At 48.8% G+C, this 54856-nt stretch overlaps 3 protein-coding genes across 9 annotated transcripts; 1 reads left to right on the top strand and 2 right to left on the bottom strand.

The window, feature by feature from the left end:
* Positions 1-833: 833 nt before the first annotated feature.
* Positions 834-10843, top strand: LOC308461253 (uncharacterized protein). 6 transcript variants are annotated; one of them, XR_013978851.1, is made up of 3 exons: positions 834-2055; positions 2556-2600; positions 3155-3434. XR_013978851.1 is itself a non-coding variant. In XM_080978003.1 (3 exons), exon 3 carries the CDS (start codon positions 6600-6602, stop codon positions 7962-7964), a length of 1365 nt encoding a protein of 454 aa, XP_080834129.1. In that variant the 5' UTR covers positions 1605-2055; positions 2556-2600; positions 6563-6599; the 3' UTR covers positions 7965-10843. The 6 variants fall into 6 exon arrangements, 3 of the variants coding, with proteins under 3 accessions (XP_080834129.1, XP_080834127.1, XP_080834128.1); XR_013978852.1 differs by having other exon boundaries at positions 2556-2604; positions 3160-3434; XM_080978003.1 differs by lacking the exon at positions 3155-3434 and adding an exon at positions 6563-10843 and having other exon boundaries at positions 1605-2055.
* On the bottom strand, positions 10675-33588 carry TGFB1I1 (transforming growth factor beta 1 induced transcript 1; the record flags this gene model as incomplete). The annotated part of the gene is given in 13 exon segments (XM_080978000.1): positions 10675-12191; positions 13839-13987; positions 14494-14575; positions 15748-15921; positions 16317-16568; positions 17495-17594; positions 18953-19049; positions 21110-21252; positions 22591-22670; positions 25050-25207; positions 33193-33406; positions 33408-33513; positions 33515-33588. Coding segments are annotated over 13 exon segments (1896 nt in total). The 3' UTR covers positions 10675-11924.
* Positions 33589-38251: 4663 nt separating this feature from the next.
* On the bottom strand, positions 38252-48338 carry ARMC5 (armadillo repeat containing 5). 2 transcript variants are annotated; one of them, XM_080977657.1, is made up of 6 exons: positions 47807-48338; positions 46004-46111; positions 43864-44701; positions 41715-42991; positions 40491-40623; positions 38252-40044 (listed from the first exon to the last, which is right to left on the bottom strand). In XM_080977657.1, exons 1-6 carry the CDS (start codon positions 48144-48146, stop codon positions 39252-39254), a joined length of 3489 nt encoding a protein of 1162 aa, XP_080833783.1. In that variant the 5' UTR covers positions 48147-48338; the 3' UTR covers positions 38252-39251. The 2 variants fall into 2 exon arrangements, with proteins under 2 accessions (XP_080833783.1, XP_080833784.1); XM_080977658.1 differs by lacking the exon at positions 47807-48338 and adding an exon at positions 47124-47707.
* Positions 48339-54856: the final 6518 nt, after the last annotated feature.

Here is a 54856-nt window from a genome sequence, read left to right as displayed (position 1 = left end):
CCCCACCACAGTAGAATTGCTATTAAAAAAAATTTAAAAATCCTATCTGTATATCACATATATCACACCTCCATTTAACTTGTAAGAGGACTTTAGAAAGGGAGCTGGCTCCTGAAAAATAATAACTTTAGCAATTCAAGCTCACAAAATTTTAACAAGACATTGTCAAAAGGCATAAACACACAAATCAGGGACAGTTATTTGCCCAAGACAGGGAGGAGATAAGAACTGTCCCTAATAAACAGGGATAACTGAAGCATTTGTCATATTCCTCCAGGACTTAAATTTTTAAGGGCTATCTGCCAAGAACACATCATCTAAAATTGGCAGAAGTGACACATCAGTGAGAGCTAGAAACTTTATTTTCCTCACCCAGCAAAAGAAATAGACACAAGCTGATTAGTCTGACCAAATATAGCCCTGGGGGAGAAGTCTGTCGTTCATCCGCTTGTGGTAAACTTCCTTGCTATTTAAAAATACAGATATATGAAAAATTAAACTTCCTCTTTCCTGTACTTTGGCGACCAGTGGGGAGGTGATACAGAGAAATAATAGCAGGACAGAAATGACTATATGGGATTATTTATGGCTGAGTCCAGCATTGCAATACCACTTTTGTGCAGTGACGTGAACTCACTGCATTTGCAAGCTGACCTTGTGTTTCTCTTGGAAGCAGACGGGAAGAAAGAAATTCAAAATTAAAACGACACTGTCATCACAAATATGGTATCCTGCTTGTTTCCTTTTTAGATAGATAGATAAGGGAAATGTATTGGGGTCAGACCTGAGGAAGCTTTATATGTAGAGCTGCACTTCATGTTATTGGACTACAACTCCCATCAGTCCAAGCTATTTTGGCTAAAGGCCAAGGATAATAGGAGTTGTCTTCCAAAAACATCAGAAGAACATCACACTGGCTATTCCTGACCTAAATAGCAATATATTTTTATAGGTTTGTTGTGGGTCAAGTCTGATTTATCCATGAAACCCTTAAAGGCTTGTGATTCTGTGTCCAGTTTCTTTGTAAGATAATTGCTTTAGCTGGCCAGCTAAGTAGCATAATTTACATGTCCAAAGAAGTTGCCCTGTTGCCTTAAGGGAAAAATTGGAGCAACCCTCTTCCATCCCTCACCTAATTGGAAGTGACTATACCTTGTAAGGTAGAAGAAAAATAGCCAGAGTATCACCAGAGATTGGTGAGTTAATTGTGTTCAAGGTCCTTGCATTAATTTACAAGGTTCTTGACAACTTTGGCGAAGGATCCCTCAGGGACCACCTGATCCCTCATTCCAGGGGAGTCACTGGGAGTTGTTCCCCCGTGGCTCAGATGCACAGCTTGTACCTACCAGGTGCAAGCATTCAATATTATGGGCCCAGTTTTATGGAACTCTCTTCCAGATGTGATGAGTCAGCCCCACCTACTGAATTCTTTTTTTATTCCAGCATGCATTTTAACTGAAGTCTGGTTTTATAATTTTAACTCTTCGTTGCATTGCATCAGATTGTAATTAAGCGGCATATAAATTGTCAAAGGAAATAAGGAATCAATTAATATTTCCAAAGAGCCCTGTTGACATCTTTTATACCAGCTACTAGAAATCACAACGGCGGGGACGGCGGAGCGCTCTTGCCTGCTCGCTGCCTTTCCCAAAGGCATCACATGAGAACAGGGGTGCTGGATTAGATGGGGCTCTGGCTTGATCCAGCGACAAGAGGGCATTCTGCTAACTTGCTGCAAAACATCATGCTTAGGAAAAAACCACCATCAGCAGCGGCAAAGCGGGAGAGCAAAGAGTTAAAACCACAGAGCGACCGCGGCATTCCCAGCTTTCTGCCAGCCAGGCTGGTGGTTCCTGAAGATGTTGGAGATCGCTGCAGGAAAAGAGAAGGGGAGCTCTAATAAAGGGTGCACCTTCCTCCGTGGCTGCTCCTCCCTCCAGCTGGGCTTTGCTGGCTGGTGGATGCTAAGCCACCTGGGGAGGCGGCTTGTGCTAGGAGCCATCCGGAGGGGGAGGCGGGGATGGTGATGTCAGGGGCACAAATACCCTGAGTTCGGTAAGTTGGCCGGGCGTGGGCGAAGGGAGAAAGAGAAAGAGGACTGATGTGTGCTATATATATATATATATGATCATAGCGTTGGGAGCCCGACGATCATCTAGTCCAGCCCCCTCTGCGATGCAGAAATATGCAGCTGGCGCATACGGGGATCGAACCTGCAACCTTGGCGTTCTCAGCAACACGGTCCAACCAGCTGAGAGAGAGAGAGAGGCGGGCAGAAAGGAGATGAACGGCGCAGGGAAACGGCAGTGGAATGCAGTGGGTGGGAGAGAAGATATAATGGGTGTTCAATAGTATAATGCTTAGGAATGAATTGTAGCTTTACTTGCGGATATTTAATTATACATTGCATGCCGAAAAAGAAAGATAAACAGAAGGGAGGACCAAAAGAAGAAAATGCACATCTCACTGCAGGATTCAACATAGTAATTCTTACCCAGTAGTTGCAATGGCAAAGTCCGCTAAACATTTATAAAGAAACCCTCATTTATTTACAGCACAATCCTAAGCAGGTCTGGTCAGAATTGAGTCCTGAATTCAAGGTGAGTTACTCCCAGAAAAGTGAGGTTAATATTGCAGCTTTAAGGTACTACAAGGGATTGAACCTTTGATCTTAATTTTATTTGCTTACAGCTTTATTGGTACTATTTTATTTTATTGACTTATTTTATTCATTAAATTTATATATTCTCTTACAATAGTGCCAGCTGCTGCCTGCCTGCCTGCCTGCTATTGTCCTCCAGCCTCATTTTATTCCAGTACTGGATAAGCAGCTGCAATATCTCTCTAGTTTTGTTGTACATTCTGATTCCTTCCTACAGGTGTTTAAAACTACGAAGGGTATAATATAGTGTTCTTGAGTGCTCAAAGCCCTTTGTGTACAATGATCTCAGTAACCCTTACAACCACCGTGTAATATAGGTCAATATTATTCCCCTCATATTGTAGCTTGGGACAGGGTGGGATTGGGACTGAGAATGAGAAATAGCAAGCAGTATAAAGGTAGCCTCTTTAATAATGTGCTTTAACTTCTGTAGTGGGCTGACCATCATGGTGGTTGTGTGAATTATATGACCCTGCTGTTCCCATTTTGCAGATAAGGGCCTTATTAAATATGGAGAAGTCAACATTTGGATCCATCTTCAGAATCTACTTTATCAGTGATGCCTTTGGCCCAGTCCTCTGTTTTGCATGCCCTTACATAATGCAGCCTAAACACATGGATTTGAAGCAATTGCTTATTCCTTCCCTCTCTTTGTTCTTTCCCTGTGTTGAATTATAGACTGTAACCTTCTCAGGGCAGAGACCTGTTTTCTCGTACTGTGTTAAGTTCCATGCACACTGATGGCACTATGCAAATAAATAATAAAAAAACACGCATGAGGGAATCAACCTTTTTATAATAAATTGAGTGAAGCATACACACAAAGACACATACACACACACATTGCATTTTACAATAAAATAAAAGCTCAGGAGTTGAAATTACACTAGAGCCATTTTTACCATGTTCATATTGATTGTGTTTCTTTTCTCATTGTTACATTTAACTTTTATAAAATTAACTCAGACTAACATTTTTGTATTGTCATGTAGTCCAGACATCTTAGTGCTCTCTCCCATCATTGCTTTTTTGTTGTTGTGGGGTGGGGAGGGGTGCCCAAAAACATAAAAGGTTGAAAGCAAATGGGAAGAAAACAGCATATTTCATCAGTCACCCTACGTCATCCATTAGAAACGGTGCTAATTAAATACAAAAGACACACACACAGGAAAGCAGTAGAAAGGATTTCAAGGGGGGGACCAATAGTAATAACTGTAATAACCAAGGTACATTATATAAGATAGAGGATACTAACGAAAAGAAAAATAGAGAGGGGAAAAGAGGGGTGGGGAGAAGGAAGGAAGGAAGGAAGGAAGGAAGGCAGGCGAGAGAGAGAGAGAGATTGTATATGTAGTGCAGAGGAAAGGTATTTGAAAATGGGTTGGGTGTGTGTGTTATCGCCAACCCTTTCATTCCAATGACTTATAAAAAGGACCCATCGTTTTAAGAACTTGATCTCTTGTTGGTTTCTGGCTTCTCGAGTATGGCATTTTAATGCATTTTACCGCTTCTCATAATTTCTCTGGCCAGTCTTTTCATTGGGGGTGGGGCGGTCACTTCATCTTCCAGCATTTAGCTAGACAAATTCTGGCTTGTGTTTCTTAAAATGAATACTGCAATATACATACCAATTTTCTTGAATGTCTGAGCATTGTTTTGGTCTGGACCCCCAGCCACCTGCCCCGTTTCCCTTTCTTCCCCACACAGAACACATTGTATTATTTAAGAGTATTTGTTTTTCTTTTTGGAAAGTCCAATAAAAAACTATTAATAATAATAATAATAAATCAAAATTCCAAGAATTCTGAATTTTATCCCTCTGAACAAAATAGGTTACCTTTCTATATATGTGTGTGCTTTGAAATTCATGGTAGCTGCTAACATATCTAAAATAAAGGTATCTTCTAATGAAAATGAGTTACTAAGTATAAATAGCATTAAAGAAATTGTGGAAAGAAGTACAATATTAGCTTCCCAAATTGCAAACCAGGGGTGTTTACTGGTCAAAGCATTTGACAAAGATGGGTAATAAACTCCATTTTAGGCCCCTAAACTCATTGGGTTTGGCCAAACCTACCTTACCTGTTTGTTTTTCAGCATTTGTAGGCTCTTCTATATCAAAATGTTCTCAGGGCAGCTAAGTTAATCAAAAAAAGTTAAAAGACAACAAGAGGAAAATTAATAGAATACAATGTTAAGCAGAATTTAAATTCCGCATTAAGCTCAGAAACAAGAAGGGGTGTGTCAAAAATGAAAACAGCAAGATTTGAAAGCCCTAGGAAATTAAGGTTGGTGCCAAGGAAGCCTCTCTGTGGAGGGCATTCCACAGCTGGGGTGCCACCACTGAAAAGACCCTTCGATTCATTTGACATCTCTTCGCTGGTGGGGACACCTAAAGAAGATCCTCCAGCTTTGATCTCAGGGTCCAGGTAGGTACGTTAGGAGCGGCGACCCTTCAGGTACCCCCGTCCCATGCTATGAAGGGCCTTAAAACTGCATTTTGAATCTGGCCCAGAAACAGACTGTGAGCCAATGCAGGTGCCAAAATAACATGTATGGTGTAAGATGTTTTTAACACTCCGTCCCAGCGAGCAATCTACCAGCCATGTTCCTTACCAGCCGGAGTTTCTGGATAGTTTTCAAAGGCAGTCCCCTCCACCTCACGACATGTTGTAATAACCCAGATGGGAGATTACCTGGGCATGGATCACCAGAGCAAGGCTTTCTCTGTCCTGGTAGAGTTACAGCTGTCCCAGCTCCTGCCAACCTAGCAGTTTGAAAGCATACCAGTGCAAGTAGATACATAGGTACCGCTGTGGTGGGAAGCTAAATGGCATTTCCATGCACTCTGGCTTCTGTCACGGTGTCCTGTTGCACCAGAAGCGGTTTAGTCATGCTGGCCACATGACCCAGAAAGCTGTCCATGGACAAACACTGGCTCCCTCAGCCTGAAAGCGAGATGAGTGCCACACCCCATAGTTGACTCTGACTGGACTTAACTATCAAGGGGTCCTTTACCTTTACCTATAGCTGGGGTACAAACCTAGGCTGGGAAGAGGCACTCTGAGCTAATGACTAAGATTGCTCCACAAGTACCTCTGAACTACAAAACTGGCCCTTGAGGGAGAGTGCAACCTCCTCCAGAACAGGTTGAACACAGAGGAACCACCTATTAACAGTACCAACAACATTTTGTCTGGATTGAGCCTTGTTTATTGGCCCTTGTCCAATCCATTTCCACATCAAGCCACTGATTTAACAACACACCTCACCTAGGTTTTGATGAAAAAGATAAGTAGAACCCAAAGTTACCTGCAAATCCCCCAATGACCTCACACAGTTAAATAGCATGTTTTGAAGATAAGGAGGAGGGGATAACCCAATTGATGGAGGTTAACCTGACCTTTTAAAGGGGACTGTTTGCTCCTGTAAGATCATTTAGAATTAGATCATCTGAGGAAATTCTATTCATGGTACCACACTACAGAATGTCATAGGGCAGTGACCCCAAACCAGGCATTTTCTATCGTTGCCCCTCTTCTATGGAAGTCCCTTCCCTCTGCCATACATGAAGCAGCAACCATTAGTTGCTTCAAATGTCTTCTAAAGGAATATATTTTCACCAAGACCTTTCCTGACCAATAAGATTGGGGCCTGTTTTTATCTGTTTGAATTCCTGTTTTCATATGCTTTGATTTGCTTTTACATTCCATTTTGCTGGTTTTATGTTGTATTTTGTTTTAAAGATATTGTTCTGCTGCTTTTAAGTTGTACACTACTTAGAGATTTTTAAAATATTAAGCAGGTTTTCAACATAATGGCAAGGAAATAGAAAAGACTCAAATGATTCTTGACAGAGCTTGTGCGATCCATAACACCATTTCTGTGGTTTTTTTCCAGTCTCAGTCCAGGATCTCATGTCCTCCAGGCTCCTAGAATGGAGCAGGAAGAGGATCTGATTACCCAGAGTTCAAGGGATCTACCTGAGGCTCCTAGAGGACACATAGCAGGCGGTGGGCCTGGGATGGGGGGACTTGCGGGAGAGCCGGCCCCTTATAAGTGCTCCGTTTGCCGAAAGAGGTTCAACAAGACATCCAACCTGGTCCAGCACGAGAAGATCCACACGGGTGAGAAGCCCTACAAATGCTCGCAGTGCGGGAAAAGGTTCACCCGGAGCAACAACCTGGCTGAGCACGAGAGAATCCACACAGGAGAGAAGCCTTTCAAATGTCCCGAGTGCGGGAAGACCTTCAACCGCAGCTCCATTCTGCTCAGGCACCGGAGGATCCATACGGGAGACAAGCCCTACAAGTGCCCCCGGTGCGGGAAGAGTTTCAACGAGAGCGCCCGGCTCCGGGTGCACCAAAGGACTCACCTGACAGAGGTGGCCTACCTCATCGACAGCAACGGGGAGGCCACGGCCATCGACACGAGCGGCGTGGCCCACAGCTGCTCCGACTGCGGCAAGACCTTCAGCCTCTACTCCAACCTGACGAAGCACCAGAGGATTCACACGGGCGAGAAGCCGTACCGCTGCGCCCAGTGCGGGGTCCACTTCAGCGAGGCCTCCAACCTGATCCGCCACCAGAGGTACCACGCACGAGACAAGCCCTTCCAGTGCCCCATGTGCCAGAAGAGCTTCGGCCAGAGCTCCCACCTCATCCAGCACCAGCGCATCCACACGGGCGAGCGGCCCTACAAGTGCCCTGACTGCGGGAAGAGCTTCATCGAGAACTCAACGCTGAGGAAACACCGCCGGATCCACACCGGGGAGAGGCCCCACCGGTGTGTGGAGTGCGGCAAGAGCTTCAGCCTCAGCTCCCACCTGGTGACGCACCAGAGGAGCCACACCGGGGAGCGGCCTTACAAATGCGAGGAGTGCGGGAAGGGCTTCGCCGACACGTCCTCCCTCATCATCCACCGCCGGAGCCACACCGGGGAGAAGCCCTACAAGTGCGACGTGTGCGGCAAGGCCTTTGTGCTGAGCTCCGTCTACCTGAACCACCGCCGGACTCACACCGGGGAGAAGCCTTTCGGCTGCCCCGACTGCGGCCGCGCCTTCCGCCAGTGGTCGCAGCTGGTCATTCACCGGAGACTCCACACGGGCGAGCGGCCCTACAAATGCCCCTATTGCAACAAGGGGTTCTGCGACAGCTCCACCCTGACGAAGCACAAAAGGACCCACACGGGAGAGAAGCCAAACACGTGCGCCGAGTGCGGGGTGAGCTTCGGCTCGAAGGCGCAGCTGGAGGAGCATCAGGCGCTGCACGGGGGAGAGGCGTCTGCTCTGGCTATCCTGTAGCCCACAACTGGCCATTGAGAACCTTGCCTTTTATATAGGAGGTCCAGATGCCGTTGGACTCTTCTTTCCATCATCCCTGGTAGCTGTGGCCAGTGGTGAGGGATGATGGGAGTTGTAGTCCACCAACATCTGGATGGACCATTCTTGCCTTTATTTTTGAGATGTGTATGGGATAGCTCTGCTGTCTGTTTGCTCATCTCAGTATTCATTTTTGACCCTTTGCCTTCCAGTGCCAGTGAGCATGGCAACCTTCGCCCCGTTGCTTAGTGTGAGGTGCGTTGGTTGCTGGGCATGCAAATAGGTATGAGATGAAGGTGGACATCGGAGTGGTGACTGGTAATGTTGCACAGGCATTGATGCCTGCCAGAAGCAGAGGAAAGCAGAGATGTTCCCCTCATTGGTTTCCACAGATGGGCACATAGCTGGGGGCTCCTTTCACAAACAGGCTATTATCCTCCCCTCACTCTTTCCTTTCTGATGATGCTCCTATGTGCACCAGCAAAACAGTGGACAGACTCACAAAGTATGGAACGTTGAGAGATGCACACTTGAGGGTTTTTTTGTTGTTGTTGTTTTTAAGGAGTAGAAAACCTGTCCTCTGTTTTTTCTCTGTGTAGAATTTTGAGAGTATAAGAACAGAAAGTTCTCTAGCATAGCACTGTTATTAAGGGTTGACAATTACCACAGCTGCTATTTTTTCCTGCATTCCACTTGGTGCTACAAAATATTTTTTTCTCCTTGTGAAAGGAATATCCCACCATCCATGGATTTCACGGAAGAAACACAATGTGCCAATTCAGTGTGTGTCCATAAAACTTTTTTTTAATTGTCTTTTTACATTTTTTTTAAAAAATGTCTTTGAAAGGACCCCAAAGCCAATAGCACTGCTTCCTCAGGTATAAGGGGCAGCATGGGAACTTTTGGCCCTGTTTAAATCACCCCAAGCTTGCTGTGTTGTCACACAAAATATAGTTAAGATTAACTATGGCTTGTTGAAAGAAGCCAACTTCAAACCACAAGAAGCTGGCCTATTTTCAACAAGTGGGGCTGTCTCTGTGGCTCTCAGAGGGTTGGCCCAGCCTTAGTCCAGCCCTCAGGCTAAAAGGGGCCATTGCCCCGCACTAAACCATGGTTTAGCTTTCATGTGAAATGCACATGTGCAAAAGTAATCCAAACATTTTCCAAAACACTATATTTTTGTGCTTCCCCTTGCATTTGTCAATTCTGTTTTGGTCTGTTCAATCTTCAAATGTTTGTTTTCTCCAAGTGATGAAATATGAAGTTCTGCAAGAGCTGAATGCTTGATTTAATGGAAGTTCCTTCCAGGAGCTGCTCTAACGTTCAAGAAAATCCGCACTGCTACATCTTGCAGGGATATTTAGTTTTCTCTTTGGAAGACTGATATTTTGAAAGAGTGGTGGGCCAAAGGGTCCAAAAACAGACTGGGCATTATTCCATAATGTTCTGTCAGCTCTGAAAAGAAAGATGGCCAATGATGGTCTTCTCTTATGGCCTTAAAATCCTTCCAACAAAGATTGCAATATTTAGTCATTTATTTGATTAAAAGCATTGATAAAGGAGATGCCCCCACAATTAATTGGAAAGAAGATCAAGATGCATTTAATTGACTCAAATGCCTGATTTCTAACACGAGTATCTGGGTATTAGAAGTGGGGATAATGAAACTAATGGGGCACTGAATAACTTTCCCTAAGTTTTGTTGTATAGCATACTAGGGCCTAGAGAGGGGATCAGCAACCAGAGCCCCCTGGGACTAATCAAATTTCCCAGAGGATGCTCTCTTTTCCCCAACATAGAAGGCAAAGAGATGTAATATTGCCATCTGTGGGATCCTCCTCATGCTGATGGAGGGGAGGAGCTTGAGGGAGTACCTCGATTTGCCCATCAAGAAAACAAGTGTTTTATTTTTGAATATGAGACCATTTAGCGAAGGGCAGGCTTTGGATGGTGGCTTAAGGTCCAGACCAAGATCATCACACTTCGTTCCTATTGAAATCAGTGGGAGCAAAGTAATCGTGACTACCTTGTCCCATTGATTTCAGTAGAAGTGCAACTAGCTTGGATTCAACTCATTTGAATTATGGGCGAGGCATGTGGGTGATGATAAGTTATATGAAACTTTGGAAGGAGAAGTGATGGGGACAAAAACTTCCCTCAGGACTGATTTGGCGCCTTGGCGTCAAACCACAAAGAGAGGAAGCTGTGCTCTTTCTGTGAGAAGAGGACCAACCAGCGTAGAAGCTCTGAAGATCTTCCCTCCAAAATAAGGTGCCCTTCAGGTCTTCGCCCTGTTGCTCTTTTTGTGGTGAAGGCGGTTAGGAATCCCTTGAAAAGTGTATAGAGCTGAAGGGGGAAGTCGAAAGAATGCCACTCTCTGCCTACTTCATCTGTCAGCACTGTGCTTCTCAAGGCTTAGGTTATTTCTTCTGGATTCAGCCATTACCCAGTTCCCTCAGAAAACCAAATTGTGTGTTGTCAGGGGTGGGGAATGAGAAGTGGCCAGAGGGGATGATGCCCAGGGACCTAAATGGACTGATAATGTCTGTCCTACAGAAAAACATCCTGATAATATCTTCATGCTAACGGGGAGAAGGACAAGAGTTTATTTTGGAGTGCAAAGTTTTCCAATATCTACCACACTTCCTTGTAAGTCCACTTTTTAGCTGAACCACCACACATGACAACTGTCTGGATTCTTTTTTCTTTTTTTAATATACGTGAATTTTATTATATAATATACAGCAGTGTGAGGGTAAAAAGTTGGCGGCAGAAGGAAAACCACATGCTCCTTGGACTCCCGACCCAAGTTCTGTCATAATAAAAGCCTCAATTTGGGTTTACACCGTAAGATTTATTTTTTTTTAAATGACCCTGATAAAGTAAAACTGCAAGCTCAGGCACATTCCCCCACCCACCCATTCCCTTCCTCCTTGATTCTTTAAAACCCAAATCAAAAGTGTTTTAATTATTTGCAATCCAGGGCTTTTTAAAAACTGCAACATGCAAAGGGAGGGGGATGGGATGCCACTTCCTTTCCTCAACACCAGCCGGTCATCTACCCAAAGCTGCTACATGAGGGAGGCTTTACTCTTGCCATACCACTAACCTCCTTAGGACTCTGGGTCCCTAAGGGAGAGAGGCATCTTCCCAAATCCCACTGACAGCTCACAGATAGAACCCTTGGGGTGGTGTCAAACCTGATTTTACATAAACTCGCCCCAAAATCTCTGCCACTGAAGGATGGGCCACAGAGTTACTGCTGCCTCTCCCCTCTTGTAGTTGAACCATTTTAGATCATACTTGGTCACAATCGTAAGTGCTTTAGGGCAGCCCCGAAGTGAAACAGCCCCTCACCTTGCACCCGAAAGCAAAAGCGGTAAAAGATAGCAAAGGACCTGGAAGTAAAGGGTTTTTCTCCCCACCTCCCACCTGAATGGCTTTTATGGCTTGAGAGTAGGGAGATGGGTTTCAGGTGCTTCCTTTCTGACACACTACCGGACGGCATTGCGGGAACAGACTTCACAGGGAGCAGAGGGGGTGTGGCTTCTTTATGGCCCCGCCTTCTACCTGGATGACATCGCCAGCTAGTCTTGTGTGAGTTGCGGCTTAAGGCACTGCCTCCTGTCTGAAGCGCTGGCGCTGTGTGGGTGTGGCTTAAAGTAGCATGTGACAGGGGTAAGGGCTAAGGATTGGCTGCTCGTGGCTGCGATGGGATTGGCTCCTGAGTAGAGTGGGAGAAGCGGACAAGTCCAGCTTCTCGCCTTTGGCTAGAGGCGTGGCTTTGGCAATCGTGTGGTGGCTCCGCCGGGGTGGAACCCATAAGGCACAGGCCTCTCCCATGCGTGGCAGTGGGCGTGGCTCGGTCAAAGGCTGGGATTGGTGGGCCTTCCCCCTTCCCATGCTGGTAACGGGCATGGCGCGGCCGTGGCGCCCTCCTGGTCACCCAAAGAGCTTGATGAAGCAAGGGTGGCAGTAGGGCTTGTCGTTCTGCTCCTTGAAGGTGCCCTTGTTGAGCTGCTTGAGGCAGAAGGCGCAGACAAAATGCTCGGGGTGGAACTTGCGCGCCATGGCCGTGATGCAGCGGCCGGTGATGGGCTTCTCGCAGCCCGAACAGAGCGAGCCGCGCTGCTTGTGGTAGTGGATCTCGCAGAACGGGCGGCCGGCGTGCTCAAAGAAGCTCCCGTTCACAAATGGCGTGTAGCACTCCTGCAGCAGGGACAAAGGCAGAGGCGTTTCAGCAATTTGAAATGCAACGTGAAAAAAATAGTTTAAAACAACTTACAAAAATACGCCAGGGCCTAAAAATACACATCTTGGGAGTCAACGGCCAGGGTAAACAGGTGCATCTTCAGCATTTGCCAAAAAATGCACATTGAAGGTGCCACACACCCTTGTGTAGGGAACAACTCTTATTTAGTGGTCCAGCTACATCTTGTTTTCTACATCTTGTGTATTTTTTATTTTATTTTTTTGGTGCTCACACTTTCAGCATGGTCCTCAGTTTCCCTTTTTGTTACCTTATGTTTGCTTTGCCAGCATTTGTGCTCCTTTTCGTTTCCTCACTTGGGCAAGACCTTCCGCTGTTGAGGAGAAGCTTTGTTGCTTGTAAACCACGTGCCAATATCTTATTGGACTTGATCGCTTCCTTTCCTATTTTCTAGATGAGCTTCTGTTGTTGTGGCTTTAAATAACCTCCAAATTGGAGGTGGTGGTGGGCCTGGATAAATTTATCCCTCTTAACTGCTCTTAATTATTTTAAAAATCAATTCCTCTTTTGAAATCCAATGGGATAATGCTGGATTTTCTCAGAAATTTTCAATTGAGGTGATAGCACTACGATCAGTGCCACTCACATCTCACACCAAGTCCTGGACACTGTGGTTTGGATCCAATGTTAATTCTACTCAATGTATACCCATTGAAACTAATGGCCAATACTAATTTAGGTCCATTGATTTTAACTGGGCTACTCTTGAGTACAGGGACACGGGTGGCGCTGTGGGTAAAACCTCAGCGCCTAGGACTTGCCGATCGTATGGTCGGCGGTTCGAATCCCCTCGGCGGGGTGAGCTCCCGTTGTTCGGTCCCAGCTCCTGCCCACCTAGCAGTTCGAAAGCACCCCTAAGTGCAAGTAGATAAATAGGTACCGCTTTATAGCGGGAAAGTAAACGGCGTTTCCGTGTGCTGCACTGGTGCAGGCTCGCCAGAGCAGCTTCGTCACGCTGGCCACGTGACCTGGAAGTGTCTCCGGACAGCGCTGGCTCCCGGCCTCTTAAGCGAGATGAGCACGCAACCCCAGAGTCGGTCACGACTGGCCCGTTCGGGCAGGGGTACCTTTACCTTTACCTTACTCTTGAGTACAATTAGCATTGGGAAATGGAAGTTATCCCCCCCCAAAAAAAATCCAGATATCTCAGCTGCCTCCCTCCACCAACTAACTGCTGTTCACATCAGCAAGGCTTCCTTAGCATCAGCCCCCTATTCCCCACTACCACTTCCCCAGAGTGAAGAGGGATAGATTCTTAAACATCTCTGGAAATCGTAGCTCTGTGAGGGGAATAGGGGCCTCCTAACAACAAACTACAGCTCCCAGAATTCTGTGGGGGAAGCCACAGCTGTTTAAAGTGTATCACAGTGCTTTAAATGTATTGAGTAAACGCAGCCCATGTCCAGATTTTCATTCGCTGATCCCCAACACCCACCCACCAATTTTTGCAGGAAAAGTTCCCTGAGGGACTTTGGGTGGAGCCCTAATTAACCCATCACTTTCTCACTTGGCTGCCTCCCTCATTGGCTTCCCCGCACCCCCATGAAGCCCTGCCAGCCATAGGGCCCCTGTCCGGACATGCATACCCTGCAAACAAAGCATTCTGGGTGCCACAAGGCATTCAGGGCCGAGATGTAGTTCTCCAAGATGGCCTGGCTGCACCCCTGGCAACGGGTGGAGAAGAGCTCGTAGAAGTCCTGGCGGCAGTACTGCTTCCCGTCCTTCTCGTGGAAGCCTGCGGGGAACAACAAGGGATCCTTGAACTAAGCTATTGCCGCGTGTTTCCGTGGATGGAGGATTGGGGTGGGCTGTCCACGCTTTTGCCATGTTCACTATTGCAGACCCTCCAAGCATCCCTATTTTCATGGGACAGTCCTGGAATCACAGAAGCCCTCCCGGTTTCTGATCCGAACCCCTGAATGTCCTGCTTTTACCTTAGGAAGCCCTCTATTTTCAGTGGAGAATTGTCGGAGGGTAGGCAATTGGCATCCGGCCCCGGGAAGGCTTCCCACAAGAAAAATGGGGCCCTCAGGGTGAGGAAGTTTCCCTGTCTCTGCTCTAGCCATGTTGTCTCATAAACTACAGTAAGCTTACACGTAAAATACAAACGGGCCTATAATTCTTTATCCCCTATTTCCAAGGAAGACTAATCATGCCTCTGTGTGTGTGAGTGTGTTTTGTTGTTTTTCTTCCCCGCCCGTCATTTGAGGGGCCACTCACTAAGGCCCCGCCGACACTCACCTTCCTCCCCAAAGGGCCGCCCACACTTGACGCAGCAGAAGTGCTCTGGGTGCCAGTTCTTATCCAATGCGGTCACCATTTTCTACACGAGTCAGGTGGATGCGGGGCAGGGGGGAAAAGGAGGTCGCGTCAATGAGGAAACAGCAACTTGGCAGCAAAGCAGCAAACTAGACACAACAGGCCTGTGTTTCCCAGGCTTGGCCCCTTTGGTGTCTCCTTGCCACTCTGGCACCCACAAACGGTCTCCATAAATATCCCCTCCCAAAAAATGACAATGTGCAAGAGATCATTTGCACCTCCTGTTCAGTCCCTGTATGGACTGGAACATGCCCACATGTCCATACCACTGTGTGGTCCTATCTCTTCTTCTACTCTTTCACACGTGGCAGCCATTTTGTGTTGTGCCATGCTGCCGTCATGGCAGCCATTTTTTGACCGGCGCCCACAGCACTTGCTCAAAAATCCAAACGTGCCAAGAAAAGCAGGCAAGCCCTGTATACTGTTGTCATATTCAGTAACATTTTCTGGATTACACTGGATTCAGACACACTGCCCATGCCTGGAGTGCCGTTTTAGGTTTCATCAGGAAGGGAGAGGAAGGGAGTTTTGGTCTAGGGTTCAAAGGATTGCTCTTGATATACTCCCAACTGTAAAAGTGCAAAAGGACCGGGGGGCGGGGAGTGGTGTACGTTAAGAACATTTGGCACAATTACTTTTTTTGCAGCACGTAATGACCAGAGATCTAGGAGAAATGGTCTGAATCACCAAAGAAGGCAACAGCAGCCCTCTCCACAAAAGAATAAAACAGAAATGATGCCTCAGGGTGGTCTGTCTTGCAGCATGAAACTGAAGGAAATTAATGAGGGGTAGCCAATGTAATGCATCAAAATGTAGTTGGACTACAACTCCCATCATCCTTAACCATTGGCTACACCTTCTGGGGCTGATGGGAGCTGGAGTCCAACAACCCCCGGAAGGTACCATGTGCACCAGCCCTGAAATAATAGCTCAGTCGGTAGAGCACAAGACTCTTAATCTCAGGGTTGTGAGTTCAAGCCCCACATCAAACAAAAGATTCCTGCCTCACAAAGCTCGGTTGCCTCTAACTGTGATGTTATTTCCCTGTATAATTTTCTTTTAATATGCTTTTTTTGTGCAAATCTTTTGTGAGGCACTGAGAGCCTCTCGGGGCTGTACAGTATTCTACAACCATCTGTAAGGAAGTAGGGACCAGCTGAGGGTTAGGGAACTCACGTCCAGGATGGGTTCATTGCAGAGTCCACAGCGGGGCGAGAAGAGCTGGAAGTAGTCCCTCTCGCAGTAGGGGGCGCCATCCTTCTCAAAGAAGTTGCTGCCCCCCATCTCCTTCTGGCAGTGGCTGCACACAAAATGCTCGGGGTGCCAGGTACTTCCCAGTGCTGTGACCACCTGGGCAAATGGGAGCGGGGAGAGGAGGCAGGGAAAGCAAAGATCCATCTGAGTTCAGGTAGCGACAGATGATTCTGGGGCTCACGAGTTTTGAGAGGGAGCATGTCATGCGTACCACACAGGGTGGCGCACCTCTGTTTCTCATGCTACGTCCAGCAGTGGCCAAGAACTTCCAAAGAAGTTGGGAGCGACAATTGTGGCAAGATTCCGTGGCCCTTGAAAATGGCCGACAGCATGCACAAAAACGACTTGGTTGAGGAGTTCCTCCCTAATCCCAAATCCATCTTTCTCCAGCCTGGTCTTCCCCCTGCTTCGGCCTTTGGCAATCATCTATCTGCCCCACCTGATGACCCCTCCAAGGAGAAGCCCGTTCTCCACCAGCAGCCGGCACTCACCTGCCCTGCGATGGGTTTCTGGCAGGATGCGCACAGCCCCTTGGCAGTGGTGGAGATCCCTTGGCGGCTGAGATCTGACTCCAGCATCACAAGCATACTGTCCAGGTTCCCACTCGGCTGCGCTGGGGAGGTCTGTGGGGGCGCAGCAGCGGGGCTGGGGCAGACGGATGAGACCACTGGCAGCTGCGCTGAGGAGACTCGGGCAGGAGCTGGAGGGGGCGACACAGTGGTGGAGGTGGAGGCTCCTGGGAGCTAGAAGGTCAGAGATGGATATGGGTAGAGCTGAGATATCTCTCAAAAAAAAAAAAGACATTTCCAGACAACTTTGAATGTTTCCTCTCTTCCCGCCCCGAACCAATGGAGAATTTCCATCCTCCCATCAAGCATATTTGGGTGAACTGGCCTCCTCCATTTCAGCAACCATGAATTTTGGCACACCTGTGTGTCTAGCTTTATTACTGCTGCATCTACTTCATTTTCGTTGATGGCAGGAAATGCCCCCTGCTCCTTCCAGTCCTCCCTTTGTCCATTGCTCCCTTCATCAACCAAGAATAATCTTTCTTTCTTTCTTTCTTTCTTTCTTTCTTTCTTTCTTTCTTTCTTTCCCGCCCATCTGGCTGGCTTTCCCCAGCCACTCTGGGCGGCTTCCAGCAAAATATTAAAATACAATAATTTATCAAATGTTAAAAGCTTCCCTAAACAGGGCTGCCTTCAGATGTCTTCTAAAAGTCAGATAGTTGTTTATTTATCTAGTGGGAGGATGTTCCACAGAGCAAGAGCCACTATGGATAATGTGCACTAGCTACAAAGTGCCATTTCAAAGAAAACAGTTAGAAAATTTCACCTCCTCCAGCAGAATATTTGGCGAAATCCCCCTCCCCTCAATTTTTCTGCTTGCAAATAGCAAGTGGAATATTTGACTGGCAATTGTCACTTCATTTAAATGGCATAAATAGCTTTGGCAACTTTGCTAGGTTTAGCTGCCTCACTTTGCAGCCATAATGACTAGAAACTTGCCTTTATAAAAAAAAAAGAAAGAAATCTGGGCTTTTCAGGTTTGTAATTATGCACACAACCCCTGTGTTTGCAGGTTCCTATCACCAAATCACGAACAGCCCTGGAAGTAACCCCACTCCACCCCTTCTTCAGTCCCAGTGGTACCCGAGCCCCACACTCACATTGCTCTGGACCCGGAAATCTGACAGGGAGGCCATCAGCTTGTCCAGCTCCAAGGTGGCAGACGTAGCCGATGGCTTTGCAGGCGGAGGAGCTGTTGACCTGAGAGTAAGAACGCAGCATCAAGGGGCATGAACAAAGATCCAGTTCTCTCAATTGCAGTTTGATTCTGAGATATTTTACAGATCCTTCATTTTAGTGACACGAGTTCAAAGCCCACTTTGGCAGCCATCTACAGACACACTGATGGCTTCTGTACTTTAGTATGGGCAATCCACCAGCATGGCTTCCTTTACCCCAGTAGTACTGGGACAGGAAAATTCTCCCTTCCACAAAACTCTGAAAGATACAGACTCTCTCTCAGGTGAGGGAGCTGGCAACAACAGGTCCCACCTCTCCCATAAGCTGTAGTCTGTATATGGGAATATAGTAGCAAACCCATCCTCACTGGGATGCTGTGAAAGCAACTCAAAGTGTTTGCATTTGAACCTGGTTAAGATCTTAGGAATGTCTGTGGGGTAGAAGAAAGAAGGCAAACTGTACTAGGGCTGCCATACATCCAGGATTTCAAAGGCAGAAGTGACATCTGGGGACAAGCAAACCGAAAATCATGGGATTTATTTGAGTTTTTGTAAAAAATAAAAAAATAAAGCTCAGCAATTTTGGGATTTGAATGAATAAAAATGTTTAGGAAAACTCAGCAACTATCCTGGTTTTTACTTTTTGAAATATGGCAATCCTAGCCGCACAGCAGTGGTCCAGAGGCCTAATTAGGCCCATGAAGCCACTCCCCTTAAACCACACCCACATGACCTGGCACCAAATGTGGCATCAGGTATGGACGTGGTTGCAAAGTAACCAACCGGGAGCTTAAAGTGAGCCCCCAATTGTTCCTTTGCAAGCAAGGCTCCCTCTTGGTGCTGATCAGCTGACAGGAATCCCTGCTGGGGCCAGAAGTCTACCTTTGAAGGAACCTGCTGTAACCATCAGCAGAGGAAAAATGCAAGAGGACTTTAAAGGCCTCTCTGTAACCAATGATCAGCTGAGCCCCTTGGAACTTTGGCAGCTGTCAGTCACCTGACACCATTCTGGCCCCGCCCACCTGTCAATGTTGGCCCACAAGGTGGGATGGTGGGAATTCATAATCTGCCCCCTCCCCCCACCAGATCCAGTTCCCCACCTCTGCTCTATGGCAAGGCTGGGGAAACTATGGGCCTCCTGATATATTCTGGACTCCGATTCCCATCCTCCCTACCAGCTGGTCATGGGAGTCGGAGCTGATGGGAGTTGGAGTCCAGCAACACCTGGAGAGCCACAGGTTGTGCCTACATAGATCACTGGGATGAAAATGGGATTTTGCAACAAACATCTGTTTGCCAAGACCCAAAGCACAGCTCTTTTGGTGCAATGCCTTTGCTTGCCATTGATCGCCCATACTACCCCATCAACCATCTGCTTACCGGGAAATGGAGCTGCCGTCTATAGATTCTTCCGGCCTGTCTTTGCCCTTGTCTCCACCTGGGCTTTTGCTGGTTGGGAACTGAGACATTATTTCATCTGGGATGAGGAGAGAGAGAATGAGAATACATCTTTTTATCACTTGCCATTTCACATCCTTGCCAGCAGATGGCAGCACTGCCACACTTCTAACAGCAAGAAGAGCACTCAAGCAGCACTTTGGTCCAGGGCCAGGGCTCAGAGCCACAAAAGACTGGAACCACTCCATAACATGGTGGCAGCGCCTCTGAGAATTTGCAGAGTGCCCCCCTCACACCGCTTAGCATGTCTTGGATGAGCCTAAAGGCCTTTCACCATCTGAATGTGAGGCAATGCATTCTGCTGCTGTTTCACTGCCTCTGTTCAAAGGATTTTGTACTGTCTTGATTGCAATGTATTTTGCCTCTTGCCTTTTGGATTTGATATCACGCTTTATGTTTTCAAAGCTTTGTAAGTCGCTTAGGGGCTTATTACAAGTAACCAGGCAGAGGGCCTTATCAGTGGTGGCACCCACCCCATCAGATGTCAAGGAAATAAACAACTATCTGACTTTTAGAAGACATCTGAAGGCAGTCCTGTTTAGGAAAGTTTTTAATGTTTGATGTTGTATTGTGCTTTTAATTCTGTTGGGAGCCGCCCAGAGTGGCTGGGAAACCCAGCCAGATGGGAGGGGTATTATTAATAATAATAATAATAATAATAATAATAATAACTCATAAACCGAGTGGATTAATAATAATAACAAAACCAGCCAGTTATCACCAGGAGTTTCCGCTTACACTGTCTTTAAAAAGGTAGAAGATGCAGCCTCTGCAGACCTGCCCCCTCTGTCAATCTCCTGCTGTATCCAGCAGGGGTCCAGTTTTACCTCACAGCCTGGGCTCGCCCTCCCAAGAGGCAGAGTGAGGCAGCAGCCTCAGGCGGAAAATTCTGAGTTGCAGAAAGTGGCTAGAAATGTGTGCCATGTGGTCTGCCTCAGGTTGGGACCTGGCCGCCTCATGCAGGAACAATGGAACAAAGCACATGGCACAGGTGGAACCTGCAATGTTGTGCTCCGTTGCAGGAAATAGCAAGAGCCCCACGGGGCCCCACAGCTCATGAGGCCAACTCCTACTGCTCCCAAAGTTAGCATGCAAGAGACATCACTCAGCTACAGTGTCCTTCAAGCTTTGTTCCCCAGATGTTGTCAGACTACAAATCCCATCATCCCAGGCCAGCTTAGCCAGCGGTCAGGGAACAATGGGAGTTGTAGCCCAACAAAGAATGCTGAGAGCACAGGACACCCAGAGCAAACTGTGGGCTGCTTGTCGAAAACAGGGGGGCTGGTCCAATTGTCCTGACAGGGTTGAAGGGAGAGAGCTCCATTAGGAGAGACGAGATGCAAGGCCTAAGGGGAGCAGAGAACGTCACCCTCAGGGCTTCATCTGAGTCACAACAAATCCAGGTTCAGCATCGGGACCTGAGCCAGTGCCAAAGCCTGGAGTGTGTGACCTCATTGCCAAACGAAAACAATGCAATGCCTCTGAGCAAGGGCAACCATTGCCTGCTCTCAAACACTGGAGATTGGAAAGGGACCCTGGCAGGCAGGATAAATCAGCTCCAAGGGATATTTAAGAACACAAGAGGAAATCCTCCTGGTCCAGCAATTCATGGCCAGCCTGAGAAACTCACAGACCGCAGGCTGCAGCAGTCGCTCCTTGTTACTCATTCCCAGCAGAGGTATGCCACAACTTATACACGCTCTGTTTTAAGCTGTCAGTGAGGAAGGGCTGTAGGAGCTCAGTGCCTTGCGATCAAAAAACCCCAGGTTCAAACTCCAGCACCTCCAGGTAGGAATACCACTTGCCTGAAATTTTAGACAGCTGCTGCCAGCCAGTGTAGGAGGTGCTGAGTTGATGCACCATGCCTCTGACTCAGAATAAGGCAGCTTCTTACGTTCCCCATTGTGGTTTGTGTTTTTAAACCTACACTAGCATCTTCTCGTGGCAGCGAGTGAGAAATGCATGCACACACAACAGATAAATAATTCCTTTCACTGTTCCATTAGAGTCTTCGCTTCTCTCTCCTCTCTCTCTGGAAATCCACCCCCCAAGCACCATTTCATACCCCACTTGCCATACCTGTGATGTTGAACTGGGTCGCGTTGAGTTCCTGCAGGAGCCGGTCCAGTTCACAAAGTCCCGCTCCGAGCACGCCGCTGGAGGAGGAGAAGGGCGGAGGGGCCCCTTCCTTGGGCTTGGGCGAGCGAGGCTTGCAGACCGTGCTGGAAGAGGCACCCGCATGAGAGAGAAAGAGATGGGATACATTAGAGAGAGGTGGGGGCGGGGGAAGGAGAGCTCAGGACTCACACACACACACACACACACACACACACACACACACCCCACCCCAAGGAGGAAGATGCAGCATCCCTCCACTCCAGAGAAAGATGGGGAAGGACGGAGCAGTAAAAGGGAGGCAGAGGGGTGGCAGCTATTTATAGGATCCCTCTGCTTAATGGATGCTCTGGAACGAGGCCAGGGGAGCTGGGCACAGCTCCCAAGGAGGCCAAACTCCTCGTCGTATTTCTTGCTCCTCACAGCTTCCCACACCCTGGTGCTTGTGGTCCTCCAAATCGGGCCAGGTTAAGGGCCAGAGAAAAAGGTGTTTCTGATATTGGAAGGGGGATTTTGATGCTCACCACTTCTCCCATCAAAGAGCTGTAGCAATAGGAGGAACGGCACACACTATGTAAGATTATAAGCAAGAGGCCTGCTGGATCTAGGCCAGGATCTTGTTCTCGCAGTGGCCAACCAGATGCCTCTGGGAAACAGCGCCTGAGATGCAACCGCAGCTCTCCCCACTTGTGATTCCCAGAAAACGACATTCAGAGGTAGGAGATTTTCTGCACCTAAATTCTCCCTGGTACAACTGTTAATGGGGGAGAGAGTCCCAGTCCCTGATCAGAGGCACATTTAGGGGAGCGTAACCAGTTTGGTTGCACTGGGCCTGGTTATAAATGGTTTCGCCTGGCGCCTAAAGAGATGTGTAATGAAGGTGCCAGGTTCTTGGACTACAGCTCCCATCAGCCTCAGCCAGCAAGGCCAATGGCCGGGGTGATGGGAGTTGTAGTCCAACAACATCTGGAAAATGCACCACTGTTGTTGTTATTGTTGTTGTTGTTGTTGTTGTTGTTGTTGTTGTTGTTGTTGTTGCTGCTGCTGCTGCTGCTGCTGCTGTTCCGCCCATCTGACTGCCACTCCGGGCAGCTTCCAACAAATTAAAACACAATAAGGCATCAAACATTACAAAACTTCCCTGCCACAGACACTGTGGTTCGTAGGATTTCCTCCACCATCTTTTCTTAAATAAAAAAAGTCACCTTCCTTTCACAGCTTATTTCCCTGGTCCCACACCTCTTTGTTCTCCTGCCCCTCTCATAACCACCTCACCAGACTGTTTCCCATCCTTGCATTTAAAAGTCATGCCTTCACCTTATTTGGGGAAACGGCTGAGGAAATGGGAGAAATGGTTCCCCTAAACACAGCCAAGGTAACGCTAGGGACATAAGCCCTCTCTCGTGTGCATGCACAGAGGCCCCACAAAACAACCCACTGTTTACCTGTACAGGTGTTCCTTGTCACTTCCGCCCTGCATGGTTGATGCTGGGAATGGGTCTACCGGCAGGGCTGTGGTCCCCGCCTGAGATTAAAAGGTGGAGATGGAGGTTGTAAAAGCAGAGGAAAGAGTTTGCCTCTTGATGTGCTGGACAGACACAGACTAACTAGAAGAACATGAAGCCTCTGAATAATCCACATGCAAAGACAAAACATCTAGAGATGGACAGTTTTCTTTCTTTCTAGAGTGTTGGAAGCAGCAAGGAAAAGGGAGCGCTGCTCATCTGGGTTCTTATCCTGTTCCTGAAACTTGCAAAATCTTGATCAGTGGGACAAAGGAAGTATTTGGGGAGTTAAGCCTGCCTCCAGTGGCGTAGCGTGGGGGTGCAGGGGGGGCCGGCCGCACCGGGCGCAACATCTGGGGGGGCGCGCTCGCACTCGCAGCTCTCTGCCCCCTGCTAAAATCCACGGGTTAGGGGGCGCAAATTACTTGCCTTGCCCCAGGTGCTGACAACCCACGCTACGCCACTGCCTGCCTCAAGTCATACATACAGCTGTGCATCATTTGGTTGGTGAGCTCACTGCAGAAGTGCACATTTTGTTTAGACATACTAGTCCAGGTCACACATTCTGGTAAACCAGGAGTGAGGAGTATCAGGCCTATGGACCAAATGCGGCCTTCCTGGCCTCTCTGTGTGGTCCTTGGGACTCTATCCAGGCTCCTCTTTGGCCACACCCCTCTCCCCAGGTCCCACCCATGACCAGCCCTAATGTGTACCCTCCGTGGGTGGTTTTGCCTGGCTGGAATGTGTCCTTGAACTTTGATCTTGCCTCTTGCTTTTTTCAACAGATAAGTGCAGGAGCGTTGGTAAAACTTGCCTACTGTACACAGGTAAAAATTTGCATTTGTTTCTCTGTCCATTTTTGTCCCTGTCATGCAGCTCCTGGAATGTGACCCAGGAGGAAATGTGGCCCTCAGTCTGCAAAGGGTTCCCTGTTCCTGTGGCAAAGCCATGTTTGAGTTCCCTCATGTAACAGTAAATAAACCATAGTTCTCATGTCACAGTAAATAAACCATAGTTAATGGTTTACCATGATGGTACACAGAAGAAGCAAACCACGATTCATGGCTTAGCGGTACATCTGAAACAGATATCGGTAAGCTAAGAATTAAGTGTGACTGGTTTGCTGGGAGAGAAATAAACACTGACCCCTGGTAATGCTAAGCCAGAGATCATGGCTTGTTTCCTCCCAGGAAGAGCCCAGAAGACAAACAGACCAGAAAGGTGTGATCATGGAAAGCCATTAATTATAGTTTACCATGAAGTACAAACAATGATGGAGCTCAGGGGGAGAAAACTGGAGCTGTGTGTTTGAGGCTGTGCACAGTGCTGATTGGCTGGGAATTAACAGCATCACTAACTCAGCTCCTCCCCAAAGAAGCTTTTCAGTAGGGTAGTTGTGACCACTAGGCCACCACCACAGCCAGCAATCAGACACCCCCGCTATCAACATCTCACCCAATCAGCCACTGCGCTCTTGCAGATACCACCTAATCAGGAGTTCAGTTCCTCAGGATGTAAGAATTCAGTAATCCTTTTTGTAGTACCTTTCCTTTAGAATTCCCTCCCCATGAATAACAGACAAGCACAATCTCTGATATCTCTTTGGTGCCTACTGAAGACCTTCCTCTTTCAGCAAAGCCTTTTGAGTTAAGATTTTCCCCAGACTGCATCTGCACCGGAGTTGTTTTAAGAAACTTTAATTTTTTTATCATTGGTCATTTGCCACCCTGGGCTCATTTAGATAAGATTAATTAATTAATGCTTACTTTTATTGTATATTTCTCAGTGAAATGTTCTCATCAACTTTTTTTTGAGCATTAAAATTTTGTTATATTTTGGAGCTTTAGTGAACCATATCATTTTTCCTTGTGTCATGAGCTGCCTTGAGCAGGATTTACTATGGCAAGGCAGCATTCAAATAAATGATCATTATTTTTATGGACAGATGTTCTGTTCCTTTAAAGAAACAAACAAGAGTGTTTACAGTCATACCTCAGAAGTCTAATGCCTTGCGACCTGAATGTTTTGGCTCCCGAATGCCGCAAACCCAGAAGTGAGTGTTCCAGTTTGCGAACATTCTTTGGAACCCAAACGTCCAACATGGACTCCAATCGGAAGCTGCGCCTTGGTTTCTGAAAGTTTTAGAAGTCGAAAGGACTTCCGGAACGGATTCCGTTCAACTTCCGAGGTACAAATGTATTCCCAAAGCAGCAGCTACATATATAACTCAATGGCAATGCCAGTCAGCTTGTTTCCTTTCCTCCCATAATACCTTTTGCCTCGCTTCAAACAAGTTATGGTTAAGCACTGATGCTAATGAGAGGGAGCCACTCTCTGGGCTAAGGTCTATTGCCCCACAGAGCTCCTCTGCCCCCTCCTTAACCTCCCCAAATGCTTACCTGCTGCTGAGGGTTGTTGTACGGTGGAGGAGTTGGCTTGGGGTCTGGGGTCCCGTCTTGGCTCAGCCCGTTGGGGTGGGCTCCTCCGGAGTCGGTAAGCAGGACGGGGCGTTTGGATATATGGGAGGTTGTCGTCTCCAGATCAGCCAGGAGAGCATCTAGTACGGAAAGAGATGAAGCAGGTTGAGAATGGGGGGAATAGCGGGAAAGGGCAGGCAGGAAGTCAGGAAGGGGGCATTCTAGGAATATGGGGAGACCTGGGGAGGCTTTGATGTAAACATGAGGGACAGAGTAGGGGAGAGGAAGAGGCAGAGAGGGGAGGATCACTACCAATTCAGCTCTCTAAGCAGAAAAGGCAAGAATCCTCATTCTGAGCAATGCCACTGCCGCCCGCCACCCCAATAAAAAGACTTTAAAGGAGCCCTGCTAGATCTGCCCAAAGGCTCATTTAGTAGGAAGGAGCAAACATAACAGTTATAGTTTCTTTCAGTTTCTCAGTTTTCCATTCTTAAGTTTAGTTCCGCACATTTCTTCATCCGTTTGCAGGGGGGGGGTGTTTTTAATCCTCACGAAACTTCACCAGCATTTAGTGCAATTTTCTCCTAGTTTTCGAATGCAATTGTGCCCAAAAAGACACATTTTTGGCAGGCCAATTTCCCCCCCCCCCATATATTGTACATGATTTTCACTCATATATTCATTTTGAAGCACCTCCTAAATATATGGAGTTTTGCACCCATGACTTGGCTGGAGAGCTCCATTGCAAAATTTGGAGCAGTGCAAATTTCAAAGAATGGCTGTGTTTTGATTCGTATACAGTTTTGGGAAGTGTGAATTAGGTAGGTTCACTGCAAACTGAACTGAATTCCTCCCTTGTCCATACTATTTATCCAACCATCTTGTTCTCACTGTGGCCAGCCAGATGTCAATGGGAAGTTTGCAAGCAAGGCCTGATAGCAACTCCCCCCAGTTGTGATTCCGCACAATGGGTGCTCAGAGGCCTCGGTAGCCACAGGTAGCCACAGGTGTCTTCTGGAATGGTAATAATGCCGAGCACTGCAACCAGTCCTTTCAACACAATCTGAACCTTCCCTCCACACAAACACACCAAGGAAAGTTCCCCCTAGAATGACCCTCTTTTAGTAAAATCTGGGGAGAGACAGAAGTCTCTGATTTTCTCCTCTTCCAGTATCCAGCAGCTAAATGTGCAGGGAGAATGCTAAAGTTAGCCTGCAAGACCCCAAAATAAGCTGCAAGGCCACCCCCCGGCCAGGCCTGCTGTCTCAGAAACACAAGCAAGCAAGCCAGCAGCTGGCTTTTCCTTGTGTTTAATACTGAAAAGGAAGCATAGCCTGAATTTACATTATTTAAGCAACCATCTATTGCGTCCTTTTTATATATTGGCCCTGATTGGGCCTAAGGGACATGATCCCCTTATAATCCCATCCTGACTGGTTCTATACTTGCCACAGTCCAATGCCCTCTCTGCATATATTGATGGGGAAGGATAGTCTTACAGCAAGAGGATAGACTTGACACTGTTTGCCCTGGTTTTTTTTCCTTTTAATCTAGATATCGAGGTGCACTCCTGCACAAGAGAGGAGGCGTGCGCAGCTCCTAAAGCATTTTATTAAAAGAGAATGGCAACCAACCAACAGCAGATCAATAGGATCCAGCCAAGGCTATGCCCACAACAGGAAGCTTACGCAGAGTCAGGCCATTGGTCCATCTACCTCAATACTATTGACACCTACTGACAGCAGCTCTCCAGGGTTTTAAGAAGGAGTCCTAACTAGAGATGTTGAGGATCAAACCACCCAAAGCATGTGCTCTGAACTTTGTCCCTTTCCCTCTTGCAATCGCATTCCTCACCGGAAGGGATACTGTGCTTTCTCAGGAAATTTAGCATTCTCCCTGGTACAAATCAGCAGGATTTGCACACTCAGATAGTGTCACATCCCAGCAAACTTCAGAGAAGATACGAGGAGTGGGCTGGATGACAGATCCGAAAGAAATGCCTGTTTGTTTATGAGTCATTGACTCCACAAAGCTTAGAGTGGCCTATGCAGAACTGCCAGGCAAGCTCCCATATCCAGGCATTGATCAGACCCAGAGCTGCTTTGCTTGAGCAAAGTAGGCACGCCATGCGCCTTCAGAGCCTAGGCGGAATCCAGAGGAATTCTAACGCCACTTACATGGGAGCAAGCCCCACTGAATCCACGGGGATTTACTTCTGAGTAAACGTGGTTAAGATTGCAGCCTAAGTCTCACTAAAATTAGTGGAACTTAATCAAAACCCTTTAATTTCAATGGGATTAAAATGTGGTTGACTTCCCCCAGAACCATCCTATGCTCTGAAATCCAATTATTTATTTTTGTGCTTTTTGTGTGTGTAATAAAGCACACAGAGAGGCCTTCTCATGAAGCAACAGAAAGCAGATTGGTCATTTTCTTTTCTCCAGCCCTCTAGTTCTGATTGACATAAAGAAAAGGAACCCAGCTAAGGTTCTGAAATAGCCAGTGCCTATAAGGCTAAAGTCGCTAGTCCTCATTCATCCGAAAGAACTCCAAGCATCCTGGTTCAAACCGTTCCCCCTGACAACAACCACTAAAGAACCCAGGGATTATACCAGGCATAGGCAAACTCGGCCCTCCAGATGTTTTGGGACTACAACTCCCATCATCTCTGACCACTGGTCCTGCTAGCTAGGGATGATGGGAGTTGTAGTCCCAAAACATCTGGAGGCCGAGTTGGCCTATGCCTGGATTATACTGTATTTATTATTATTAATCTGCAGGGAGAGAGACTGATGGGCAGTATGAGGGCCCTCACCAAATACAGGATTTTTTTTACCCAACATGGGGCTCAAACCCACAACCCTGAGATTAAGAATCACAACAACCTTGTGAGGTAGGCTGAAATTGATGTATTGTTCAGAGCTAAAGGGATGTAGTTTTCTTGCACATGCTCAGAGCCTTCCTCACAGGGTCAAAGCCTTAGAATTTAAACCACGTTCTTGGGACAAGCCCAGGAAATTTTGACCTCAGCATTGAATTCTCCCTGCATGGGCTTACAAGTTTGTTGCTTTCCATCAAGCCTTCTTGCCCGCAGAGACTTAAACTTTCCATTTCAACTGCAGGCAAAGTTGCTCGGCCTTCCCGCACAATTACTCTTTTGTACAAAAGACCCCCTCCCTGCAATTTTCCCACCCAGAGTGAGATGTCCACCACAGAGGCCTTTTTGAGTTCCCTAAACCCAACAGACCATCTGCGGCAGATCAGATGTGCATCTGGGACAAGACGTCTGTTCATCCTCCTGGTCTCAGCCAGCTTGTCCCAAGATGCCAGGAGCCAGCGTCTATATAAACAAAAGGCCGACATGGTTCTCAAGTGCGCCCAACGCCAGTTGGCAGTCCTGGAATAATAAAGATATTGACAAGGTGCCCCTCGCCACCCGCAACCTGATGGCAGTTGTAGTCTGAAGCCTGTGGAGGTCCCCTCCATGAAGTCCCCTCCATCCCATTCGCCCAGTCCATTTGCTTTAATACATTGGCTCTATCTAAGGCAGGGACTGTACCACTCCTGGGTCCAGCCTAGACTCCAGCACACACTGCAGATGCTACAGAATAAATGTTAGCAGCACTTGGGCCGACAACAACAAAGCAGCAAATGTTATTACAAAACCACCAAGTCAGGACAGTCTGTATTATTGCTGGCCAAATCTTCTTTTTTCCTTTTAACATTCCTAATTATTGCAATGTTCCCATTTAATTAAATGCCCCGGTTTCATAATTAAATTCACACATGCAACCCAAATGTATTCCTGGACGCACAACACACACATCTCCCCTCCAGATTCTTTGCTTCAAAGCCCCAAGCAACTGGCTCCCAGGGATCCCCTTCTAATCTGACCCTGTGGATTCCTGATCCCTCCCAGCCAGCATGCTCTTTTGACCACACAGGCTATAATTATAATGGATCCCTTCCAAGCCATACTCTCCCATTGGAGGGACAGCCAGCACTTCTGGAACAGCCATTCAGAAGTCCTCTTAAAACTCAGGCCTTTGTGGTGTCAAATAAACCTCCATAATAATTGATTCCCCCTCCAGTGGGTCTTTTCCCAGATCTGCCCTGGATCTCCATCTTTCAACATCCTTTTTCTGTATCCCTAACCATCTATTTTAATGCACATTTGGAGCAGAACACACAGATCCTTTTGAAGCCAAAAAATGTCCCAAGAGGGTCCAGCAATTCTGCTATGGATCGTCTAGTCTAGTGGATCTGAGGCTGCAATCAGTTCCTTCCCCATGCAGAGACAGTCACATTATTATTATTATTATTATTATTATTATTATTATTATTATTATTATCACCACCCATCCCCTCCCACCCCTTGCCCCTGACACACAGCCCTCTTGCTCCCTTCACCAAATCTCCAGTAAGTTCACCTAGTAAGCTTGCTCAAGCCTGAGTGTGCCTCTTCTTCCAGAGGTCATCTCAGGCCAAAAAGAGGAGGGGGTGTCAGAAGGAGAGGGATTTGGAGAGCATAATTAGAAAGAGTGGATCTTTAACTGTTATTCCAGCTGTTTGCTGGAGTGTGCGAGCATAGAATAAGGGGAAGGGGGGAAATCTCTCTCTCTCTCCCTTCTTTCCTTCCTTCCTTTCTTCCTCTCACTCTCTCAACTTTGCCTCCCGCCCCTCTCTGGCTGATGTCACAGCGCAGAAATGTGTCTAAAGCTGAGAAGCAAACCACAGAGGGAGAGACACAGGAATGTAACATACAAGAGGGGAGGATAAGAGACATGGGGACTGGGAGCAGGGCGGGGAGGAGAGGGGGAAGAGCCAACACACAGCCATAACCTCCCTCGGAGCACGGATGCTTCACCCCGGAGCCAGCAGATGGAATCAAAGAGGACCGCCACCTCTCAACGCTCACTACTGATTAATCCACAAGAAAGCCGTTTCTGTGCTTGAAGCTGACAAATCTAAACACACACAAGCAAGGAGTCTGTCCACTAATGCGCACAGCTGCTGATTATTTCGGTTTCTTTGTTCCCTGCATGTTTTAGCCACCCTTCCTCCAAGAAGCTTCAAGCATTTAAATGGCAGGACAATCCTGCGAGGTAGGCCAGGCCTGAAAGACTATCATAGGCCCAAGGCCGCCTGGAGAGCTTCCAGGGCTGCCTTAGGAGAACTTCCTGGTGGGCCACTTCCCACCTGAATCAGATCTGCCTCTGCAACAGGAAACCGGCACCCAAAACCGGACATGACCTCCTTGAAATGGGAGGTAGAGAGATTAGGAAATAACTCTCCTCACAAGTGCTCCCTGAAAAACACAGGGCTCCATCGCTTCTTTGAGCAGTCTTTGTACAACACCCCCTTGCATATAAGTCCAAAGTCAACAGTTTAAGTGTGGCCAATCCGTGTTATATGATCTTCTTCAGCCCACACAAGAGAGCGAAACTGCCCTGGGATGAGCTCTCTCACCCTGGCTTTCCTATCCGTTGGCGGCTGAGCGGCAATTGGAGGATGAATTGCTCCACAAATTTGCCCCTTGAAAATAAACCAACTGGGAGAGGGATTATAAAAGAAGATGGTGGCTTGGTGGCAGCCAGAGCTCCTGGGTTCCATGAGGTGTGTGTTTTAATGCACTAAGAGGAAGAGGTGTTCCTTTGCCTGTTCACCACATATCTGTGGGGAGTTTCTGTTCCCAGCATTGTGAGGAAACTGGAGGCAAGAGGGGGAACCCACAGCGGGCACTTCTGAGAAGAGCCAGTCCTGCCATTAGGCAGAATGAGGCAGCAACTTCAGGCGGACGTTTCTGGTAAACAGGAAGCAACTGCAAAGTGTTAGGCAGAGGTGTGAGTCTTGCACGGAAGGCCAGCCGCCTGCTCCCTATGCTACCCTGCAGGCCTCAGGAAAAGTGGAGGGAGCTGCCCCACATACCAGTGGAAGATTTAGCTACCAGTCTGGTCAGCTACTTTATGTGGAACGCCGTGGGGCAGTGCCAGGGAGCAAAGCATCTTGGGCGGGCCCTGGCTCTTGGGCCCTAGGCCAGAGGTTCCCAAACTGTGGTCCACAGGCCACCAGTCATCCATTAATGTTGCTCAGATGGTCCACTGCGTGTCTGTCAAGAGCAGCAGGAGCAGCAGCCAGGAACAGCGGGTGCAGTGCACTGGTGCAGTGATATTGGATTTTAATTTTTCTTATTGCTTCTTTTTATATTGTATGGTACTATTGTATTTGGTATTCTGTGGGGTTGTATTCTGTGGGATTCTGTGGGATTGTATTCTGTGGAATTGTATTCTGTGGGATTAAAGTTGTAGAACAATAAAATACAAAATGGGAAATAAAAGCAATTTGAAATGCAATTAGAAACCATGCAGCAATTAGCACAGCACATTAAAATTGCAGCAACAGACAGAAATATCATTAAGCAGTCCGCCACTATTTTCAAGTGGTTGTGGACAGTCTGGAAACCCCTGTCCGATACATCCACACTTGTCTCCACACATTTAAAGCATTATGGTTCCACTTTAAACAGCCATGGTGTTCTCCAGAGTCTCCTGGGAACTGTAGTTTGTTAAGGCTGCAGAGAGTAGCTAGGAGACCCCTCTATTCCCCCCACATTACAATTCCCAGAGTTCCCTGGGGGGAAAGGATTGATTGCTGCACCCCTCTGACAGTTGCCACTCTGTGCAGGGAATAGGGGCTCTCCTAACAAACTCCAGCACCCTAAACAAACTATACTTTCCAGGATTCCTCATGGGAGGGAACAATGACTGTTTTAAGTGTCAAAATCCTGCTTTAAATGTGTGATGCAGATGTGGCCTTAGTCTCTGATCTAGTTTGAAGCAAAGGGAGTAGATGAGGACCTCAGATTTCTGGGTTCTCTGCTGCAACTCTTTTCTCCCAGGAATGCTGGGGTGCAGAGGAGGGGCCCCCCATTTTCCTGCCTAGCTGAGGCAGCTGCAGGCAATGTCAGCGGGGTGCTGGAGAAGTTAAGAGAGGACTGCAAAGCACCCTTGTTCTCCCCTGGCGTCGAGCCGCTGTTCAGCTATTCCGCAAAGCCACAGGAATACGCTGAGAAATACATTCCTTCTCCGGATGGGAAGGGCTGAGGAAACGCAGCCTCTTCCCCCACCCCACCCTCGACACCCGCCCTGCCAGCTACAAGGATATGGGGAGAGAGACAGGGAGGGGCATTCAGGGAAAAGAGGGAGATAATAGGAGTGGCAAGGGATGAAAGGAGCCAGGGAGGAGGAAGACAAGGAGGTGTCAGAGAAAGAAATGGGGGGGGGGGGTGAAAGCAGGCGCAAGGAATAAAGTGCCAGTTCACACATTACTTTTGCACACTTGAAAATGTTAAATGAAGGCCACAGGCGTCAGGCGGCAATAGGAATTTGTGTGCTTGCAGACACGTGTATCAGACACAAGTACACACACTCTTCCATCAGGAGAGCCCAGAATGGGCAATCCGTCATTTCAGAGGTTAAACCAGGGTTTGTTCTCACGTAATGTGTGAAAGGGCCCGCAGAATGCGAGGAACAGCCAACAGGGGATTTCATTTCTTTCTTTTTGTAAAGAGTGAAAGAAAGTTATTGCAAAAACAGCACAGCACAAAGACTGTACAAGAATCCCTTGCCGGGGGGTGGGGTGGGGGGGTGTACATCATCTGGCACAAAGGGTGTTTCCCACAGTAGCAGGAGCATTAAAATAAGTGACAGGAGGAGGGAGAGTTGGACAAAAGGGGACAGCAAAAAAGTCAGACAGAAGGAGCGTCGAAAGGAAATATGGCAAGATGAATGAAGGAGGGGATCGCGCGCACAAAAACCACCCAAACCCTCAACGAGAGTAGTAAGTGAAAAGAAGAAAGGAAGGAAGAAAAAGAGGAGGGGGGCAATTCGACAGGCAGGCAGACAACATGGGAAGCAAGGAGATCGGTTTGGGTCAAGAACTGCTGCCAGACTGCATGCAAGAAGGAAAAACTGTCACAGAGAAAGACAAGAGGGAGCGCGGAAGAAAAGGAGAAAGAAAGAAGGAGGAAAGAAAAGGAATGCTCGAAAGAGCGCGCGGAGGGAGGAGGGAGATGGGGCAGTCGGGGGGGGGGGCGCGGACGGAGCTCACTCTCGGCTCTCCTTACCCAGATCGTCCATCCCGGGCGGGCGCGGGCTGGGTCCCGGACTCCGGGGCCGGTGGCTGGCTGCTGGGCGGCCCCCGCCCCAGTGACGCGCCTTCCCGGAGCGCAGCCCCGCTCGACTGCCGCGCCGCCGCTGCTGCCGCCGCCGCCGCTGCGGTGACCATTTATGGCAAAGGGGATCCGAGGCTCGGGCAGGAAGGATGGAGACGCCCCCCCCCCCTCGCCCCACAGCGCATCGCGCGGCAGGGGGGGGGGGCACCGCGCTGGAACTTGCCCCCCAAACACTCGATCCCCCCCCATCCCACCCTATAGGGCGCGGGGGGGCGTTACAGGGTAATAAAGCAAGCAGCCCGTAGAAATCGCCTCCTGATCTCCCCAGCTAGGACGCCTGGGTTCCATTTCTGAGGGGTCTTGTCTTTTGAGCAGGGGGTTGGGGGGGCTGGATTCTCTTGCAGGAAAGTTAATAGCGGGCTAGAACCGCAGGGTGGGAGCCTGGGGATGGAAGAGAAGAGAATATAAGCACCTTCTGGGAAAGGGAAGTAAGGCCTAGTGAGGGGAGGCAGTTGCTGAGGGCTCCTGGCACCGCTGTGGAGCATGAGACAGCAAGGCCCCCAGTTTTGGACGTGGTAAAGAAGAGGCAATAACTTTTTAAGCTACTTGATTTTAGATTTTTACCTGAGCTCCTGTGGTTTTCAGCCTCAGGGGCTAAAATGACTTAACTGGCCTTGGGATACTTTGCTTTACCCCCTTGGCTTTTGAGGGGAGCCTTTGCTGCTGTGCCTCAGGCGGCAGAACATCTTGGACCAGCTCGGCAAAGATGTGGGGTGGCAGCTGCTCAAAGCTAAGAGAGCTGCTTGGCCATTTAGGAGACTCCTTCTGAAGAGGTCCAGCCTATTGCTCCTGCCAGCTGGCTTCTTTTAGGGAGCGGAATGAGATGAGGCTTATGCAGAACCCTGCGCGGCATGGATATTATGGAGTAAAACAGTAAGAACCGGAAAAGGTGTGAACTTTGGAGAAAAGTTATCAATTGGATTTTGAACACTGGGAAGAAAGCCTGGCAGCTAAGCATGTATAACATCCATATTCTCCCTTTCTCTCTCAACACACAGTCTGCACTGTACATTTAAAGCAGTATTGTATCACTTTAAAATAGTCATGTCTTCCCCCAAAGAATCATGGGAAGTGTAGTCAGGGGCATACCTAAGGTTAGCTAGGTTGCTCCTCATCAAGCGTTTAGGCCAGGATTCCTCAAACTCAGCCCTCCAGATGTTTGAGACTACAATTCCCATCATCCCTGACCACTGGTCCTGCTAGCTAGGGGCCATGGGAGTTGTAGGCCAGAAACATCTGGAGGGCCAAGTTTGAGGTTCAGGCCGAGGAGGAGAAAAAATCACACCTCTCCTCTCTGGCTCCGAGTGGCTAGGAGCCCACCCACCCATTTGCTCACTCCTCCTGGGCCACTGGGCACATGTCCTTGCCAAGGGCACAAGGGAGCCTAGGTATGACTCTACGCATTGTCTGTTAAGGGTCCGGAGAATTTTTTGGAGACCCAACTTCTTCCCAGAGAGCTACAATTCTCTGTTCTCTGGGAAGAGGGATTGGCTGTTAAACCACCCTGAGAGTTGTAGCGGGGAACAGGGTCTCACAACAATTTTGAGCAACCTTAACAAACTACAGTTCCCAGGTGGAAACTGTGGTTTAAAGTTGTATGATCTTGCTTTAAACATATAGTGCAGATGAGGCCATAGATGGGTGCATAGGGGCCAACTCCTAAGGGCCATGGGGGCTTTGGCCCCTACAATAAAATATTTGAGGGGGCTGGGCCCCCACAAAGTTGATGAGCACTCCCGTTCAACTGGTGTGTGCGCAATGTGTCATGCGATCGATTATGTGGGGCGGGGCTTACCTGGTCCCCCACAATATTTTATTCAAGTTGGCACTGCGCCTACACATGCACACAGGGTGGTCTACTAACTTTCCAGTATCATTTCAAGTTCTGATGAGGCCCAGGAATTCACAAGATTCCAGGTGCCAAAACGGGGAAAGAGATGTACAACTTCCAAGTCCAGCTGAGGTCATGAGGTCTTTGGACAGAAATGGGTTTTGGCTACGCTGCAGCTGTTATTCATGATGGGGTGAGGACGGAATCTAATACCTTGTGCCAAATGAGATTATTTAATTCAGAGGATGTTTATAGGACTGAGGAAACACGGGGTGTAAATGGTGCAAGCCAGAAAAAAAGTTGCTGAGAGCGAGAGAACTCCGATATGTAATAAACGTACCTGAATGTTAAATCAGGGCTGGATTGTTAAAAGCTTTGGTGGAGGTGGGCTTTTGACCATAACAATTCTGGGGTACCCATAAGGTTTGATGGCTTAAGGACTGGGGGAGGGGGACATTTGGAGCAGTCTGTAAGAAGAGGGTATGCTAATGAGAGCGAGAGTTGTGATTAGGCATGGGAGCTCAGAGCCCAGAAGTCCCTGCTTCATATCACCTCAGTTTTGTTCCGATAGGTAAATGGTTAGGATGGAGGGCTACCCCTTTTCCCACAGTCCATGGCTCAGTAGCAGAACACATGCTTTGCTTGTGCCTCCAAGGTCAGATGCAGCAGGCCTGTGAATATGAGCTGCTGAGAACAGCAGGAAGAGCAGTGCTCTGGCATCCTGTTGACCACTGGGCAAGACGGGATACTGGCCTGATCCCACCAAGCCATTCCTGGTTCTTAGATTACTCAATAGACAGGACCCGGTACAGGCAAGCTTCCTAGGCAGTTATGAGTGAATTTGTCAGGCCAAAAGGGTTATTGATTTTTATCTGCCTGTTGACAGACCTTCTACATCACATCTAGTTGCAGCCCTAGGCAAGCCAGTTAAGACTGAGCCCTGCCCCCAACTGAAATAGGATTTTAAAAATCCTAATTTACAAGCGTATTGATGTACTTTGAAAGCACCCTACGAGTTGTAAGCATGCGTGTGTTAAAATGGGCTGTCACAATCCTACATGATTTTGCCGTGCAATGGTTTGTTGTTTTGAATTGCAGACTGTATAGTATTTTGGGGATCGGGCTGTGCTTACAAGGTTTAGGACTTGCTGAATTTTCTAGGATAGAGGGGACATTTTTGAAGTGAACACTTTGTAAGAGACTTTTTCGCAAGGTATGGTCTCAGCCCTCCTGAAAGTGGCCTGCTCACAGTGTGGGCTTTTTCAGATGAATGCTTTTTCAGCACCATAATGGCGGCATTTTTTCATCTCCGCCAAGCTAAGCAGTTGGCCCCTTATCTGTCTCGCCCTGACCTAGCCACTGTGATCCACGCGACGGTCACCTCCAGACTGGATTATTGTAACTCGCTCTACGTGGGGCTGCCCTTGAGACTGACCCAGAAACTCCAGCGGGTGCAGAATGCCGCGGCGAGACTCCTTATGGGGTCTTTGCTGCGAGATCACATTCATCCGGTACTATACCAGCTGCATTGGCTCCCGGTGGAGTACAGGATCAGGTTTAAGGTGCTGGTTTTAACCTTTAAAGCCCTATACGGCCTAGGACCCTCGTACCTACGGGACTGCCTCTCCTGGTATGCCCCACAGAGGAACCTACAGTCTGCAAATAAAAACATCCTGAAGGTCCCAGGCCTCAGAGAGGTTAGGCTGGCCTCAACTAGAGCCAGGGCTTTCTCGGCCGCGGCTCCAATCTGGTGGAACGCTCTGTCACAAGAGACTAGGGCCCTGCGGGACCTGACATCTTTCCGCAAGGCCTGCAAGACAGAGTTGTTCCACCAGGCCTTTGGTCAGGGCCCAGCCTGACTCCCTCCTCTGGCAACCTGCACAGAATTTTGCTTAACGGTTGCCATTAATTTGATTTTAATTAATTTTTATAATGAAATGTTTTTAGAATGTTGGATTATTTGATTGTTGTTAGCTGCCCTGAGCCCGGCTTCGGCTGGGGAGGGCGGGATATAAATAAAATTTATTATTATTATTATTATTATAAAAACTCTCCACCCAGGTTGAAACACTCAAGAGCGTAATGGGCTTGTGCCAAGAGAAGAGCCAGGCACAGGAGGAATTCGGGAAGGAAAACAAGCCCTGGAACACTCAGCCCGGTTTGCTTCTGCACCAGATATGTTGAGACTGCATGATGGCTGCGTGATGAACAAGGGCTGCCACCTTTAGTGTTACGCCCAGCTCCTCTGCCTTCTACAGCAACCAATCATGCAGAAATTAAGCAGGTGACTGTTTTCTTGGCATAGAGATAGAATTATAGGAAATGCTTCTCACATGCTGAGGAACTGGAGCATGACCAGAAAATAACATTAAAAAAACGAAGTCCTTACAAAACTTCAAATCATCCACACAGTATTCCAAGAGGGAAGGAGCAGCGTACCTCTGCTGCATCTCCCAGCTGTGATTTTACACCATAACCTCAGCGGCAGGGTTACGTATGCTAGCGGTCAGCTTCCAGCACCCAATAAACGCCATGGAAAAAACAGATGACAGCCAACCCTTCAAAAACAACAATGATACGGGACAGAAAATGGGACCCAGAAAGAACCCACTGAGGAAGGCGCTCCCTCCCAGCCCATCCTAGACGAACAGGCTCTATAGTAATCAGGCTCTCAGGAAGTGGTTTATCCCTCCTCTTCGCCAGTTCTCCAGACCATCTGGAAGCAGTTATAAGCAGGCGTTTCCTGTCCTTGGCGTGGAAAGGAGGTGGGGAGGGGAGGAACGGGGGCTAAGAGGCCTGGCATCACAGGGCATGCAAGTGTAAATCCAAAATCCCACCCCTCAAGAGCTTGCTCAATGGCCAGAGAACTCTATTGTGCAGACCAGACACATTTTATCCCTTGTGCCAAAAATCCTCCATTGGATGACACTGAAAAATCCCTCCGACCCATTAAGAGTGGGGTTAATGGTGAGAGACTCATTGTGGGGGTCTGGAACAACTGGTTTGTTTGCAGAAGGCTGGCTCAAAAATGGGTCGCAGCCAATTTTGCAGCAACAAGGGTTGGTCACCTCCCATTTGTTCACTCACAGAAATAAGCTGAGGCCAGGTAGACACTCCGAGTACCTCTTTGATGTCTGTATTTCTCTATGTACAATAGCTTATATGCAATATAGTTCCATCTATACAAATGGGCCAGACTCCTCTCAGTGCTTCCACGTGTCCTGGAGAGAAGCACCTTGATATCCTGCAAATTCCTTCCACTACTTGGTGGCATCAATTCTTTTGCTGCCCCCCCCCCATCTCTGTGAGATGGCTCATCTTTCTTCAGTTATACATTCATGCCCTTTTAACATCTCCTCCCAAGACTAGGATCAATCCCAGGAGCAGCTGCCATCAGAACGACACTCTCAGAAATGTTGTATTTTTCAATCTGGGGTCCCTTTCTGATACGCTATCAGAAAGGGATCCTGCCCACTTTGAACATACTGCCATGCCCAAGATCACATTGAGGCTGGCCGTTCTTTGTTTTTTAAGTGCTCTTGACAGAAACCCTCCTCAAAAGGGGCTATTGTTGCATCCAAGCGGAAACTGACACCTGGTTCCTCCACCTTTCATCTTAATCAGGTGTGGAGAACCTCTGGCACTCCTGTCACTAAACTACAATGCCCACCATCCCTCAGCAAGAGTGGTCAGCGGCCAAGGATGATGGGAGTTGTAGTTCAGCAACATCTGGAGGGCCAAAAGTTCCCCACATCTGATTTAAAACCTCCCCCATGCCTTTTGGGTGGCAGCGTTCCCCTGGCCCTCTTCCTCCCTCCCTCCATTCTTTTCCACCCTCATGCAGTCACCTCCACCAACCTTACGCACACAACCACTCTGTCAAGTGGGGCGCTCACTGCCACATCACTGCCCCACACGCTTCCCCACTCCAGAAGTTGACCCTTTGACTGCTGTGAGGCCATTCTTTTGAGTCTCACCCTATTTATTCTCCTAGCACTCCTTCTGTCATCATACTTGGGTTTCCACTATAAAGCCAATATTTCGGTTATGTGTGTGCATGTGTGCGTGAGAGAGAAAAGGGGGGTGGAACAGGGCAGGAGGAGACAGAGCTGTAAATCCTTCAGCCCAGCTGGACCTCAGCACCAGAGCCCCACGGGGACTCCATCACCACCCTGAGCAGCTCCTCAGCCAACCTGCTGGGATTCCCAACAGATTGGAGAAGCTTGGCCAACACCGCGGCTTGGCGGGTGGGCCTTGCCACGTCCTGGAGAGTGTAAGCAGCACATTTCTGAAGCAAGCGGGGCCGGTTCTGCCGTTCAGCCAAGCAATACACCTGGCCTAGAGTCTCGGGGCGCAGGAAGTCCCGGCACACGGCGTCATCAACCAGGGACTGGAGCTCGGGGAGGAGATACTGCTCGGCAACCGTGAGGATTTCTTCGGCTAAAGCGAAGGGGACCGAAACCCCCAGCACCGAGCAGGGTTTGCCGCGGCAGCCATGGAGGAAGTGTGCGAGAGCCAGGAAGGGCTCGGGAGACACACCGCCCAGCCTCACGGTGGTGTGGCACGACTCTGCAAACCCTGTGCTCAGCATGGCACAGAAGACCTCGGAGGCTTCGCTGATGACCTGGCGCACGGCGGGCACCCGGGTGCCAGAGTCCAGCTGGAAATACAAGTCGGCCTTGCCTTCGTCCATGAAGCGGCAATAAGAGCAAGGGGGCGGGGAGTCCAGGCGCGGCCTCTTGGAGGCAGGAGGGGACGGCGAGGGAAGACTTGTGGCTTGGGAGCCCAGGAGGAGGGAGAGGGAATCCAAGGCGTAGAAAACAAGGCAGGGATCAGGGTCCCGCACCAGGGCACCTAACAGGAGACGCAGGCCAGAGTGGTCCAGCAGAAGTTTCCGGCAAAGGGAATCCTTCCTATGGGAGACAAAGAGAAAACCGCTTTGCATCCTCAGTACCTTTCGTTAGATCCCAACTCTCCCCTTCTATTAGCTGAAAAATGAGAATTGTAAAATATCAGACCCCCAACATTAGCACACACTTTCCTCTTTCCTCAGTCTCCACACTTTTCGCTTCTTCCAAAAATAAATCTCTCATACACTCTTTTGAGTGCCTTGTGGTTCATGTGGTGAGGAGTAATATACTTTTTTTTTCATAGTTTCACTGTCCATACCCCCAAATTTCTGAATCTGGGGCTAAATAAAACCCTGAGGTCACTCTGTCCCAGCCCGGTGGCTGCTCCTCATTCAAGATAGCCGCCACCATTTTGGTAGCCACATGAGGAAACTGCAACCACGTGAGGAAGTAAATCCTTTTTATCCCCTTCTCTTCACACCAGTTTGACAGAGCAATGTCAGACCTACCTGCAGATAAGCGGAAGGGCGAGCGCACAGGCCACCTGATCGGTTTCGGAGCCCGACAGCAGCATGTGGGTGAGAACACCCACTCCATAAGGGGACTCCGCTTGCACACAAAGGTTCATCAGCAGCGTCTCTCCTGGTGGGAAGGGGAAGAATGGGTCAGAAATGCGTTCAACAAACAGTGCCTCCGTTTGATGCGGCATCTGCATCAACTCTGAAGGGAGCCAGCCCACTTTTTGGCATCTGCCCTGCCCCCAACTGCCCAGTCAGCCTTTTCTGTATCGCAAGAGCTGCAGTCCCCCCACAATTTATTTCATGCTCCATTTTATGTCTGCAAAACATGTGGGAAGCAAAAAGTCTCTCTCTGATCTGAAGCCTCAACCCCAGCCTACGTCAGCTGGGGTGAGGTGGAGGGGACTTCAATTACGCAGCGGTGAGGGGAAAAGTGGTTTTATACACTACCATAAGGGCTCTCCTTAGGGTCGCTTTACACGTTCCAACACTGAAAACCACTTCAGAGGCAAAGGCCTGCTGAGCATCAGCTAACAGCATGGCCTGTGGCAAAGACAGACTAGGAACCACAGTATCCCAACAAACCAACTGGCTTTCCAATGAGCCAAAGACCCACTAAAGTGAGACACCACAGCATCTTCAACAGGAGAATACCCGGTTCAGAAGCCCTCTTTAATATGAGGAACTCAAAAAAATAAACTATGCAGGCTTGAATTCTAATATCCTAGAACAGAGGTTCTCAAATCATCCTTTTTGGTGGTCTCCTTTTGGGTGCTCCACAGAAAGGTTGTGGAATATCAATACTTCGCCCTCAACTCCCAATCCCTGGGATAGCTCAGTTGGTAGAGCATGAGACTCTCAGGGTTGTGGGTTTGAGCCCCATGTTGAGCAAAAAGATCCTTGCACTGCAGGGGGTTGGACTAGAAGACCCTTGTGGTCCCTTCAAACTCTACAATTATATGGTTTATTTTTCTGATGAGCCAAGCTAGACTTCCCTGAACTCTGTTCAAAAGCTCCCAACACATCCATTGCACTAGAAAGGCACTATCAAATGCCAACTGTAGTGAGAGTTGTGCATTTGATGTACAGGACCAAAAAAAAGGGGGGGGGTATTAAGTGGCCTTTTGAGATCTCCAGAAATTTTAAATTTACTAGTGGGGGGAAAGTTTAAGAACCGCTACGCTGGAATGCAGAGATAACAGAAAATCCACACACCAAGTTCCTTGAACCTCCTGGCGTCGTGCTCCCCGGCATCCAGGCTTCTTGGCTCCACCTCTTCCCCCTCTTCCTCGGCAGTAACAGCCGCCGCCACCTGCTCAGGCGACACGCCAAGGATCAGCCAGGCATGGATGAGCGAAGCGCCGTAGGAACGCACAAAGGCCTCCAGGCAAGTGGGGTTGCAGGTGAGGCGATGCAGCAGCCGGAGGCAGCGAGAGGAGGGGACGGGGCTTCTGGTGATGTAGCCCAGCAGCCCTTGCAAGGTGGCTGGTGTCACCAAGCTGCGGCTGGGATCCTCCGCCTGGGAAAAGCGGGAAAGGAGCAGCAGGACGGGGGCCTCGGGGGCATGGAGCTCTCTGTCGCCCCCGTGTGGAGAGAGGGAGAGCGGCAGGGCTAGGGAGAGCAGTGGGGACGGAGTCTCGCCAGCAGGACGTGATGCTTGAGGAGGTGGCGCCTGCTCAGACGTTGACCGGAACTTGGCACGGCGTTTCCAGCAGGACGTAGGTGTCCTGTGCTCATCGGGAGAACTTGAGAGGCTCTGAATGCTCAGCTTTGGGGAGCTGGCCTCCTCGCTGGCTGGCGATTTGGCAATGGACCTGGGGGACAGTTGGCTTTGGTCACTCTTGCTCGGAATCAACGCCATTGCAGCCAAGTGCGAGTTACTGGTCCCAGGTTCATTTTGGTCCGTTGTCAAAGCAACCCAGGTCGACTGTTCCGTATCTTCACCTGGTTTCGATGGATTCGTCAGCAACGAATTTGGGGCTGCCCCTGAGGACAATGAATGGGGCAGCTTCAACACGTCCTGTCCAGGGAGTCCTTTCTTTGGACTGGCTAGATCTTCCTCTTCTGATTTCATCAGCAGCCCCTTCTGCTGCTTACTTATCTCAACCATTTCCAGCTCCTTGATCTCCTCTGAATCTGGCACCTCCAAACAGAGACTTCCAGGTTTGTCGAACACAGGTGATGCCACTGGGCACAGGCTCTGCTGTGGATATGCTCCATCTCCCTCCGCTGGGTTGAAGGTCTCGGTAGAACTTGGCTGACATGCAAGGGGCAAATCCAGTAATGGAGAGTTTAAGAAATCAGGGGATTCGGCCCGGGACTGGGTTTTTACTCCAGATACGGCATGGCAGGGCCCATGGGGTTCATCTTGCAGCTCTTGGTTGGGGCTGACACATCCTTGGACATCCAGTTCAGAAAGGGTGGTGTCGGGGGACCACTGTGGAGAAAGGTCTCCTGGGCTGGCAATGTAGCCTTCAGAAAGAAGCCAGGATCTGCAGAGTGGATAGAAGGAAATGCACAGATATAAGGGATGAAGTACAAAAGCGATTGTAGAGTTTGGGGCGGGCAGTGGGGAGGGAATCACATGACCATGTGGCATGTGGTTGGTAGCCATTAGCGGGTGCGAAGTGTTGGAGAAGAGTGCATGTATCAGCTTCTTGCCCACAGCAAGCGGACTACAGGCATCTGTTGTTGTGTGGATGACTCCGCTTTTGGCAGCCAGCTGCAAAATACTGCAAGCATCTGCACGTACAGCTGTGCGGTGGCACATGCTTGCCAGAGCCTGGGATCGAACACTGCAGGCTCCCGCTACTGCTACCACACGGCCAAACGATGGCACAATAGGACATGGAAGCAAAATGCAAAGAACATCTGGTGGCAGCAACCACAGCCACCCTCAATAGCACAACAATCCTGGGGAACAAAGCAAGCACAGGACACAGAACCCTAAGAAACTCTAGCCCCGTTTAAAAGCAAAACTATTGTTTAGTTTTCCAACCTGTGTTTCCAGCGAAGAAAAGTTTGAAAACAAGCTAAAAGTGATTCCACAGAGCTGGAAATGGTTGGAGTAGGGCAACATCCCTGTCCAGCTCCTTTGACCCCTAACAGTCCACTAGCCCCCAATCTTGACACCTTTGCTTCTTTCCATCTTCCACGGCCTGGGTAAAAATTTAGAAAAAGCTACACATTTAGATGTGACTAATTTGCACAAGACATTCCAAATAGGGTTTGTTTTGCTTTGCTGGTACAGAACTGGCATGTTCTGGGTATATACTTCGCTCACCATAAAAAACCCTGTTTTGAAAGGACATCACCTCTTTCAACCCTTGCATAAAACAATCCCCTAGCTCAAGACATTCTTTACCTGAGGCTCTGAAAGCTGGAAGACTCTGCTCCAGGCGTGGCCTGCTCCCCACGACGCCCCTCTGCAGGTAGGTCAAAAGAAGCTGCATCCCTCTCATCTACCAGGTCGTCCTCCTCCTCTTCCTCCTCTTCCTTCCGGCCTCTCCATTGGCCCAGCGCTGCCAGCCTCCCAACCAGCAAAGGCACAAGCCCTCCAGCCTGCAGCACCTCCAGGGCCTCCTCATCATAGAAAAAGGCCACAAAGGCCACCACCACACGATCGTGGGAGGAGCTGTGGCCCTGGTCCCGCAGCAGGGACAGCAGCAGCTCCAGCCCCCCGGCTTCTCGGACCCGGCTTCTATTGATTGCCTCTCGGCACAGCAGACACAAAGCTTTCACCAGAGGATGGAGGGCCATGCCAGGTGCCCCGGCCCTCTGGCGTTGCCGGATCTCCCCCACCAGCACCTCCACTCCGCCAGCATTGCCCACAGCTGGCCTCAGCATGCCCTGCAGACAGAGGTTGGACAGGGCCACCAGAGCAGTCTCCCGCACTGCCCGCTTCTCGTGGCTAGTCAAGGACATGAGGGTTGCCACGCCGCCCGCCAAGCTGAGCTGCTGCGCGCAGTCGCGGCTGCAACCCTTCGTCAGCTCCAGGAGGGCGCGCACGGCAGCTGCAACAAGGGCGGCGTCATCCAAGGAGGAAGCCAAGCGCTCGGCAATGGAGCGCACCACCCCCTGCTGGACCAGCACAAGGCGATGCGCAGGCGTGTCAGCCAGGTAGCGCACTGCCCTGATCACACTCTGCAAGCACTCTCTGTCCTGGGAGGTGGTGAGGACCTGCACCAGCGGGGGCACTGCTCCTGTAATGGGAGATTTTTTTGGGTGGCGGGGTGGGGGAGAGAATGGAAGAAAAAGAAAGCCAAGTTATAGAGTCTCATATATTACAATTTCTCTACGGTTTGCTAGCAAACGTCCAAGCCCCTCCAACTGGCCTGCCAAGTCTCAGCACCATCTCTCTCCACAACCACCCCCATCTTTTTCTGCTACTCTCAGCAGCTGCTGCAATGAAGGTGCTGTGAGCAGCAGATGCAGAGGACCTTAAAGGGAAGTAGCCACTTCCCAGGCAATTTTATCAAGGAAATTTGCCAGACCCTTCCAGGCTACTAGAAAAACACGTGGGTGATTTTTTAGCAGAGATGGGTGTCCACCTTACCCCCAGCTCCGCAGAAGGGAGAAAGAAGAAAAGGGTTCTGTGGCCACATCCTTTTCTTCCGAGAGGGCTGCCACAGATTCCAAAGCAACCCCTCCATCTGCATCTAAGTTTTTGAAGTTTATATGAACGTCTGCACTTGAATCCAAACACAAAGTTATGCGGAAATTTCACCCAAATCACGGCAAAATTCCCACCCCTCCTCTGTCCCAGATAAATGAGGGTGGGGAGAGAGATACACAGAGAGAATTAAAACAAGTCTCCAACACGAAATACGTTCCCCCACCAATTTTACCTAGGCTAAAAGAGAAAACTGCTAACATGTTACCTAATTTAACACACAACCTGTTTGTAGTTTATCCAGAAGTGACCAAATGCTCCACACAGATCCCCTATTCATTCTGGAATCCCAGTGCATTCTATCTGGGAATTTTGTAATACATGAAGACTAAATATTTTCAATAACGAGAATAAAGCTTCATGCTTATATAGTGCATTTCAAGCGCTCAGAGTACTTCACAGACATTATTTCAGTAATCTTTACAACAGCTCAGTAAGGTAGGCCAGCATGATCCTGGTATTGCAGAGCAGGTGCCAAGAGTGAGAGAGCAGAAGTTTGCCTGGGGCCACCAAGAGAGGCTATAACTGGGATAAAACTGGGCTATTCCAGCTCAGATTCTTAGCACTCCCCCCCCCCACTATGCTAGTTTTCACCAGGAAGCTTCCGGTTATTAAGATATGGAGGCAATGAGTAATTATATAAACTCATGTCAGTCTAACATGTGGAAATGAGGAGCACCTCATTATGGAGGGGGAAAGTGGGCAGAAAGAGATGCCCTTCCCCCTGTTGAAAAGGGGCAGGAAGTCATAACATATGGACTGGACCCCCACCCAGCCCCTCATGAGCAAACCTGCCCTCCATCCCTACCCAGTGCACCATCCCACTTCCAACCTGCTTCGTGAATGGCCTGGCAGTTTTCTGTGTCTACAGCCAAGTTGCCGAGGGCTCGTGCCGTCCGATTCTGGATGCTTTCTGCAGCAAGCGATCTCAGGATAGTAACTATGGTGGGGGGGGAGCAGGAAGGAAGAGAGATGGAGAATAATGTAGCTGTAAAACCACAAACAACTTTCAGGGGAATAGCTGTGGTAGTCTGTTCCAGTGAAAAGCAACAAGAGTCTTGCGGCACTTTAAAGGCCAGCAGATTTAGCTCTTTTTGCTTTTTTTTTTTTAAAGTTGGGTAAGAACAGCTGTTTAAAGAGAGTAGCATTTTCTGCATGATTCTACCCCCACCCCTTCCATGTAATACAGGCCTTAAGCCCTCAACCAGGAATTATCACATTTCTGCACTCTATATACTGCAGTGCTTACTCTACACTGTAGAGTATTAAAGATTTATAAAAAGGTATGGTCTCTCTTGACAACCAGTGTAAACACTGCTTTCCAAATGCACAAACACACGAGGTCTTGCTACTGCTAGGGGGAACCTCAATATAATCCCAAATCCCCAGGATCGTTGCTAGCTTTTCCTAGAGGGAAAAAGCCAACCACTTCTAGTTTGCATGTGTTCACTCATCTTAAAACAGCCCCACAACCTATGAAGGAACCAAATGGGGTAGAAGCTCAAAAGGAAAACACTGAACTTAAACAAATTGGCATTGGTTTAAGACAGCAGTTTTGCACCGTCCTCCATCGATGGAAAGACGGAGGCTTTGGCATTTACACGTTTAACGGCCAGGTGGCGCTGCCAGCTGCAAAAAGCAAATTACAAGTCCCTGCGCATCCTCAAGCAACTTCCCTTAAAGGCTTAGGCATCTCCTCCCACCGCAGCATTCAAAGGGTCACAAGTCCAACTTGAGCAGCTCAGGATGCCAAGACATGTGCGCATGTTCCAGGCCAATGTCCTTTATTCTTATTACATTTATATCCCACCTTCCTTCCAAGGAGCTGAAGATGGCATGCACGGCTGTCCCCCCACCCCATTTTATCCTCACAACAACCCTGTGAGGCAGAGAGTGACAGGCCCAAGTTATTTTATTTATGTATGTATTCAGTTTGTATACCCTTCACCCACAGATCTCAGGGCGGTTCATCCAATGAGATTTGTGGCTGAGCAGGGATTTGAACCCTGGTATCCCAAGTCCTATTCTGAAACCCAACATCAGTCGGGTGTAGAGGTTAACCAAGGGCGACAGCTCATCACCCTTAGAACTGCACATATGGCTTCAACCCTCCCCAGCCCCACTGGGCACAGCCTAACATTAGCTGTGACTCCTGCCTTGCAGGGGCTTGGACTGGCTGGCCCTTCCAACAGTTCGGCGACTGTGATTTCCACTTGCCAACACTTAACGCCCTTTAAGCACGAGATTTTTTTTAAAAAACCAAAAACTTAAGGAAATCCGAGCTACATCATCTTATTTAACGAGATGGGTGTCACACATGACAGCCCAAACTAAAGGTATTGGAGAAGGCAGAAAGGCCCGAAAAGTGAGCCAAAGCAGCTACTATTCCACGCGAGGATCCAATAATCCTTACAAACTCCGGGGGCGGGACCCCAACCTTTGACAAATCAAGGGGGCCTTGGCAACACAGGCACCCAGGCAATGGGGGGGGGGGCTGGAGGGTTGACTTGGGGGTCTTAGGATCCCACCTGGCGCCCCCCAAAATGTTGCGGGGGGACCAAGACTGCCCCGTCGAGCTCCCCCTTACCCCCAAGGGGGTACCTAGTCCTCCCCCTAAGTGGGGCCCCCCACTTACCGAGGGGCGGGATCCCGCCCAGCTCGCGCACCTGGGTGCGGCTGGCGCCCTCGGTGCAGCAGTTGCCCAGGATGCTGAGGGCGAGGTCCAGGGTGCGTCGCGGCCGAGGGGCGCCGGCCAGGACCCCCAGGAGAGGCGCCAGGCCCCCTCGGCTCCGGAAGCGGGCGATGCCCCCGGCCTCCTTGATGTGCTGCGTCCTGAGGGCCAGCAGGGCCCGGCCGAGGCCCGGCTCGGCGCCCTTCTGCAGCTGGGCCAAGCAGTAGCCCAGGGAGCCCCCCGGGGAGGTGGCCCCGACCCCGGCGCCCCGGGGAGCAGCAGCAGGAGGAGGGGGAGCCGCCATCTTGGGAGAAGCCCCTGCCAAAGCCGGGCGGGGGAGGGGCGGCGGAGACCTTAGAGCGGCCGGACCCCTCGGCTCTGCGGGAACTGTAGTTCGCTCCCCATGAGGACAAAGGTGCGCGGGGGGGGGGGTTCGAAGACTATAGGTCCCGAAGTATAGCCCGAGTCCCCCTCCCGGGCCAAGGGAGGCGCGTTGGGTGACGGGAGTTGTAGTCCCTTTCCCACATCCTAGCTATAGACGTTATAGGGAAAGGTCGGGAGGAAAGACTGCAACTCCCAGAAGGCAACGCGCCACCAAATGGTTGACTCGGAGAGAATGGAGCAAGGCACGACGGGAAAGTAGCCCGGACTGCGCCGCGCGTCGTTTTTGGCGTTCGCAGCCGTCAGTTTTTCTTGTTTTGCTGGGGAGAAATACGCGAAAGTTGTGTTTTGATTGGTCGTTCCGGGCTTCAGATTTAATAAAGTGTTATCTTAAGTGCTTGCATTGGAGCACCGTGGCCTTTGCTCGTTCGATTTAAGTTTTAAAGTATGGTGATGAAACATTGCATCAGCTATGTAGTTAATGGCTTACACACTTAAGACGGAAAGTCAAAGGCGAGGGTTTAAAAAAAACAACAACAACACCGTCCCGGGAATTGTGTACAGTAGTCTAAATTTAGACAGGGAAAGAGAAGACAACAAAGGGAGAGGAGAGTCGCAGAATAAAGTTACGCTCTGGTCACGGGGCTTTATGTGATGGCTTCGATATTTATATTCAGGGTTACCCTTTCCAAGGTGACTTACTATATATTAAACAAAAATTACAATCATGTTACAATTTTTTATTTATTAAATTTCTATCCCACCTTCCAAAGGAAAATAAAAAGTTATAACCAGAAAATCCTCACACATATAACAATATGATAGTGGCGACAAATTAAAATAGCAGAATCAAACAATGCAGTGACCCCCAAAAAGCAGCAAATGTGTATCTATGAGTGTTGGCATCCGTCTGTCTTGGGAGACAATGGAAGAGTGCACCATCGAGGGCAAAGTCAAACCCAAACTGCTGGAGAATTCCAGCGCCTGCTCTGGCTGTTGAGACCAATGAGGGAGAGACATGCTTTATTCCAGCTGTGGCAGATGAAGGCATCCAGTATAACTGATGCAGGTGCACCATGCCATTTCTTCTCTGCTCCTCCGGTGGTCATTGATCCTCTGGTTACTGATGTGGCTATACAACTTGTCTGTCTGCAGGGATTCCCATACAGTGGGGTTAATGTTGCCAGACTTCATGTAACTCTTGCAGACATCTTTGTAATGCAGAGCTGGTTGGTCAACAGGCCTGGTGCTGAGGCCAGCTCCCTGGAAAGCACATCCTTGGAGATCCTGCCATCTTTCATACTATGCACATGACCAAGCCAGTGTAGATGTCACTGAGACAGAAGTGTGAACAAGCAGCGAATGTGGGCTTGAAAGAGCACGTCTTTCTTTGTTTGAGACTCTGTCCTGCCATATGATGCCCAAAATCTTCCTGACACAAAGCATATGAAAGGCACTGAGGCGTCGCTCCTGGCCACTGTAAGTTGCCCACAACCAACTCAACATGCAAGCTTGGTAGATCTTCATCTTGGTATTGATCATTCTCCCAAACCCTTTTGGAGAGGCAAGCCATTGCCATAGCTGCCTTGCCAATTAGCTTGTTCAGCTCAGCGCCAATGGAAAGGTTGCTGGTTATGGTGGAGTCCAGGTAGACAAAATTGTCTATCATCTCAAGCATGTGGTCACCACCACTGATGCATGGAGTGTTGGTGACACCCTGACCCAATACGGTCTGAAAGGCTGATGGTGAGGCCGAACTTCCCACAGGCTTGGGAAGGAGCCTGTCTCTAGTGTCCCATCTATTGTGTCCTTGAGTCTAATACCTCCTGAGGGTGGATTCACAAGCATGGTCTCAGAGGTCAATATTAACCTTGGATCCAAGTGGGCATAGGATTTCAGCCCCTGTAACCCAATTTCCAGTTGGCCATGCCGGTCCATCTACAGTATAGGACAAATGTTTGCCTAAAAGGGAAGCCTCAAAGGATCAACACCCCTACTAATAATTAAACCTCACAGCCCTGCCCAGTGTACTGTGAGAGGCAGCTAAATCCAAGAGAATATGCTTGAAGCCCAAGACAGGCTCTCCTTGGTGGAAGAGGACAAGCCCTTTGAAGGGATCAGCGGCGGTTCACTAGGCTATGTGGTGGAGAACTGGCCTCAGCTGGACTTGGAAGCCTCTTCACCTTCCTGGCAGTAGAGATGGAGGACACTTGGGGGAGCTTGTAAACACAGTGCTGATGACTGTAAACTTAAACCTATACCGGCAGCCACTAATGTCATTTGGGGTAGAAAGTTTATTGGGAGTGGGGTGTGGGGACAGTCCGTCCCTAAGAGAAAACAAGCCACACAAAGAGCACATTTTCAAAACAAAGCAACACGGATCGGATGAGCCTACTGATCTAGTCACCTTTATCGATTGGACAATCTGAACAAGTGTTGGCTAAACATCAAAGATGGACAGAGCCAAGGGGCGCTATTTTTCAACCTTCAACCCTCCACCTCTGGGGCCTGGTTCAGACAAAAGTACATGGTGAAGGAACATGATCATGGTCACCCCACTCATTAGGCACGGCTGTCTCTTGCCACACGTTTCAGGGGTGAAATGTCTTTTTAGATCATATCTACACACAGACCCACACTTATGTTTTCATTAATGTACGTAGAATCTGGGAAAGAATGGTTCAGCCTGAAACTACATTGAATGGATTTTTTTTATGAACATCACCCGCCTGTGTAAAATTATGTCCATGTGTCATGTCTGTAATAAGTAAGCATGGTCCTGTTTCTTCACTGTCTGTTCCCTCAGTGTTTATTCAGACTCGGCCTGTGCGTCATGAAAAAATGAGCTAGGCAGCATGCAACATTTTGGTGTTTGTACTTCAGATGTGGCAACATCTAGCGTCGTAGTGGTCCGAGCCTGAGTACGTGTTCCATTGACATTAATCATAATGTCAAAAGTAGCCTTACGTAACTCAGACCCTGTATACAATATACATTTAAAGCACTATGAAACCATTATAAACAGCCTGGCTTCCCCCAAAGAATTATGGGAACTTTAGTTCATTAAGGGTGCCGAAAGTTGTTAGGAAACGCCCCATTCCTCTCATAGAGCTACAATTCCCAGAATTCCATGGGAAGGGGATTGATTGTTAAACCATTCTGGGAACGGTAGGTTTGTGAGGGGATCAGGGGGTCTCCTAACAACTCTCAGCAGCCTTGACAAACTACAGTTCCCAGGAGAAGCCATTTTACCAGGTGCCTCCTCAGTCTTGGGGCCGGTATTGAAGGAGCTACAGGCTGTCTTTCTGTATTATTTATCACTCCTTTGATGTGTTAACCTTTCAGTCTGAGACTTTTGTCCAGGATGCTAGACTAGGTAGGCCATTGGCCTGATCCATCAGGCTCTTCTTAAGTTCTCATCAAAATGAAGTAAGAAGTAAGAGCCTGCTGGATCAGGCCAAAGGCCTACCTAGTCCAGCATCCTGTTCTCACAGTATTCAAACACATCCTGCCTCTGACAGCGGAGACTGAAACATAGCCATCATGGCTGGCTGTCACTGATAGCCGTTTCCTCCATGAATATGTCTAATCTTTTAAAGCCACCCAAGTTTGTAGCCATTGCAAATCTTGTGGAAGTGAATTCCACAGATTAACTACATTGTCTGAAGAAGTAATTTTTTAAAAATGTACTGTATTTTTCGATATAACATGCCCCCATGTATAAGACGACCCCTATTTTTTTGGACCGCAACTAAAAATTGTGAGGGGGGGAATTGCCCAAAGTTGTTGGTGAGCTTTTTGGGGGAGGAGTCACCACCACCAATTGCTCTACCGCCTGCCCACCAATGCAAATCACACACATCACCACAGCCACCAATCGTCTGTACACTTGCTGCCAAAAGCGCACACTCAACGAAACCACAGCCAATTGCACGCACGCCCTCGCCACTGCCATAAATAGCCTGCCCAATTGCCACAGCTGCAGCCAATCATCAGCAGGCCTTGCCGCAGCAGCCAATCACACACCCTATCACTGCTGCTAATCTCCTGCTGGCTGCTGCCACCAATCATCTGGCCCCCCCTCTTCTATCCATGTATAAGATAACACGCAATCTTTGCCTATTATTTCTAAGGAAAGAATATCATCTTATACATGGAAAAATACGGTATGTGCCCAAGATGGGTCTCGAACCCATGACCTTGAGATTGACGCTGTGAACACACCATACATTTAAAGAACACCTCCCAAAGATTCTTGGGAACTGTAGTTTGCACTTCACACAGCTACAATTCCCAGCACCCTTAACCAACTACAGTTCCCAGGATTCAGTAGGGAGGGACATGCTTTAAACATATTATGTGCAGGCAGTCTAAGAGTCTCATGCTCTACCAACTGAGCTAACTGGATGTGTAGCCCAACCACAATCTAACATTTATTTTATTGAAAGGTAACTACTGGCTTGTCTTCTCAGAAGCTTGAGGCGGTGTAGAAGGAGCTATCCCATTTTTATCTTCATAGTTACCCTGTGAGGTAGCTTCCTAGTTGGGAGACAGTTGCCCAAGGCCACAAAGTGACCTTCATGTGTTGGGACAGCATTATCTTCCACTCCATCTCTCATAGCCTGGTTCACACTTGGTGTCAATGGCAGCAGGGACAGCAGGGCAGGGAGTATCCAATATGGTTAGTAGGGTAGGGCTGACTGGTATAAAATCAAGCCTTTTTATACCATAATATCTGCTGTTCTCAAAAGTCCTGAAATCATAAACTCATCACACCACATTCCACCTTTTTGGTTTATTAGGCGTGATGCGTCCTCAGAATGGAAGGGAGGACACTCGTAAAAAAACTAAAAAAAAATCTGGTTGCTTCGGGGTGAACTCTGGCATAGGCGTTGTTGGCACCCCGGGACCGAAGGTGGTTTGGAGAGCAGAGAGCTGCTTGTCAGCAGGTTGCTGATTATGAAAACCAGGCCACAACAAGCTCCTTATATCTTGCCCAAATCGTCGCTACCTGTCTTTGTTTCCTCATCAGATGAAACTCCGGCCTGGCAGGCGGAAGGATGATGCAAGAGATTGCCACCTCCAAGTTGCCGCACGCAAAACAACTCACTCAGCGGCCTCTCTGCCTCAGGGTTCTTGGATTGACTCACAACAACGAGAGCAGAGGGAGGCTTGGGATATTTGGGGGAAACCCTGGGCTCCTCAATTCCCTGTCAGCATTTCTTCCTGACTTCTCAGAGCCAGACATTCAGGTTCCTCCTTGACCTGCTTCCATGAGATCCTATGGTAGCCACCATCGGTTCAGCTGACAGGAAGCTGGCATGTGGTTCCTGCTCTCCCAGGACTGCCTTCCACATTATAAAATCTGTGTCACTTTAGGGAAGAATTAGGGCCTGAATTTGCTTGTTTTCCTTTCCCCTCCTCATGCCTTTTTTCCTTTTGTATCGGAAGGTCGGCAGTTCGAATCCGCCCAATGGGATGAGCTCTGGCCCACCTGCTGCCAACCTAGCAGTTTGAAAGCACACCAGTGCAAGTAGATAAATAGGTACCACTGTGACGGGAAGGTAAACGGCGTTTCTGTGCACTCTGGCACTCATCATGGTCCTCCGTGCGCCAGAAGCAGTTTAGTCATGCTGGCCACATGACCTGGAAAGCTGTCTGTGAACAAACGCCGGCTCCCTCGGCCTGAAAGCAAGATGAGCGCCACAACCCCATAGTCACCTTTGACTGGACTTAACTGTCTAGGGGCCATTTACTTTTTTACCTGTCCTGTCTACTAGATGGCAAGCCTATGTTGTATACTAATCTATACAACTATAAAAATTGTAAAATAAAAAAATAAAATACTATTATATTGCCTATAAAACTTTGAGAATGGTGGTGAAGGTCACGAATGGACCAGCTAAATGAACCAATAAGGAAACCCTGCTGTAATGGTTCTAAGGGGTTGCTCGTGCGTAAGCAGGTGCCTATCTCCCTGGCTGGGTGCAAACACCTGGCTGGGCTGCCAAAGTGAACCTCCTCTGTCCGGACAGCCACTCACCCGTGGCTGACTCAGTCGCTGGCAGAATCCGTGAGTGGGCGTTTCTTAAACTTCTTCCAGCAAAGAAGCTCTTTGACGCCTAGTCTCCGCCTACCCTCTCTGCGCGAAAGCCTTCTGCGCAGGGAGGGCGTGGGCAACGGAGGACCCCTACTCTCCCCGCTGGTTCCAGGCAAGGAGTCATGGGACCGCCTCGCCACTTCCCCCACCTGCCCCCCTTCTCCACTGGTGCTACACTGATTCTCTTCCCCAGAAGATGGGCTGCTTCTCCCAATCCCTGGACGCTCTCTGGACTCCCTCTGGCTTTTGCGCTCCCCCTCCAGTACTGATGGCAGTTCCCTGACACCTACTGAGAAGTTATATAATGTGACTCAAAATGTTCACCTTGTCCTAGATGCTCAAGGGGGTCAGGTGACTTGTCTTTCATACCCTAGGGTAAAAGAACAGTGCTACATTATCTGAAGTCCATTTCCACTCTCTGCTTTCACCATTATTGAGTAATGCCTTACTTCCCGTTTTCTGAGAAGCACCCCGGAGTCCTGGTGTGCCCATCCCATAACCCACAGCACTTTTGACCTCATGAACTAACCCAG

Source organism: Podarcis pityusensis (genome assembly GCF_964106645.2).
Source record: "Podarcis pityusensis genome assembly, chromosome: 13".
Classification (NCBI taxonomy): Eukaryota; Metazoa; Chordata; class Lepidosauria; order Squamata; family Lacertidae; genus Podarcis; species Podarcis pityusensis.
This window is presented reverse-complemented; position numbering and strand designations above follow the sequence as displayed.

Bases quoted from the DNA above. Each gene is read 5' to 3' on its own strand.
- LOC308461253 (XM_080978003.1), top strand. From the start codon at position 6,600: ATGGAGCAGGAAGAGGATCTGATTACCCAGAGTTCAAGGGATCTACCT.
- ARMC5 (XM_080977657.1), bottom strand. From the start codon at position 48,146: ATGGCGGCTCCCCCTCCTCCTGCTGCTGCTCCCCGGGGCGCCGGGGTC. The intron at 44,702-46,003 runs GTTGGAAGTGGG...CTCCCATTACAG, and splicing joins CCAGGCCATTCACGAAGCAG to GAGCAGTGCCCCCGCTGGTG. The intron at 40,624-41,714 runs GTGTGTGGATTT...CCTTCCCACCAG, and splicing joins CAGGAGGTTCAAGGAACTTG to GAGAGACGCTGCTGATGAAC.